At 33.9% G+C, this 72,089-nt stretch overlaps 7 protein-coding genes, 1 long non-coding RNA gene and 1 pseudogene across 10 annotated transcripts in view; 7 read left to right on the top strand and 2 right to left on the bottom strand.

The window, feature by feature from the left end:
* Window positions 1–17,986: 17,986 nt before the first annotated feature.
* Window positions 17,987–20,641, top strand: LOC108217073 (transcription factor TCP22-like). Its single transcript, XM_017389925.2, has 3 exons — window positions 17,987–18,407; window positions 20,145–20,227; window positions 20,339–20,641. Exons 1-3 carry the CDS (start codon window positions 17,987–17,989, stop codon window positions 20,639–20,641), a joined length of 807 nt encoding a protein of 268 aa, XP_017245414.2.
* Window positions 20,642–23,301: 2,660 nt separating this feature from the next.
* Window positions 23,302–23,853, top strand: LOC135150107 (transcription factor TCP21-like). The gene has a single exon (XM_064086271.1). The coding sequence runs from the start codon at window positions 23,302–23,304 to the stop codon at window positions 23,851–23,853; it is 552 nt and encodes a 183-aa protein (XP_063942341.1).
* Window positions 23,854–29,479: 5,626 nt separating this feature from the next.
* Window positions 29,480–31,773, top strand: LOC108194213 (uncharacterized). Of its 3 annotated transcripts, XR_010291161.1 has the most exons (5): window positions 29,512–29,963; window positions 30,071–30,110; window positions 30,414–30,521; window positions 30,939–31,118; window positions 31,501–31,773. It is a non-coding gene; the product is annotated as an uncharacterized LOC108194213 (long non-coding RNA). The 3 variants fall into 3 exon arrangements; XR_010291162.1 differs by having other exon boundaries at window positions 29,480–29,963; window positions 30,742–31,773; XR_001801353.2 differs by having other exon boundaries at window positions 29,508–29,963; window positions 30,939–31,773.
* Window positions 31,774–34,332: 2,559 nt separating this feature from the next.
* On the top strand, window positions 34,333–34,863 carry LOC108217069 (transcription factor PCF2). The gene has a single exon (XM_017389920.1). It carries the CDS (start codon window positions 34,333–34,335, stop codon window positions 34,861–34,863), a length of 531 nt encoding a protein of 176 aa, XP_017245409.1.
* Window positions 34,864–37,612: 2,749 nt separating this feature from the next.
* LOC108217060 (transcription factor TCP21) lies at window positions 37,613–38,236 on the top strand. Its single transcript, XM_017389913.1, has one exon. It carries the CDS (start codon window positions 37,613–37,615, stop codon window positions 38,234–38,236), a length of 624 nt encoding a protein of 207 aa, XP_017245402.1.
* Window positions 38,237–40,376: 2,140 nt separating this feature from the next.
* Window positions 40,377–48,087, bottom strand: LOC108217052 (uncharacterized). The gene is made up of 6 exons (XM_064086214.1): window positions 48,076–48,087; window positions 47,777–47,800; window positions 44,582–44,826; window positions 42,850–43,898; window positions 41,408–41,473; window positions 40,377–40,604 (listed from the first exon to the last, which is right to left on the bottom strand). Exons 1-4 carry the CDS (start codon window positions 48,085–48,087, stop codon window positions 42,851–42,853), a joined length of 1,329 nt encoding a protein of 442 aa, XP_063942284.1. The 3' UTR covers window positions 40,377–40,604; window positions 41,408–41,473; window position 42,850.
* Window positions 48,088–51,378: 3,291 nt separating this feature from the next.
* On the top strand, window positions 51,379–51,906 carry LOC108212226 (transcription factor PCF2). The gene has a single exon (XM_017383952.1). The coding sequence runs from the start codon at window positions 51,379–51,381 to the stop codon at window positions 51,904–51,906; it is 528 nt and encodes a 175-aa protein (XP_017239441.1).
* A 7,393-nt stretch (window positions 51,907–59,299) lies between these two features.
* LOC135149967 (small nucleolar RNA R71) lies at window positions 59,300–59,414 on the bottom strand (annotated as a pseudogene).
* A 12,241-nt stretch (window positions 59,415–71,655) lies between these two features.
* LOC108217040 (transcription factor TCP19) overlaps window positions 71,656–72,089 on the top strand; it is a 507-nt gene continuing 73 nt past the window's right edge. The window contains exon 1 of the mRNA XM_017389892.1: window positions 71,656–72,089. This exon is cut by the window's right edge and continues 73 nt beyond it. Coding sequence (XP_017245381.1) covers window positions 71,656–72,089 — 434 coding nt within the window.

Below are 72,089 nucleotides of genomic sequence, written 5' to 3'. Positions count from 1 at the left end.
TGCAAAACTCACACCACGCAACAATCAACACCCAACAGGCATTTTAGCCTTCAATATAGATACTTAATTTTCATCACACACATTGCTGAACGATTAAAAATTAAAACGTATGATCAGATAATTGTTTTCATAATAATATTAAAGTGTCATTATCACCTACCGTCCTTTCCGGTCTAGGCTGGTTGGGGTCGATTATTTTCCGATCTGGTCCAGTATCATCAGTACCGAAAATATCAGGTTCGCTCCGGCCAGGTTTTGAACAGTTTTCCTGCATAACATGATGTGTATTAATATTTGGATATTAATACATAGTGTACTGCCTTATGTTAGAATATAATATGATCTTGGTAAATCCTCCTCCTAATATCTTGAGATTTTAGGAGAACTGGCTCCTTAACATGATATCAGAGTTTAGGCTCGCGGGAGACTCGAGTTAGGCGATGTTATGCCCTAAAAGATGGTGTCGTGATCCACTCTCGACCCATAAATGGACTTTCGGGTGAGAGGGAATGCGTTAGAATGTAATATGATCATGTTAAGCCCTCCTTCTAATATCTTGAGATTTTAGAAAGTGGTCAATTAACACCCTAGTTTCGCATATACCAGGCGCATAATAGTTTAGCTAAAAAATTTTAAATCAAGAACTTTGGATCTTCAGACCTGTACTTTGTGTATTCTCGGAATTGTGTTGCTAACTTAAGAAGAGTAAAAAGAATGAAAGACATTGCCATATTGGTTACAGAATGTCCAAAGAAACACTATATATAACTAGCTAGTCCGGTGCTTCAGTATTAAACAATTCCACTTCTACTGGTATGGGAATTGTCCGTCTCCTACCATCTGTAAGACCATGTCAGTTTCTTGAAAAACTATCCAAGACTGATAAACAGTTATCAGTATCCGAGCTAAAGGAAGAGACCTTGGCTTTGCCAAGTTCATCCTCCATCTCGATGTCTTTATCCAGCAGAATGAAGCAGCCTATGAGCTGGAAGAAGCTTCAGAAGCCAGGGATAGACAAAAACAACAACCAGTGTCTGAAATCGTTGAACTAGATAAGCCCGTCAACACAGACGAGCCACAGAACAAAGAAGATGGAGGTACTGTAAAGTCAGAGATGGAATTCAGGGGTTTAGATCACGCAGATTCACTGGGCCTGATACTGATCAGTTGCAGAGCAAATTACCTAGTCAACTGGCTGGTAAATGCGCTGACGAGCCTTAATCATCCAAATTCAGAAAATGCACTTCCATTAGTTACAATATATGGACCAAAGGTATACGATTTGATCGAGGGCCAGCAGTGGGTTTCAATATATTTGATTGGAAAGGCGAAAAGGTTGATCCTGCACTTGTACAAAAACTAGCTGACAGAAACAACATTTCTCTTAGTTGTGGATTTCTGAAAAACATATACTTCTCGGACATGCAAGATAACGAGAGAAATTTACTAGAGAGCAAAAATCCTGAGCAGGCAGGACCTTTGAGAAACAAAAAGGATAAATGCATATTAGGAATATCTGTTATTACAGTTTCGCTTGGGTTCCTTACAAACTTCGAAGATGTCTGCAGACTCTGGGAATTCGCTTCAAAATTCCTGGATGCAGACTTCGTGGAGAAAGAAAAATGGAGATACCTGGCTCTTAACCAAACAACCGTTGAGGGTGTAAGACATGCTCTACATTCTCTTAAAAAAAAGACTTATGAGGTTTCACATATTGTTTCATCTTTATTAAATGATTGAATTAATTCTTTTATTTGTATCTGTTCCCAAAAATGATAGATTCATTAATGTGAAGAATGTATATCTCAGCTGACCTTCAATCAGACTGTTGGTATTGAAGGGGAAATGAGGATCTGAATGTCTGAGAAAAAATAATTTTTCCGGTATATTTTTCGGCTTAGAGATAACGACTAAAATTTTAGTTTTTTAACAAGAAGGCGATGACATAGAAATGGCTTCCCAGAATTGGACCCTACTGTCATTATCTTTGTTATTGCCTTATCTACGTAGGATCAAGTGAAAAAACTCAGCTCAGCATCTCAAGGTGCAAGTCCATGTATAGCTCAGTATCTCAAGTTGGAAGTCTAGTGAAGTTTTGCAATATTAGCATTCTGAACCCGAGACTCTCTATAAATTGAACTGTGATAGCTTGTCAACTGATCTAATTAAACCGTAAAGTGTTGGAAAAGGCGTTTACCGAATCTATACTATACTATAAAAAGCCTAACATAGGTATAATTTGTAGTCGTACAAAATTTTGGTTCTCTAAAACTAAAAGTCTACAACATGTAGATAGATATTAAACAGTTTCATATACTAAAAACACTCCTTATGTATATTAATATCTTTTTAAATATAATTTATAATTAGTTGAAAAAGATGAAACTACTGTTAATAACATATATTAATATTAAAAAAATTTATAGATAAATGTATAACTAATTATAAATATACAATTTTGAATATCTTTTGTCTAAAATACATATAAATAATTAGAGACGCTACTTTTTAATTATAATATATTCTACTCGAAATTTAACTTTAACGTGTTCTATTTCATTACAAACACGAACCATTACGTAACATATGAAGATATATGAAATATGAAAATTTTGATTTAAAATTAATTGAATAATAAACTATCACATATTAATATCAGAAAAATAATTATAGATAGATAATAAATTGTGAAAGCTAAATTTCTGTTAGAAGATATAATCAGTTGGTTAATATAATTTAACTAAAATCCAAATTATTAATATTAAAATACTAATAAAATGATATTAAGATTTAAATTATAATTAATAAATTACGAGTTATATAAGCGCCCGTGCTTTGCACGGGTTAAAGGCTAGTCATATATAATTCAACAGTGCATGGCTAAACCATAATTTTAAAGGACCAGAGCATGAATTTTTTTAATAGGAATATCAACAAAATCTCACTAATTTTTAGAAGGATAATACTACGTATCCCTAAAAAGTCTTTTCAAATTTTTTTACCAAATAACATGACAGACAAGTGTAAAATTATGATTGAGTGATTGATAATTGATACATATATAAGGAATCTCATTATTATTGGAGCGAATGCAGTCAATCAGATTTCGACACATCATTTTGTTATAAGTTTTTGAGTACCTAACATTTTCTTTTTTAGAAATACATTTTGGGCTCGGAGAAGAGGAACTCTACAGATATTCGAAAGTGAGTCCGGACCAGATTTTAGCCGCTGTAGACATCTGTACAGCATGTTACAGAATTGTCCTGTTCATCAACCTGTCGCTATGTGCACCCTTTAGTTGAAAAAACTTTTCTAAAATATAGAATTAGGTGCAACTTTTACCAGCCCAAGTATTGTGCAGCCTGTTAGATTTTAATTAATCTAAACATATTTAAAATAAAATATAGCTGTTATATGGCTATATATTAATAGCTAAGTTGGTCAGATAATAAGTATTAGCGTAGGAATAGGAGCTGAATAAAGTAGTAGAGTAAGGTTAGAAGTTTGTTCTGCACTGGTTCCTAGTTTTTAGCACTTTAGTGTTTAATTAGCTTTCAGTTAGTAGTTCCTATAAATCTCTGTACGTTGCATGAACTAATAAATGTGGCAGTCTTACATTCTTCTTCCAGTGTTATATTCATACAAGTGTGTGTGTGTGATTATAGTGCTACACGTGGTATCAGAGCCAGGTTACTGTTTTCTGCTCAGACATCTCAGGATGGAAACAAGCAAGTCAAAGGAGAGCTCGTTTGGCTTAAGCTATCCTATGTTAACGAAGACCAACTACACAACATGGGCACTGAAAATGAAGGTGTTTATGCAGGCACATGGGGTGTGGGAGGCCATAGAACCTAAAGACGCGAAGGCTGTGATCGATGACAAAATTGACAAGCGGGCTTTAGCTGTCATCTACCAAGGAATTCCAGAAGACCTACTGCTGGCTCTTGCAGAAAAGAAAACGTCCAAGGAGGCATGGACTGCTGTTAAAACTATGTGCCTGGGCGCAGATAAAGTGAAGAAGGCAAGAGCACTGACGTTGAAGGGAGAATTTGAAGCCCTGTGCATGAAGGAAACTGAGCAGCTCGATGAGTTTTACATGAAGCTAAATGGTCTGGTAACAAATATCAGGGCACTAGGAGAGAAAATGGAAGAAGCGTATGTAGTAAAGAAACTACTCAGAGCTGTTCCCTTAAAAATTTCTCCAAATTGCATCTGCTATTGAACAATTTGGTAATTTAGAGGAGATGTCAGTGGAGGAAGTAATTGGCTCATTGAAGGCTCATGAGGAACGGTTACGTGGGCAGACTGAAACGAACCAAGGACATCTTCTGTTGACTGAGGAGGAGTGGAGAAGAAAGGAGAACAATGAAGGGCAACTGCTACTCACTCGAGAAGAATGGTTAAAGCGAACCAGCAAGGATGGAACTCGAGGCGGTGGAGATTATCGCGGGAGAGACGGAAACCGTGGTGGACGGGATAGAAGTAAGGTGAGGTGTTTTAATTGTCAAACATATGGACATTTTGCTGCAGAATGTCGTAAGCCTCGGAAGGAAAAAGACATGCAAAAGGAGGTGAACCTTTCCCAAATTCAAGAAGATGAGCCAGCTTTACTTATTGCTGAAGTCGGGAAAGCTGAAACAAACGCGATGTTGTTAAAGGAAGAGACAGTAATCCCAAAGTTAAAGAAAAATATTGAGAGAGAAAAAGAATCACAAGTTTGGTATTTGGATAATGGTGCCAATAATCATATGACTGGACAGCATGGGAAATTTAAGGAGTTGGATGAAAGCGTGACCGGACAGGTGAAATTTGGAGATGAAATTTGGAGATGCATATGGTTCTACCGTGGATATTAAAGGTCGAGGAGTTGTCTCATTCAGGTGCAAAAATGGGGAAGAAAAAACTCTCAAAGAGGTATATTATATCCCCACTTTGTGCAACAATATTATAAGTCTGGGTCAATTGTCTGAGGCCGGGAATAAAGTAATTTTGCAGGGAGATTATTTGTGGGTGTATATATGAAGAACGTGGAAGGCTGTTAATGAAAGTGAAAAGAACTGAAAATCGCTTGTACAAGATTAGTCTTGAGGAAAACCAGCCTACATGTTTACTTACAAAATCAGAGGAGAATACATGGCTATGGCATGCTCGGCTTGGACATGTAAATTTTCAAGCCTTGGAACTTATGTCGAGAGATGAAATGGCACATGGCATCCCAAGGTTGATTCAACCATCAAGGAAGTGTGAAGGCTGTTTAATGTCTAAGCAATCCAGAAGCCCTTTTCCATCTCGAGCAAGATTTGAAGCCAGTGAGAAATTGAAGCTAATATATGCAGACATTTGTGGACCTATTTCACCAGTGACACCTGGAGGTAACCGCTATTTTCTTTTGTTTGTTGATGATTTCAGTAGAAAGATGTGGGTATACTTGTTAAAAGAGAAGAGTGATGCATTTTTGGTTTTTAAAAGATTTAAAGTACTGGTTGAGAATCGAACAGAGAGAAGGATAAAAATGTTAAGGACAGATCGTGGTGGAGAGTTTTGTTCAAGAGATTTTGTATCATATTGTGAAGAGGTCGGCATTCAGAGGCAATATACAACGCCATACAACCCGCAGCAAAATGGGGTGGTGCAGCGAAGAAATCGTACAGTGGCTGCAATGACAAGAAGCCTCCTGAAAGAGTCTGGCTTACCCTCGTTAATGTGGGGGGAGGCAGCGCGCGACTCTGTTTATGTACTGAACCACCTGCCTACTCGTGTTTTAAATGGTAAAACTCCATATGAAGCGTGGAGTGGCAAGATTCTAGATTTGGCTCACATAAGGATTTTTGGATGTGCGACGTATATGAAAATACCTATGGTGCATGTTAAAAAATTGGATGATCGTAGTAAGTTGGTTGTGTACCTTGGCAGAGAACCAAGAACAAAGGGAAATAGGCTGTATGATCCAACCACTGGAGCTGTGCACGTTAGCAGGGATGTAGTGTTTCAGGAAAGAAATTTCTGGTCTTGGGAGCAAGCTGAAGAAAGTGTTGTATCAATCCCTGGATATGTTACTATGATTAACAGTGTAACAAATGATGGAAATAGTGATGATACACAGCAAGAAATGTCAGCGCAAATAGAGCAAGGAATGTCAACGCCCACACAGTCATCTAATGCCGGCACATCTGAATCATCTGCATAAAAAACGGACGTAATATCTGAAGCAAGCAGTGGACCTCGCCGTTTTAGAGCATTGGAAGAGTTGTACAACGAAACAGAGATAATAGACATGCTTGATGAACTCATGTTACTGAAGGTTGAGGAGCCAGTATCATACAGCGAGGCAGCAGAAGAAAAGGAATGGCAGCAGGCTATGAATTTGGAGCTGGAGACTATTGAGAAAAATAAAACTTGGACGCTCATGGATTTGCCGCCTGGACATAAAGCTATTGGGTTGAAATGGGTCTTTAAATTAAAGAAGGATACGGAGGGAAATGTGGTAAAACATAAGGCCCGTCTTGTTGCTAAAGGCTATGTACAAAGAAAAGGAATTGATTATGACGAGGTGTTTGCTCCGGTGGCACGTCTAGAAACGATACGCTTGTTGTTGGCTCTCTCAGCAAAAGAAGAATGGGAAGTGCATCACCTTGATGTAAAATCAGCTTTTTTGAACGGAGAACTTCTTGAAGAAGTTTATGTCACTCAGCCTGAAGGATTTGTGAAGAAAGGACAAGAACAAAAGGTTTATAAATTGTCGAAGGCGCTATATGGGTTACGTCAAGCTCCGAGAGCTTGGAATGCACGGTTAGATAAATGTTTAAAGGATTTGGGTTTTAAGAAATGTTTGCATGAGCAGGCTGTGTACACTAAATGCAGAAATGGGAGTGTACCGATAGTTGGGATGTATGTCGATGATTTACTAGTTGCCGGCTCAAGTGAACTCGAGATTAAGCTGTTCAAGGAGCAAATAAATAAACAATTTGAAATGAGTGATCTGGGTTTGTTGTCATATTATCTTGGTATAGAAGTTAAGCAGGGAAGGTCATCAATCACATTGAAACAATCAGCATATGCCAAGAAAGTTTTGGAGAAAGCTAGAATGTCAAGGTGCAATTCGTCCAAGTACCCAATGGAACATAAATTACAGCTTGATAAAGATGAAGGAGGACAACTGGTGAGTGCAAAAGAATATAGATGCATTGTTGGGAGTCTGAGATATTTAACTCATACTCGACCAGACATTGCATATGCGGTTGGAGTGGTAAGCCGATTTACGGAGAAACCCACTGTGAAGCATCAACAAGCAGTGAAGCACATCTTAAGGTATATACAGGGTACAATTGATATGGGTTGGTATATGCAAAGGATGGAAGCAAACGGGCGTTAACTGGTTTCACTGACAGTGATTTAGCTGGTGACGTCATTGATAGAAGAAGCACATGAGGAATGTGTTTCTATATAAACGGGAATCTGATCTCGTGGGCTTCACAAAAACAGAGAGTGGTCGCTCTTTCTTCGTGTGAAGCAGAGTATATGGCAGCAACTACTGCTGCATGTCAGAGTATATGGCTTCGAGGATTGTTAACAGAGTTATCAGGACAGAACATTGGAGCAGTTACACTTTGTGTAGATAACAGGTCTGCAATTGAGTTAATGAAGAACCCAGTTCTGCATGGGAGAAGCAAACATATAGACGTCCGCTTTCATTTTATCCGAGAATGCATAGAACGAGGTGAATTGGTGATTAAATATGTGGTCTCACAAGAACAGCGTGCGGACATTCTGACAAAAGCACTGGGTAGAGTCAAGTTTGAAGCTATGAAGAAGTTGATTGGAGTCCAGAACGTTACTGCAGCAGAGCTGAATGAATAATACTGAAGACATGTTTAGATTAAGGGGGAATGTGTTAGATTTTGATTAATCTAAACATATTTAAAATAAAATATAGCTGTTATATGGCTATATATTAATAGCTAAGTTGGTCAGATAAGTATTAGCGTAGGAATAGGAGCTGAATAAAGTAGTAGAGTAAGGTTAGAAGTTTGTTCTGGACTGGTTCCTAGTTTTTAGCACTTTAGTGTTTAGCTTTCAGTTAGTAGTTCCTATAAATCTCTGTACGTTGCATGAACTAATAAATGTGGCAGTTTTACATTCTTCTTCTAGTGTTATATTTATACAAGCCTTGCCGATTTGTCGGGGCCATTCACGTTTTCTGTAAGGTATTTTTACACTGAGATGTGTCGATCTCTCTGAGAAGGAGCCATATGTAAATCTTGACGAGACCGATTGAAAATAGAATATATTCCTATAAAAGTAAAAATATCAAGTCAATAAATATAATATATTAATCAAATATTTTACATTTTTTAAATCTTGAAATCTCGTAAAATTGTTTGATAAATAAATGATTGATTAGTTTCTTACACAAACCAAAATCTTTAACCCAAAAAACTCCTCAGAATTAGATATTTAAATTCAAATCTTTATTTCAATCCCATAATTACAAAACATTAATATTAGCGAAATAGAGTGACCGAATCTCTATAATGTTAGGATTTGTCCCACATCAGTTGTGGGTAGACCCGGCCATTCGGGCGGTTTGGCTCGGAGCGAACCAGACCGAACCATCTTTTAGCCCGTATTTCAACGTGCCGGTTCGAACCGTCACGAAACCGTGGTTGCCGACGAGCCGGTTACGGTTCCCAGATTTTTGATTCGCAAATCGCCAAAACCGTTCCAACGCGTTCAACCCGCGGCGAACCGCGAGCCCGTGTGAACCGTGAGAACCGCGCGAACCGCGAGCCCGTGTAACCCGTGTGAACTCGTGCGAATCGCGTAACCGTGCGAACCGCGTAACCCGTGTAACCGTGTACCCGTGTAACCGTGCGAGCCTGCAACTCCAACGTTCACCTGCACCTGCACTCTGCACAGCTTCACTCAGTCTTTTCACTGCATCTGCTGACTGCTGCTGCTCCAACGTTAACCTGCTGGCTGCTGCTGCAAAAAGGGACGAAACAGCTAGAAGGTAACGGCTAGAAGGTGTCCAACGGCTAGAAGGTGTCCACCTTATAAATATAGTGGATTAGTCTTCTCCACCTCCACCTCAGTTCTAAGTTCTAACACCTACACACCTGCACACTGTTCTTATTCTAAGTCTGAAGTCACAACTCACAACTCCCAACTGCTCAAGCTTTTCCGGCATAAAATCCGGCAAGGTGTAATTTTGTTTCTATTAATATTTTCTGTTAATTATGAAAGAAGGCCGGGGTACGTTATCCTCTCAAGATTCTACTCAAAGTCCGGTCATGCCGCCGCCATGAAGACCTCCACCCGTACCGGCTGCTGCACACTCCGGCGAAGGTGTGTTTAAAAATTTCATTTCGTTAGTTTCGTTTCATTAATTTAAAGTTTAATTTAATTTAGTATCGTTAATTTCATTTCGTTTAAAAATTAATTTCATTTCGTTTAAAAATTAAAAATGTTAAAAGCATTTAAAGTTTAGTTAATTTCATTTCGTTTAATCTGGTTAATTTAAAGAATTTTAGTTTTAAAGTTTAGTTAATTTCATTTCGTTTAATCCGGCTAATTTCATTTCATTTCGTTTTGTGATTTAGGTGGCAGTGGGGGGTGCTAGTGGCAGCGGCGCTAGTGGCAGTGGTACTGGTACCCGTAAAAAGAATTTAAAGTCACATGTATGGAATTATTTTTCGAGAGAGCCGACGGATGATCTATTACGGATTAATGTACATTGTGTACTTCGTACAAATCTTGGAAAAAATCCCGAACCCTTTAGCATGCTCAAGGGAGGTGGCACGGGTACTCTTAATCGACACTTAGTGGAAAAGCATAATATTACGAAGGCAAGCCACGAAAGTGGAGAAGCACGTGGGGGATCCTCTTTACAACAAACGCAAATCGGTAGTTTCATGTCTTCGAATCCCGGTGGAGGTATGCCTTTCCACTATATTAATAGAGATAAAATGATTAATGATTTTGCTACTTATGTTACACTAAATGAGTTGCCTTTTTCACATGGTGAAAGCCCAAACTTAGAACACATGATGAGAAATTCAATAAATCCGGCTTTTAGGAAAATCCCAAGAAACACCCTTAAACGATACACCCAAAAACAATAATATCTTGCTAGGGGAGAATTAATTGAATTCTTTCGTACCTTTAATGGCATGGTCTCGTTTACTAGTGATTGTTGGAGTTCTAGTCAAGTTGAGCCTTATATATGTGTTACCGTTCATTGGATAGATTCTAATTATATGATACAAAAAGGAATTATTACTTTCGATGTAATGGACGAGTCACACTCGGGATATAATATTAAACAAAGGATATTAGACACAATTAATGAATTCAATTTGTTTAACAAGGTGTTCACAATTTCTTTAGATAATGCCTCTGCTAATAATAAATGCATAGATTATATTAGGTCCGATATTCCTTTAGTTTTAGATGGTCAATTCTTACACGTTAGATGTTGTGCTCACATCATAAATATGTCGGCTCAAAAAGGTATCTCACAATTAACAAAATTGTTAGACCCAATTAGAAAAATAGTTAAGTACTTACGTATTGCAAGTACATTCCGATCTATAGGTATAAGAAATTGTGTAAGGATGATGGTTTAAGAGCTGAAAAATGGGGTATCGACACACCTACACGGTGGAATTCAACGCATAATTTATTAAATAAAGCGATTAAATATAAGGTCGTCATCACTAAATTATTTAATTCGGACCCTAACAACCAATACGAGGGTGGTTTAATTACCGAAATTGATTGGCGATTGGCTACTACTGTACGTGATATTCTTGATTGCTATGCACATGCTACTAAAGTTTTTTCTTATCTTTATGAACTGAATGTGCATCAAGTTATAATTGAATGTGTTAGTATTGTTACCACTTTACGTGATTATGAAGAAGATCATTCTTTTAGTGACATTATTTATGATATGAAAATGAAATGGATTGAATATTTTACAGATTTTCCATATATTTATGGTATTGCATGCCTACTTGATCCCGATGTTAGACAAGAAGGTTTAGAAAACATGTTAGAACATTATTATAAGGTGTTAGGAGTTTCATATATATGATCATGTTTTATATGTTACTAATTGTCTCAATTTATTGCATCGTCTTATAGACATGTACCTTCCAAGAACTGAAAACAATATACCACCAAAGACAAGTTCTTCTAGTAGATTTAATAGTAAAATGTTAGGAATAATAAATAAAAAACAAAAGGTTAGAATTTCTACTACGTCTGCTCCTGTAGCTTCGGCTTCTACTACTATGCTTAGAGAATTTTTTTCTTATAACTATGAATTAGACGAAGATTTTGAAATATTAACATGGTGGAGAAGTCATGAGATACAATTTCCAGTTTTAGCTAAACTTGCAAGGGACGTATTAGTAGTCCCTGCCTCTACAATTGCATCGGATGCGGTAAAGATTTGCGTGTGTAAAAAAGATTGGGACCAAGCTGCGAAAAGACAACAAGGACTTCAAGAAGATGACTCGGACAATGAAGAAGATCCTTGGATGTTGATGGATACTTTGTCGTCCGAAGACGGCAATTCGGAAAATGAACAAGAATAAATGAAAATTTTCTTTCGTTATGTATTTTTTTATTTACTTTGTATAAGCGGTTTGTTCCATTAAATTTTTAAGAGAGGAGTCCTCTCACATTATTTGTAAAACCTTTTTCTAATTTATAAGAGGTGCCGCCCTCTTTTTACCATTTATTTATTAGTTTATAATAATTTATTATTAATTAAATTAAACAATTAAATTTAATTGCAAAGTCTTGCACAGTTGGTCACTGGTCAGTTGCACACTTATATTAAAAACAAAACACTTGCACTAAAAAACAAAAAAAAAACAATGATCAGTTGATGATATATCACCTACTGACTAGTGTAGTGACTACTAACTAATTGTACTGCAGTGCCTGCTAAACCGCCGCACCTGAACTGCCTAAACCGTGAACCGCCAGAAATGCTAACCCGCTTAACCCGCTAAACCCGTTGAATCCGTATTATATGTGCGGTTCCGGTTTCCAATTTCTTCAGCCCAGCCCGGCACGGACCGGACCGCCAGTCTAGGCGGGCCGGTTACGGTTCCACCTGTGACGGTTCGAAAATCGTCTGAACCGGCCCGAACCGCCCAGCCCGCCCGAATGGCCGGGTCTAGTTGTGGGAGGGGCATAAAGCTAGAATATAAGCAGCCAGAACAACTCCAATAGTACGAGGCCTTTTGGGAGGTGCCCAAAAACAAAGCCGTGCGGGCTAAGCCCAAAGCGGACAATATCGTACTATTGTGGAGTTAGGCTCGCTTAGCTGCCCCAACAGGTGGTATCAAAGTGAGGTTGGAACGGTCGTAACAATCTCAAGTGGGCTCCAGAATGGGCCTGAGAAGAGGCGGATGGGCTACCCAAGATTGGGCATAAGTATAAGACAAGTGAGCCTTCCAGTTTGGGCCTAGGCGGAGCCAGATAGCCAGACAAACTTCCAGTATGAGTTTAAGGGGGAGCCTGATCACATGTCCGAAGGCAAAATTCGACAGTTGTTGAGCATGAGCCCGATGTGTGAAGGGGGAGATTGTTAGGAGTTGTCCCACATCGGTTGTGGGAGGGGCATAAAGCTAGAATATGCAAAATTCGACAGTTGTTGAGCCCGAAGTGTGAAGGGGGAGATTGTTAGGAGTTGTCCCACATCGATGTGTGAAGGGGGAGATTGTTAGGAGCTGTCCCACATCGGTTGTGGGAGGAGCATAAAGCTAGAATATGCAAAATTCGACAGTTGTTGAGCCCGATGTGTGAAGGGGGAGATTGTTGGGAGTTGTCCCACATCGGTTGTGGGAGGGGCATAAAGCTAGAATATAAGCCGTCAGAACAACTCCAATAGTACGAGGCTTTTGGGAGGTGCCAAAAAACAAAGCCGTGCGGGCTAAGCCCAAAGCGGACAATATCGTGCTATTGTGGAGTTAGGCTCGCTTAGCTGGCCCAACATATAACACCTCAAAATTTTAATTTTACCGGAAATCAATAGAATATAAAATCACTGACTTCCAAACAGGGTTTATATTCCAGTGATTTGTGTTTGACCCATCATCTATATATAGACATTGATTAAAATGAGGATCATTTATATATGAGAACAATTGTTCTCCACTTTTTTTCAAAAAACACAGAAACAATTATTTTGAAAATAAATTAATTTTTAAACATTATATTATTCAATAACAAAAGAATAATATTTTTGATGTTTTACTATAAAACATATATTTCATAAAACATGATCATATATGTATATTTTACTTTTAGTGAATTTGTGGTTTGTAAAATAAAATAATGAGGCCCATGCACGGGCCTAGCCAGCTAGCCGAGAGCCGGTACGGTTTACATCTACAATGAACTAGCTTCAGTGAGTTCATTTCTAGTTGTATGTTCTATATTTCTAAATGTTATCATATGCGTAGCAGGTTGGTGATGGGAAGCTTTCACAATTAAACTTGTTATCTCATGAATCTAGGTTCCATCACTAGGGCAAAGGGTGGGACCCCCGAAATCACTGAGACAGATAAAGAAGCTGAGCTTGTCGATGATGATGGTGGTTCGAGGACCGGAGGACAGGCGCCTGTAGGACCTCGTCCAGTGTTTATACCAGGGAGAGGATACTGGATTGTGCCTGAAGAAGGTGGAGGGCCACAAAAGGTGTGGCCCGTTCCCATGGCTCTTACCCATGGTATTCGCACCACGATGCAAGCTAGGTACCTGTGCGGCAGAGTTCTCTAAGCACAACCAGTCAACCTTTAGCTCCGATGATGCATTCATTGAGGACTTTTTTGAGGGTTTATATTTGAGTTGAAAGAGATTTTTGTTTCAAAAAGGTGAAATTTGAATGTCGGGGGGCCGGTGGAATTGGAATGATTAATGAATATTTGTCTCATTGTAATTTTGTTTGTAAGTTGTGGTGTGTCAAATTATTTTTATTTATTTCTTCATTTCATTAATAAAATGCATATCAAGCTGTAAGTTATAAAATATTTTGAAGGATGTGTCAAATTTTGACACACATCCTTCAAAATTACACACGGTCACAGTATCATACCCAATATATCAATTAATTACACAACATATGTATTTCATATATAAAAATTTCATTTGACATGAGAATATAAAAATATTATTATTACTTTTATTTTATAGAAACATAAACTTTCAAATTTGTTTTACATATTTGAAAGAGAATTAATTCAACGTGTAACATGAAAATGATTTTTTATCTCCAGAATAAAATTTTCCCAAAAAAGTTTATAATTAGTTTGAAATGAGTGTATACTCAAGACGTGTATATTTGTACTGAATAAGCCAGTTCAAAATTTTATTCATATACATATATATATATATATATATATATATATATATATATATATAAATTTGAATATTGTATTTATTATATTTTTATACCATATTTAACTAATTTTTAAATTGTATTAAAATTTCATGATAATTAACTTATAAGATTATTAACCCGAGTAAAAAGTAGGGGGATATTCATCATATAATATTCTTTTCGAAACACAACATACATATTTTTATCGTAAACTGGCTCCATATTTCATGTAAAACATAATATATTTTTTTATATATTAACAATTTAACTTTTATTGTATTGCTAATTATTTAACTATACATCATCAAGATTTCATGAGTTACACAACATTTTAATGAATTATAAAATAGAAAGTTAGGCTTTTAATTATATTGATAAATCAATTAAAGGCTCTTTTGGTTCAGATGGGGCATGAGGTATTGTAATTAGATATCTTGTCAACCTGGTATTGGTTTGAGAATCTGATATCATGCATTGAGTGGTGGAATGAATGTGGTTGAGTTAAAAGATTTTTGAGTGACAAATTTATTTAGAATAATGTTTAGTTCATATTTTTATATATTTTTGAGTTATTTTGTATTAAAAATTTACATGTAATATACAAATAGGGATGAGCATAAAAGATGAAAAAAAATTGATTTCACAAAACCAAGTTTCATACCATTGCTTTTTTATCTTGTATATACCTTGTGGGTTTGATTTATGAATTTCTTAAAAAAAAAAAAAAAATTCAACCAAACACTTTGATATTTGAACTTTGGGTGAACAAAACTCATACTTGAAAAAAGCCCAAGCTAAAAAGCCCAAAATGATTATATTCAGATTCCAAGTCAAATGTATAAAATAACGGTCTGATTGGGCTAGATTAGGAAAAATATACTATCAAAATAATATGGAGCTGAATTTACATATTTTAAAATTTGCCTATTTTAGTGAAATTGGTGCAAGTATATCCTCATCTACTATATAGTATATAAGCATATTGTATGCATCAATTGTAGGTACTGAAACATTTCTCCAATCAAAGATTCAAAACAAAAAGTATAAAATAACGGTCATCCACCTAAATTAGAAAAATATAATATCAAAATAATATTCAGCAGAATTTACATATTTTAAAATTTGCCTATTTTAGAGAAATTGGTGCAAGTATACCCTCATCTACTAGTATATAAACATATTGTATGCATCAAATTATAGGTACTAAAACATATCTCCAAATAATCAAAGATTTCCAATAGCCAACTCTCTATTCCAAAATCCACCAAGAAGGAAATGACAGGTTCTTCTTCCTCAGAGCTGCAGCGCGCCCCCAGGAAGGAGAAGAATGTAAAGGGGCAGGGTAGGGGCAGGAGGATCCGAGTTTCCGCTCCATGTGCTGAATCTTCCAGCTAAAGGAAGACTTGGGCTTGAAGTCTGAGGGCGAGACAATTCAGTGGCTTCTCGAACATGGAGAGGAGTCCATCACTAGGGCAAAGGGTGGGACCCCCGAAATCACTGAGACAGATAAAGAAGCTGAGCTTGTCGATGATGATGGTGGTTCGAGGACCGGAGGACAGGCGCCTGTAGGACCTCGTCCAGTGTTTATACCAGGGAGAGGATACTGGATTGTGCCTGAAGAAGGTGGAGGGCCACAACAAGTGTGGCCGGTTCCCATGGCTCTTACCCATGGTATTTGCACCACGATGCAAGGTACCTGTGCGGCAGAGTTCTCTAAGCACAACCAGTCAACCTTTAGCTAGGATGATGCATCCATTGAGGACTTTTTGAGGGTCTATATTTGAGTTAGATGATATTTTTGTTTCAAAAAGGTGAAATTTGAATGTCAGGGGGCGGGTGGAATTGGAATGATTAATGAATATTGGTCTCGTCGTAATTTTGTTTGTAAGTTGTGGTGTGTCAAATTATTTTTATTTATTTCTTCATTTCATTAATAAAATGCAAATCAAGCTGTAAGTTATAAAATATTTTGAAGGATGTGTCAAATTTTGACACACATCCTTCAAAATTATACACGGTCACAGTATCATACCCAATATATCAATTAATTACACAACATATGTATTTCATATATAAAAATTTCATTTGACATGAGAATATAAAAATATTATTATTACTTTTATTTTATAGAAACATAAACTTTCAAATTTGTTTTACATATTTGAAAGAGAATTAATTCAACGTGTAACATGAAAATGATTTTTTATCTCCAGAATAAAATTTTCCCAAAAAAGTTTATAATTAGTTTGAAATGAGTGTATACTCAAGACGTGTATATTTGTACTGAATAAGCCAGTTCAAAATTTTTTTCATATACATATATATATATATATATATATATATATATATATATATAAATTTGAATATTGTATTTATTATATTTTTATACCATATTTAACTATATTTTAAATTGTATTAAAATTTCATGATAATTAACTTACAAGATTATTAACCCGAGTAAAAAGTAGGGGGATATTCATCATATAATATTCTTTTCGAGACACAACATACATATTTTTATCGTAAACTGGCTCCATATTTCATGTAAAACATAATATATTTTTTTATATATTAACAATTTAACTTTTATTGTATTGCTAATTATTTAACTATACATCGTCAAGATTTCATGAGTTACACAACATTTTAATGAATTATAAAATAGAAAGTTAGGCTTTTAATTATATTGATAAATCAATTAAAGGCTCTTTTGGTTCAGATGGGGCATGAGGTATTGTAATTAGATATCTTGTCAACCTGGTATTGGTTTGAGAATCTGATATCATGCATTGAGTGGTGGAATGAATGTGGTTGAGTTAAAAGATTTTTGAGTGACAAATTTATTTAGAATAATGTTTAGTTCATATTTTTATATATTTTTGAGTTATTTTGTATTAAAAATTTACATGTAATATACAAATAGGGATGAGCATAAAAGATGAAAAAAATTGATTTCACAAAACCAAGTTTCATACCATTGCTTTTTTATCTTGTATATACCTTGTGGGTTTGATTTATGAATTTCTTAAAAAAAAAAAATTCAACCAAACACTTTGATATTTGAACTTTGGGTGAACAAAACTCATACTTGAAAAAAGCCCAAGCTAAAAAGCCCAAAATGATTATATTCAGATTCCAAGTCAAAAGTATAAAATAACGGTCTGATTGGGCTAGATTAGGAAAAATATACTATCAAAATAATATGGAGCTGAATTTACATATTTTAAAATTTGCCTATTTTAGTGAAATTGGTGCAAGTATATCCTCATCTACTATATAGTATATAAGCATATTGTATGCATCAATTGTAGGTACTGAAACATTTCTCCAATCAAAGATTCAAAACAAAAAGTATAAAATAACGGTCATCCACCTAAATTAGAAAAATATAATATCAAAATAATATTCAGCAGAATTTACATATTTTAAAATTTGCCTATTTTAGAGAAATTGGTGCAAGTATACCCTCATCTACTAGTATATAAACATATTGTATGCATTAAATTATAGGTACTAAAACATATCTCCAAATAATCAAAGATTTCCAATAGCCAACTCTCTATTCCAAAATCCACCAAGAAGGAAATGGCAGGTTCTTCTTCCTCAGAGCTTCAGCGCGCCCCCAGGAAGGAGAAGAATGTAAAGGGGCAGGGTAGGGGCAGGAGGATCCGAGTTTCCGCTCCATGTGCTGCTCGAATCTTCCAGCTAAAGGAAGACTTGGGCTTGAAGTCTGAGGGCGAGACAATTCAGTGGCTTCTCGAACATGGAGAGGAGTCCATCACTAGGGCAAAGGGTGGGACCCCCGAAATCACTGAGACAGAAAAAGAAGCTGAGCTTGTCGATGATGATGGTGGTTCGAGGACCGGAGGACAGGCGCCTGTAGGACCTCGTCCAGTGTTTATACCAGGGAGAGGATACTGGATTGTGCCTGAAGAAGGTGGAGGGCCACAACAAGTGTGGCCGGTTCCCATGGCTCTTACCCATGGTATTTGCACCACGATGCAAGGTACCTGTGCGGCAGAGTTCTCTAAGCACAACCAGTCAACCTTTAGCTAGGATGATGCATCCATTGAGGACTTTTTGAGGGTCTATATTTGAGTTAGAAGATATTTTTGTTTCAAAAAGGTGAAATTTGAATGTCAGGGGGCGGGTGGAATTGGAATGATTAATGAATATTGGTCTCGTCGTAATTTTGTTTGTAAGTTGTGGTGTGTCAAATTATTTTTATTTATTTCTTCATTTCATTAATAAAATGCATATCAAGCTGTAAGTTATAAAATATTTTGAAGGATGTGTCAAATTTTGACACACATCCTTCAAAATTACACACGGTCACAGTATCATACCCAATATATCAATTAATTACACAACATATGTATTTCATATATAAAAATTTCATTTGACATGAGAATATAAAAATATTATTATTACTTTTATTTTATAGAAACATAAACTTTCAAATTTGTTTTACATATTTGAAAGAGAATTAATTCAACGTGTAACATGAAAATGATTTTTTATCTGCAGAATAAAATTTTCCCAAAAAAGTTTATAATTAGTTTGGAATGAGTGTATACTCAAGACGTGTATATTTGTACTGAATAAGCCAGTTCAAAATTTTATTCATATATATATATATATATATATAAATTTGAATATTGTATTTATTATATTTTTATACCATATTTAACTATTTTTTAAATTGTATTAAAATTTCATGATAATTAACTTATAAGATTATTAACCCGAGTAAAAAGTAGGGGGATATTCATCAATCATCATATAATATTCTTTTCGAAACACAACATACATATTTTTATCGTAAACTGGCTCCATATTTCATGTAAAACATAATATATTTTTTTATATATTAACAATTTAACTTTTATTGTATTGTTAATTATTTAACTATACATCATCAAGATTTCATGAGTTACACAACATTTTAATGAATTATAAAATAGAAAGTTAGGCTTTTAATTATATTGATGAATCAATTAAAGACTCTTTTGGTTCAGATGGGGCATGAGGTATTGTAATTAGATATCCTGTCAACCTCGTATTGGTTTGAGATTCTGATATCATGCATTGAGTGATGGAATGAATATGGTTGAGTTAAAAGATTTTTGAGTGACAAATTTATTTAGAATAATGTTTAGTTCATATTTTTATATATTTTTGAGTTATTTTGTATTAAAAATTTACATGTAATATACAAATAGGGATGAGCATAAAAGATGAAAAAAATTGATTTCACAAAACCAAGTTTCATACCATCCATTTTTTATCTTGTATATACCTTGTGGGTTTGATTTATGAATTTTTTTTAAAAAAAAAAAATTCAACCAAACACTTTGATATTTGAACTTTGGGTGAACAAAACTCATACTTGAAAAAGGCCCAAGCTAAAAAGCCCAAAATGATTATATTCTGATTCCAAGTCAAAAGTATAAAATAACGGTCTGATTGGGCTAGATTAGGAAAAATATACTATCAAAATAAATTGGAGCTGAATTTACATAATTTAAAATTTGCCTATTTTAGTGAAATTGGTGCAAGTATATCCTCATCTACTATATAGTATATAAGCGTATTGTATGCATCAATTGTAGGTACTGAAACATTTCTCCAATCAAAGATTCAAAACAAAACGTATAAAATAAATTTGCCTATTTTAGAGAAATCGGTGCAATTATACCCTCATCTACTAGTATATAAACATATTGTATGCATCAAATTATAGGTACTAAAACATATCTCCAAATAATCAAAGATTTCCACATAGCCAACTCTCTATTCCAAAATCCACCAAGAAGGAAATGGCAGGTTCTTCTTCCTTAGAGCTGCAGCGCGCCCAGGAAGGAGAAGAATGTAAAGGGGCAGGGTAGGGGCAGGAGGATACGAGTTTCCCCTCCATGTGCTGCTCGAATCTTCCAGCTAAAGGAAGACTTGGGCTTGAAGTCTGAGGGCGAGACAATTCAGTGGCTTCTCCAACATGGAGAGGAGTCCATCACTAGGGCAAAGGGTGGGACCCCCGAAATCACTGAGACAGATAAAGAAGCTGAGCTTGTCGATGATGATGGTGGTTCGAGGACCGGAGGACAGGCGCCTGTAGGACCTCGTCCAGTGTTTATACCAGGGAGAGGATACTGGATTGTGCCTGAAGAAGGTGGAGGGCCACAACAAGTGTGGCCGGTTCCCATGGTATTTGCACCACGATGCAAGGTACCTGTGCCGTAGAGTTCTCTAAGCACAACCAGTCAACCTTTAGCTCGGATGATGCATCCATTGAGGACTTTTTTGAGGGTCTATATTTGAGTTGGAAGAAATTTTTGTTTCAAAAAGGTGAAATTTGAATGTCAGGGGCGGGTGGAATTGGAACGATTAATGAATATTGGTCTCATTGTAATTTTGTTTGTAAGTTGTGGTGTGTCAAATTATTTTTATTTATTTCTTCATTTCATTAATAAAATTCATATCTAGCTGTAAGTTATAAAATATTTTGAAGGATGTGTCAAATTTTGACACAACATATGTATTTCATATATAAAAATTGCATTCGACATGAGAATATAAAAATATTATTATTACTTTTATTTTATAGAAACATAAACTTTCAAATTTGTTTTACAAATTTGAAAGAGAATTAATTCAACGTGTAACATGAAAATGATTTCTTTTCTCCCGAATAAAATTTTCCCAAAAAGTTTATAATTAGTTTGGAATGAGATCGAGTATTATCAAGACGTGTATATTTGTACTGAATAAGCAAGTTCAAAACTTTATTCATATATATATATATATATATATATATATATATATATATATATATTGTATTTATTATATTTTTATACCATATTTATCTATTTTTTATATTATATTAAAATTTCATGATAATTAACTTATAAGATTATTAACCCTGGTAAAAAGTAGGGGGACATTCATTATATAACATTCTTTCCAGAAACACAACATACACATTTTTATCGTAAACTGGCTCTATATCTCATGTAAAACATAATAGATTTTTTTATATATTAACAATTTAACTTTTATTGTATTGCTAATTATTTAACTATACATCATCAAGATTTCATGAGTTGCACAACATCTTAATGAATTATAAAATAGAAAGTTAGGCATTTAATTAAATTGATAAATCAATTAAAGGCTCTTTTGGTTCAGATGGGGCATGAGGTATTGTAATTAGATATATATGTATTGGTTTGAGATTCTGATATCATGCATTGAGTGGTGGAATGAATATGGTTGATTTAAAATATTTTTGAGTGACTAATTTATCTAGAATAATGTTTAGTTCATATTTTTATATATTTTTGAGTTATTTTGTATTAAAAAGTTACATGCTATATTCAAATAGGGATGAGTATAAAAGATGAAAAAATTGATTTCACAAAACCAAGTTTTATACCATGGCTTTTTTATCTTGTATATACCTTGTGGGTTTGATTTATGAATTTTTTTTTAAAAAAAAAAATTCATCCAAAAACTTTGATATTTGAACTTTGGGTGAATAAAACTCATAGTTGAAAAGCCCAAGCTAAAAAGCCCAAGATTTAATCCCATATGTATCAAGATTTTAGTGTAAGAAAGTAGAGGGTGAGACAATTAGAATCAAAGGAAAGTTGGTCAATAATCACATCTTAACAAAAATATTGTTGTGTGATTATATAAAGTTGTAAGAAGTTATACTTACACAATAGATCGATAATTTACTATCCCGAAGCCGAAAATCTTTGCTAGAAACGGTAGCGTAATTTCTATTGTACCATATGTGATAGGAAATTAATGATAAATGTGAGATCCAATTCTTTACACGCTACTATCAATTCTTATCAAATATAGTCGTAAAAAAATTTAGCCATTGACAAGCAAAACCTACCGATAATAATAGGTTTTAACTTAGATGAGGCCCCAACTAACACATCATCAATCTATCAATTTTCAATCAAATACATTTTACACTTTCTATGTTTATAGAATTTAAACTAGACTATTTTCAACTCAATGTAGTATCTTTTACCTGGGATGTTACATGCCCTTGGACATCAATAACCAAGTCGATGCTATTCTACTAATAATGTTAGCAATCAAATCTTGCATGAAAGTAAAATCTACCCAAAGTGTTAGGCATTATATAAATTTGAAACTAAGTTTTCCCCTAATAACAAGAAACAAGAAACATAATAATAAGAAACATAGTCTTACATACCTCAACTCCTATGTTACCTACCTCAATTCCTATTGAAACATAGTCATGTGTGGCTAATTTCAAGTGACATCATTAATGATGACGATGATGATCATGCATAGTCGTACTGACATCATTGATGACGATAATGATCATACATATTAGTAGTGAATACAGAATTTATTAATATGAATTTTAAGTTTTATGCTCACATTTCACATATGTATGACCACAGTTAACATTAGATATGAATAGGTGTTTATGTGGTGGGCTTAGACAAAATTTGTATATGTAGGCCGTAACTAATAAAAAAACTATAAAAATATTAGACATTATATTAGTTGCCAATAAAAAAACTAAAAAAATATTAGACATCATATGAGTTGCCAATAAAAAAACTAGAAAAATATTAGATATTATATGAGTTGCCAATAAGTTGTGTGTATATGTGTGTGTATTAAAATAATGGTCATCCACCTAAATTAGAAAAATATTGTATCAAAATAATATTCAGCAGAATTTACATATTTTAAAATTTACCTATTTTAGAGAAATCGGTGCAAGTATACCCTCATCTACTAGTATATAAACATATTGTATGCATCAAATTATAGGTACTAAAACATATCTCCAAATAATCAAATATTTCCACATAGCCAACTCTATTCCAAAATCCACCAAGAAGGAAATGGCAAGTTCTTCTTCCTCAGAGCGGCAAAGCGCCCCCAGGAAGGAGAAGAATGTAAAGGGGCAGGGTAGGGGCAGGAGGATCCGAGTGTCCGCTCCATGTGCTGCTCGAATCTTCCAGCTAAAGGAAGACTTAGGTTTGAAGTCTGAGGGCGATACAATTCAGTGGCTTCTGGAACATGGAGAGGGGTCCATCACTAGGGCAAAGGGTGGGACCCCCGAAATCACTGAGACAGATAAAGAAGCTGAGCTTGTCGATGATGATGGTGGTTCGAGGACCGGAGGACAGGCGCCTGTAGGACCTCGTCCAGTGTTTATACCAGGGAGAGGATACTGGATTGTGCCTGAAGAATATGGAGGGCCACAACAAGTGTGGCCGGTTCCCATGGCTCTTACCCATGGTATTTGCACCACGATGCAAGGTACCTGTGCCGCAGAGTTCTCTAAGCACAACCAGTCAACCTTTAGCTCGGATGATGCATCCATTGAGGACTTTTTTGAGGGTCTATATTTGAGTTGGAAGAAATTTTTGTTTCAAAAAGGTGAAATTTGATTGAATGTCAGGGGCGGGTGGAATTGGAACGATTAATGAATATTGGTCTCATTGTAATTTTGTTTGTAAGTTGTGGTGTGTCAAATTATTTTTATTTATTTCTTCATTTCATTAATAAAATTCATATCTAGCTGTAAGTTATAAAATATTTTGAAGGATGTGTCAAATTTTGACACACATCCTTCAAAATTACACACGGTCACAGTATCATACCCAACATATTAATTAATTACACAACATATGTATTTCATATATAAAAATTTCATTTGACATGAGAATATAAAAATATTATTATTACTTTTATTTTATAGAAACATAAACTTTCAAATTTGTTTTACAAATTTGAAAGAGAATTAATTCAACGTGTAACATGAAAATGATTTCTTATCTCCAGAATAAAATTTTCCCAAAAAAGTTTATAATTAGTTTGGAATGAGAGTATAATCAAGACGTGTATATTTGTACTGAATAAGCCAGTTCAAAATTTTATTCATTCATATATATATATATATATATATATATATATATTTGACTATTGTATTTATTATATTTTTATACCATATTTATCTATTTTATTTATCTATTTTTTATATTATATTAAAATTTCATGATAATTAACTTATAAGATTATTAACCCCAGTAAAAAGTAGGGGGATATTCATCATATAATATTCTTTCCAGAAACACAACATACACATTTTTATGGTAAACTGGCTCTATATTTCATGTAAAACATAATATATTTTTATATATATTAACAATTTAACTTTTATTGTATTGCTAATTATTTAACTATACATCATCAAGATTTCATGAGTTGCACAACATCTTAATGAATTATAAAATAGAAAGTTAGGCATTTAATTAAATTGATAAATCAATTAAAGGCTCTTTTAGGTCAGATGGGCATGAGGTATTGTAATTAGATATATTGGTTTGAGATTCTGATATCATGCATTGAGTGGTGGAATGAATATAGTTGATTTAGAATATTTTTGAGTGACTAATTTATTTAGAATAATGTTTAGTTCATATTTTAATATATTTTTGAGTTATTTTGTATTAAAAATTTACATGTAATATACAAATAGGGATGAACATAAAAGATAAAAAAATTGATTTCACAAAACCAAGTTTCATACCATCGCTTTTTTATCTTGTATATACCTTGTGGGTTTGATTTATGAATTTTTAAAAAAAAAAAATTCAACCAAACACTTTGATATTTGAACTTTGGGTGAACAAAACTCATAGTTGAAAAGCCCAAGCTAAAAAGCCCAAAATAATTATATTCAGATTCCAAGTCAAAAGTATAAAATAACGGTCTGATTGGGCTAGATTAGGAAAAATATAGTATCAAAATAATATAGAGCTGAATTTACATATTTTAAAATTTGCCTATTTTAGTGAAATTGGTGCAAGTATACCCTCATCTACTATATAGTATATAAACATATTGTATGCATCAATTGTAGGTACTGAAACATTTCTCCAATCAAAGATTCAAAACAAAACGTATAAAATAACGGTCATCCACCTAAATTAGAAAAATATAGTATCAAAATAATATTCAGCAGAATTTACTTATTTTAAAATTTGCCTATTTTAGAGAAATTGGTGCAAGTATACCCTCATCTACTAGTATATAAACATATTGTATGCATCAAATTATATGTACTAAAACATATCTCTATATAATTAAAGATTTCCACATAGCCAACTCTATTCCAAAATCCACCAAGAAGGAAATGGCAGGTTCTTCTTCCTCAGAGCTGCAGCGCGCCCCAGGAAGGAGAAGAATGTAAAGGGGCAGGGTAGGGGCAGGAGGATCCGAGTTTCCTCTTTATGTGCTGCTCGAATCTTCCAACTAAAGGAAGACTTGGGCTTGAAGTCTGAGGGCGAGACAATTCAGTGGCTTCTCGAACATGCAGAGGAGTCCATCACTAGGGCAAATGGTGGGACCCCAAAACTCAGGGAGACAGATAAAGAGGCTGAGCTTGTCGATGATGATGGTGGTTCGAAGACCGGAGGACATGCCCTGTAGGACCTCATCCCGTGTTTATACCAGGGAGAGGATACTGGATTGTGCGTGAAGGTGGAAGGCCACAACAAGTGTGGCCGGTTCCCATGGCTCTTACCCATGGTATTTTCACCACGATGCAAGGTCCCTGTGCTGCAGAGTTCTCTAGGCATTAGCACCGATGATGAATCCACTGAGGACGAGTTTGAGGAAGTATATTTGAGGGGGAAGAGGTTTTAATTTCCAAAAGGTGAAGTTTGAATGTGAGGGGCTGGAATTGGAATAGTTAATGAATAATTAATGGCCTCCTGTTATTTTTTTTTTAAAGTTATGGTGTGTCGAATTATAATGATTTATTTCTTAATTTTATTAATAAAATACCTATCAAGCGTTAATATATAAAAGCAACATTTAGTACTGTTATTTTTTTCCGTATTGATGAATTTTATTCTTTTGACTAATAATCTATATAAGAAGTTGTCTCTTATCAATTGATGTGTATATATGGAACATGTTAAGATGTGTTAGATCAAAATGTAATTTTTTATTTTTAGCGTTGACGAATTTTACAAGAATAAATTGTTGTCTTCCTTGTTGAAAAAATCTTATTAAAACTGAAACTCATTTAGTAGTATTAAAACCAATTTAACCTTCTTATTAACCCACATTTATCCGCAGATAATATATAATTTAGAGTATTATAGTTGAATAATATGTGTCAAACATATTATTAATATATTGTTAAAATTTAGTTATGCATTCCTTGATTATTGAGACCCTCTATCCTTTGTATTGAATAAAAGAGGTCAACATTCTATCCATGTATATATTTTAGCATATAATATTAATTATATAATTATATCATATTTATCTATTTTTTGAATTATTTTTCAATTTCAGTATAATTAACTCATAAAATTTACATTATAATTCGGTATCAAACATAAGGGATATATATAATATATATTTTCTTGTAAGGATCATATTATATATTTTTCAAAACATAAAGGGGCATGGTAGGGGCAGGAAAATCCATGAAGAAGGAAATGGCAGATTCTTCTTCAGAAGAAGGAAATGGAAGATTCTTCTTCTTCAGAGCTGCCACGTGTCCCCAGGAAGGAGAAGAACATAAAGGGGCAGGAGAATCCAAGTGTCCGCTCCATGTGCTGCTTAAATCTTCCAGCTAACTGAAGATCTGGGTTTTGAAGTCTGACGGCGATACAATTCAGTGGCTTCTCCAACATGCAGAGGAGTCCATCACTAGGGCAAATGGGGGGAGCCCCAAAATCTCTTAGACAGATAAAGAAACTGAGCTTGTCCACAATGAGATGGTGGTTTGAAGACCCGAGGACAGGCGACTGTAGGAACTCGTCGAGTGTTTATACCAGGGAAAGGATACTGGATTGTGCCTAAAGGTGGAGGGCCACAACAAGTGTGGCCGGTGCATGCCCATGGATCTTACCCACATGTATTTGCACCACCATGCAAGATCCCTGTGAGGCAGAGTTCTCTAGGCAGAACCAGTCAACCTTTAGCACCGATGATAAATCCACTGAGGACGAGTTTGAGGAAGTATATTCAAGGGGAAAGAGGTTTTTGTTTCGAAAAAATGACATTTGAATGTCAGGGGTGGAATTGGAATGGATAATGGATAATGGTCTGGTAATCTGGTCTATTATTATTTTTTTTTAAGTTGTGGTGTGTAAAAATATTACTCCCTCTGTTATGAATTAACAGTCGTTTAAGGTTTCTACACGATTCTTAAGAAAAAACAACTTTTGAGGTGGACTATCATTAATGCTCAATAAAATCTCTTTTATACCCCGAGTGTAATTGAATATAGTCTTTATATACTTACTTGAATTGGTGTGAAATTGAAGCATTGAATAGGGTCAATACAGGAAGTGGGAGAAGTGTTTGGCATTGAAAAATGAGAGCGACTACTATTAAATGACAAGTTAAGTTTTCTAAAACGTCCATTAAATCCAAACACAGGGAGTATTATTTATTTCTTAATTTAATTAATAAATTACATATCAGAGTAGCAAACCAAGCCACACTCAAATTATAATTCTTAACATTGACAAGATCATAAGTCGCAAAATGTAACTCAAATTACTTCATGACCCATACGAATTTTATAGATAAATAATAGATAGTGATGTCTCTTTTCATGTGTGTGTAATTTCAAGTATGTATGATTTAATTTTAAATTTTAATAGCTTCTGCGCATATATATATGACAAACGTATTGAATTTATAGATTTTTCATAATCAAGATTAGAGAAGATACAATAAGGATGGCGATGATTTGATTTGCATAAGTTATGATGGTATTGTGGATAAAGGTTGCAATAATGGTGGAAATTTTTGAGGTAATTATGATAAAATTATTAGGGTACGGTGTTTTACTTGTTTAGATTTTACTATTTTGTAGGGGAAAGGTTGGGTTTAAATTGTAAAGATGATGTGAATGTTGATGTGTTGTCCTTAACAAATTCCACTAAATTCAATAGTCATCGTCTAAACGAATTTACTTATGCTTTGACTACATATGACATATAGGTATTGAAATCTTTACTTATAAGTCTCCTATTTCTATTAGCCTTCTTTTTGCAAGCTTCTAGTTTTTGGATATCAAACTGACCTCCCAGAGGCCAAAAGATAATTTTAATCTGGCTGATTTCCCCTCTTTTGCATTATAAGTCCCCTAGGTTAATAATTTTTGGTTTAATAACTCAGTTGTCATGCCTTGTTATAGATTAACAAGGTATGGATTGATTAGACTTATAAAATTAGTTTTAATATAATCAACGAATACATAATTAAATTTCAATAATTATCACAAAATAGTCACTATTATTAAGTTATATGATTAATTTTTATCAAGTTCCTATAATAATTTTACCGCTCACTGAGCTTAAAATTATATTATAATAAAACTTAAAAACATGTCAATAATGTTGATTTAAAAACATGACAACAAAATTAATTTAGAGATATCCGTCAAAAAACTCAAATAATAGGTATTTGAAAACTATCACTACGCCATATATGACCTACTGCAATGGTATGAACACGAGTGTTGCAAAATTATGTTGCATTAGAGTCACTAATTTATACCTACCGCAACAATAACCATTCTTGTCCATTTTATGTTGCAATAGCCATATATATGCGTTGCGTAGTGTATTAATAAATAATTATTTGTAATAGAATAATTAAAAAAAGCTAAAATAATTTTAGGTGATCAATTAACAAAATATAATATATTTAACATGAAAAGACTAAATTTTGAAATATAATATTAATTTTTATATCATCTCTTTAAAATAATTAATTATAATATAATTAAGAAATAAAAAATATAACTTTGATCAAATAATTGAATTTCTATATTTATTTTAAATATTAAAGTAATAATTAGTTTATATTATAAACAATTTTTTTTAAAAAATTATAAATAATCATTATATTTAATTTAAAAATTGGTTAATATTAATAAAATAAAATTTACTATTTATTATTTATAAATTATAGTAAGTAACTTTTTTTTAATTAATGAAAAAATTCCAACAATTTATAATTAAAATTTTGTTAAAAACATATAAAAATAAAATGAAATTAGCAATTTTTCTTTATGAGTTTAGGTTGGTTAAACTTTTGCACCAGAGACAATTTTTTTTAAGAGCGCGATCAAAGAGCTCTCGCTGAGCTCTGAACATATATCAAAAATTAAACAATTTATTTTTATCAGTTTGTTAGACAAAAAAGAAGCGGCAAAAACCCCTCCAAAACATTTCAATTGTCCAGACTAAACGAAGCATTTCGCTTCAACTAAATAATTTGGGTCAAAACATTTTACCCTTTATCTCTCTCTCTTCTCTTTCTCCGTCGCCTCTCACTTCATTTTGCTCTCTCACTCCGACCTCTGTCTCTCTCGCATCTCCCCCTGAACTTCGGTCTTCATCTCTCTCAACTCTTTCATCCGGTCAAAATTAGTAAGTACCAAATAGTTGTAATGGGGTTTCGGTGTATCCACTGCAATTAGCTTAAACTGAAGGAGATCGACTCCAATTAGCATAAATCGGTGCAAATCTCAACTAATAGTTTCAATTTCCCATGATTTTATGTTATAATAGTTTCGATTTTGTGTATCCAGTTATTGATTGTAGTTTTTGTTATATAAATTATTAGGGCTTCAAATTGGTGGTTTAAATTTGGGGATTCTATCAAGGTAAATTTGTGTCCATAATTTTAATATTTATGTTTATATGTGCGTATTTGTTTATAGAAATCATTCATCATATGTCTTTGTTAAATGTTTGTTTGTTGATCATGTCTGGATTACTATGCATTTATTTGATTATGAGTCCTCAATACTTAATGAAATCACTTCAACCAACTAGTTGTGAGGCCTGGTAAGCAGAGTATGAATTTGGTACTCCCCACCCCTTGACAAGGATGTTGAGTGACTACTATCTTGTAGCATAACCATAAGTTTTCTAAAAGTAGCAGATGGTGATTTTTCGTTTTTCAGAGCCGGGATGTTCTTCACAAGGGTATGGAGAAGTAGAGGAGTTGGGTCCTTTTCTCACACAGAAAGGCAAGCCAGAGCTTAGCTTCAACAAGCACTCATGGAATAAAGGTAGACTTAAAATTATTCATATAATGTGCCACTTCTTTCTAGTTTCCTCATGTGTGCTATTAGATTCTTGTAACTTAGAAAAAGGGACTTTGATAACTTTCTCCATAAGTTGACCCTAATACATTTTCTGCAGATACACTCTTAAAAGGAGCCTAGGTTTTAAGTGTTAAACAATGTGATTTTTATTAACTATTAAAACTTGATCTTTATACATTTTAAGGTACTGGGAAAATGCACTAGCTAAATGAATCTTTTAAATTCAAAAAATTGGCTGAGGACTCGTATATATTTCTGATGGCATACTTATTCCATGCTCTGTGGTATACGCTCTTACTATTCTGTTTCAGTTTTATCAGCCCAAGACTGGTATATATTTCTGGTGAACTTCACTTTGTATCTTTATGTGGTCTGCTTCAGATATGGGATGGAACACAGTTCAAGAGGGTTCGAAATTTGAGTGGACATCAAACAAGGACCGGGGTGCTAGCCTGGAGTATATGCATTTTATCTTCCGGAAGCAGAGACAGGAATATCCTTCAGCATGATCTTCGCGTATCGAAAGACTACATCAATAAACTTGTTGGCCATAAATCAGAGGCAAGTAAACGAATAAAATATTTTAGATGCCTTCTTGTCAAATATTTAGCGATTGCTTTTTCAATAATGTTATTGAGCTTAAATTATATTGTGTTTCCATGGACAACTTGTTTGCTTAACTTGACTATTGATTATATCGTAATGAATTATATTATTTACTAATGAGAGCATAAATTGATTAGTTTAGTGGATAAAAAGTTTGGGATCGAAAATGATTTCCTGCCTTCTGTTGATATTGATCCAACTATGTTGTATTATTTTTTTGTGGTCTTAGCAGCTTATACGGTGGAAAGGGGCAAAGTATGTATTAATTTAGCTTTTCATACTTAATTAATACCTACCGTTAGGAACTTATAAGTTTGCAATTCTCTTATGTTGGCAGATGTGAAGAACACATTCAGAAGAAATTGGTTAAAGGAATCTTCATATGTGCTGCTCGACAATGGTTCAAGTCATTTCTCTTAAGAAAGATGAATTTGATTCACATATCTTGCACTTCAGTTATGTGGAAAATGATGTATTTTATGTATAAAAAAGGATGAATTTGTACAAACTTTGATTTGGTAGTTATTTTGGTTTGTAGCTACTTGGATTTGGTTGGATTTATTAGGTTGTTTAATATTTAAACAATATATTTTCAATTCCTTTCAGTAAATTTGTCTTTGATTAATAAAATGTTGCAGCTAATATAGTAAAATATTGGAAAGTTGTTATTAATGTTGTAGTAGCACAGACGTGGTGGCCTACAAAGTGGGGCCCACATGTGGACCTAGAGCTGGGACCCACGTGTGGGTCCCACTTTCTTTTGAAATCAGAAGGTCTAACGTAACATAAAATTTTAGTTGCAATAGGGTAGTTAGATGTTGCAGTAGCATGGCTTTTGTAACAGAAAACCCCATGTTGCAGTAGTGGACCGAAATGTTGCAGTAGAAGCCTAGGGCAACATGAAAAAATGCAACTTAACTTTTATGTTGCAATAGCCCTTTTTCAGGCTATTGCAACATATTTTCGGGTTATGGCAACCTTTTTTTGATGTTGTTGTAGGCCATATATGGCGTAGTGTATTGTCCCCAGTCTCTCCTAGGGCTTAATATTTTACTAAATTTATAATCCCATATGTATCAAGATTTAGTGTAAGAAAGTAGAGGGTGAGACAATTAGCATCAAAGGAAAGTTGGTCAATAATCACATCTTAACAAAAATATTGTTGTGTGATTATATAAAGTTGTAAGAAGTTATACTTACACAATAGGTTAAACTATAATTTACTATCCCGAAGCCGAAAATCTTTGCTGGAAATGGTCGCGTATTTTCTATTGTACCATATGTAATAGGAAATTAATGATAAATGTGAGATCCAATTCTTTACACACTACTATCAATTCTTATCAAATATAGTAGTAGAAAAATTTAGCCATTGACAAGCAAAACCTACCGATAATAATAGGTTTTAACTTAGATGAGTTCCTAACTAACACATCATAAATCTATTAATTTTCAATCAAACACCTTTTACATTTTCTATATTTACACTTTCTATATTTATAGAATTTAAACTAGACTATTTCCAACTCAATGTAGTATTTTTACCTAGGATGTAACATGCCCTTGGACATCAATAACCAAGTTGATGATGTTCTACTAATATTGTTAGCAATCAAATTTGGCATGAAAGTAAAATCTACCCAAAGTGTTAGGCATTATATAAATTTGAAACTAAGTTTTCCCATAATAACAAGAAACATAGTCTTTACATACCTCAACTCCTATCTTACCTACCTCAATTCCTATAGAAAAACAGTCATTTGAGGTTAATTCCACGTGACATCATTGATGATGATGATGATCATCATGCATAGTCGTACTGACATCATTGATGATGACCATAATGATCATACATATTAGTAGTGAATACAGAATCTTATTAATATGAATTTTAACTTTTATGCTCACATTTAACATATGTATGACCACAGTTAACATTAGATATAAATAGGTGTTTATGTGGTGGGCTTAGACAAAATTTGTATATGTAGGCAGTATCTAATAAAAAAACGATAAAAATATTAGACATTATGTGAGTTTCCAATAAAAAAACTAAAAAAATATTAGACATTATATGAGTTGCCAATAAAAAAACTAAAAAAAATATTAAACATTATATGAGTTGCCAATAAGTTGTGTGTATATGTGTGTGTATTAAAATTAAAAATTATTATTTGGAAAATTTTATTCTTATATTGAATTGTCGTATAAATATTTTTTTTGTTATTATTAAAATTAAATATTAAATTTATGGTATAAATTTGTATCAACTAATTATCCGATATTATTTAACTACATTAATAGCTATTCTATAATTGTCAAGCTCTCAGTTACTTTTTAGTAGATTCATCAAAATAAACTTCTCTTATTGAGGGAATATCAATTATAAAAATATTAATAATAAATGATACATTAAAGCATGAAAAATTTAGTCAGTTACCTGATGTTTTTGCAAAGGACATCTCATTTCGAGCTAAATAACCATCTTAAAATTATTCCGATTTCATGACACACACATATATTTGTGAGGGATCATGAAATATTTAATACATATTAATTATAAAACATTTTCAAGCTTTTTGAAGATGATAAGAATAATATATGAAATAGAAATATAAGCAGGATGGTAGAACGATCCGGATCAAATGATAAAATAAAATTAAAAATTTAAGATACATATTTTATCTTAAAGGGTCCACTAACATCGGTATGAATCTAAAAAAATGTTATAATAGTGGAACGTTCACGTAGATTATATATATATAAGGTATTTCTTCCATCCCTCTCATTTTTAACAGATTTTTATATTACTTGACAAATATTCTAAAATACATACAAAATATAGTCTCATAACTTCTTTTTAAATCTGTTTAAAATGGTCTTTTGTCAAAATCCGGTCTCCAAATAAAGTACCTAAGAGGGACAAAGTATATAATTAAGTTTGAATTTGTATAATCAATCACAAATAAATTTATTTGAAAGAGATTTTGCAGGAGTGACCAATAATAGCACAAAATATACCACAGGGTCCCAACAGATTTTAACAAGATATAGTTCGCATCTTATAACTAAAATCTGGACCGTACGTTTCATGTACATAACAGATGTATGCTTTTCGTCGACGGCTATATATACACACGAGTATCGCCACAATTGTATGAATCAAAGCATGTCTTCACAAAAAGATTTCAAGGGTGATTCTCAAGTGAGCGGCGGTCCTTCCCAACCGGCACCAAAGAAAGAGAGGTATACCAAGGTGGAGGGTAGGGGCAGTAGGATCCGAATGCCCACTCTTTGTGCTACTCGGGTCTTCCAACTGACCAAAGAGTTGGGTTTGGCCACAGATGGTGCAACAATCCAGTGGCTTCTTGAACAAGCGGAGCCCGCCATTATTAGGGCTACAGGAACCGGAACAGTGCCTGCTATTGCTACTGTAACTGCTGATGGCTCCCTCAGAGTCCCGGAGACGAAAGAGGGAGCTGCTGAGGATGTTTCCAAGACCTCGGGACTTGCGGCTGTGGGTCCCAGCCCCATGTCTGTGCCAGGGTATGGGATGGCGGCGGAAAATGGAATGAAGATGAACCAGAACCAGGCCAGCGTTAGCTGCGAAGCGAGGGTGAGCTCTGCTGCAGAGGACGAGTATGATGAGGTGGTATTGATGGGCAAGAAGATTAGGTTTCGTAAAGGGGCCTTTGAATGATACAAGACTAGGTCTGATTTAGGGAAGGGGGGATTTTGATTATAATAGGGGAGTTTATGTGTAGTGAGATGAGTAAAATGATGAGAATTTACAGGATTAGGACATTTTCTTTATTTAAAAAATTCGCATCAAAACAAATTTCTCCCATTGATAATTATTTAAGTAAATTAATTGACACAATTTTTCGTTTAAGTAAATTGATACAATTTTTCATTTAGGCATTTGATATGTACAAAAAAAATCAAAACATAATCGAAAGCCAAAAGGAAATATGTTTATCCTTAATGGAGGTCTGTGGAGCTCATAATTATGTGTTTGATAAATGTTCTCAAATAAAACATGAAATTCTAGAGAGTATAAAAAAAGCAAAAAAGGAGGTGAGACATTGCGACATGATATTCTTGGATGATTTGGGTCACAGAAATTTAATTCAAACATTTTGCAAGGTGATTTATTATAATTGCGAGATTAATACTATACAATTTTTTTATGATATTGATAAATATGCATGATAAATAGTATTGAGTGGACCATGACAATTTGATATGAACTTACATGATAACGGAATGGACACCAGTGAATTTATTAGTGAAAAATATAATATGATGTATGTTTTGTTATAATTGAAAAATAAGATTTTTCTTGAACCCGTGATTTGAAGATGTGGCTTCTCTTATTACAACAAATGAGCACGTACTATAATGATAATTTAAATTTTTAGTTGTCGAGATTAATCAATTAAGTTCATATTGGGTGAACTCTAAAAATTGTTATAATCGGATGATAATCACTGCACTAATAAATCATATCTTCTTGGGTTTGAGATGGACTTATAGAGAGCTTAACGTACGTATTGCACTTAGGTCATTATATTGCAACTTATTCGATTTCGGAATTGGAATTTGGCCCTATTTACGGGAAAAGACTTGGAATCTGTATTATTTCATAATAGTTGGAAATGTACAATCTGAGCTATGTGCTATTTGTTTTGCGATATATGAGTTTATGGGCTATCCATTTTAGTAGGACGAGACCGTTAGGAATGATCGAACGAAAGAGTTTGTAATATTCGAGTCCCACGTCAAGTAATGTGGAGACTTTAAATGAGTTTACAAATATAACCAAAAAATACACCAATAAATCATGATATTTTGGGTCTGTGATGAGCAAGTTTTTGCATTTGGATCAACATATTTCCAATTAAGAAATCGGGATTTGACCAAATTTTCGAAGAAAAATGTGAGATTTGACCTTGACACATTTACCATACACAACATTTTCAAGAGAGATATTGATCAATAATATGTTTTTTCTAGTAGTCGAAATTAGCGGATTTTGTTGTAGTGTGTATAAGAAATTTAAAATAGTACTATATATTTTCCAATGAATTTAAAATTTATGCTAATATATGACTAAACATTGGAGCATATTATAGTCTCATTACATGCTTTTTACATAAAAAAAATCAAAAAATCAAGTTGAGGGGTGTATTCAATTCGGATTGTAAAATATTTATTTCATTTATGAAATCAAAAAATAAAGTTGAGGGGTGAATTTTAAAAAATGTATCAGAATCTTGGAGTATTCGTTTAGGATTTTAAATCCTGCTCAAAATCTGGTATTAATATTCAATCAAGATTTTAAGTTATGCTTAAAAATTCGATGGTATTCAATTAAAATTATTTAAAAATATTAAAATATGATGATATTCAATTATTGATGGATTTTTCTAACCATAAAAAAATGTTGAATGTTGTACGATTATTTTATGATATTTGAAATTATACCAATATGCATGATATTTTGTTCAATGTGCTTAAATCTTAAATACTCAACATCAACTCCGCTAAATTAAATTTTATCAAAAATCCGTATAAAATCAAAATCAAATTGATATGATATATTAAATTCCACACACTGTATAAAAATCATTAAAATCTCAATTGAATACATAATTACAAGTTGGCATGACCTGTTACATAACAATAGATAATTTTTTAGAAAATCGAATATAGAAAAAGGGTAATTGCCTGGATAATAAAATCCATTAAAAGATGATATCTATTCGATAATCAACACCAGAAACGTACTCCCTCTGTCCCATTTTAACTGATGTTTGACTTTTTAACACGTATATTGAGGCGTAAAAAAAAATAGCTACACTCAATAAAAAAGTTCAATTCTTATATCAAATAAAAGTTTAGATTCCAAACTTTAATTTGATATAAATTTTATAAAGAATAACTATGTTTAGATATGATTTTTTTAACATCTTAAAATACGTGTAAAAAAGTCAAAAGCAGTTAAAATGGGACGGAGGGAGTATAATATACCATGGGACCCCCAGATTTAACAAAATGCAGTATCGAGATAATATCTACTCCCTCCGTCCCATTTTAACAGCCTTTTTAGAATTTGGTTGTTGTCCCAAAATAAGTGATTTTTTCTTGTTTTCGTGAACTATTTGGTAGTTGAATTTCAATTCTACCCCTCATTAATGCACCTTATATTTTCTATGCAATACAAATAGTGGTTTAGTTTGACTTTACTAGGGGTAGCTAGGTAAAAGTATTCAAATAAACACCTCCATAAATGTAAAAATTGGTTTGTGTGCATCTCTCTAAAAAGGCAGTTAAAATGGGACAGAGGGAGTAGCAGATTTTGATATATGCACGTAATTAATAACGCCTCGTCCAGATACTATATAAAGACTGTTGTGCGCATTGCCAGAGAATTGTATTAAGCAATCATGTCTACAGTTAAAGATTATGACAGTGATTCCCAAGCCAACAGCGGATCCCAACAAACCAGTTCTGGTCCAAAACCCATGAAGGACAAGCAAACCAAGGTGGAGGGTCGGGGCAGGAAGATCAAAATGCCCGCTGCATGTGCTGCTCAGATCTCCCAATTGACGAAAGATTTGGGCTTCAAGTCCTCAGGTGAAACTGTTGAGTGGCTTCTAGAACGTGAGGAGGAGTCCATGGTTCAGGGGCCTGGCACTGCAATTCCGTCTGCTAATGCTGCTGGTGCCACTTCTGAGGCCCTGGAAGTCCCTGAGAAAAAGAAAGCTGAGGCTGTTGGCCAGGATGGTGTTCCGAAGACCTCGGGATTTGCGCCTGGGAATCCCAATCCCGTGTTTGTACCAGGGAAAGGATTTTTTATGGTGCCTGAAGATGGAGGCGAGCCACAACAGGTGTGGCCTGTGCCGCTGGCTCTCACTCGTGGCATTGGCATGAGGATGCCGGGTCCGTATGCGCCGGGGTGGTCAAGCGTTAGCTCTGATGGAATGACATTTGAATGTCCCGGGAGGAATGGAGAGTTTTTAGAGTTTTGGGGGTCCTTAATTTTATTTTATAAAGTGTCGTGTGTGTAGAATTTCTAAGGTTTGCTTTAGTAGTAAGGGGTTGTTTGGTGGGGCTTAAAAACCCCATTTCTAGCAAGTCATAAGTATTTATTCGTATTTTTTATGTAAAACTCAAGAAATACTTATAAAAATTGAGAATATTGTCTTTTATTTCACGACTTCTACTTATTTATCAAATACTTTAATCACTTTAAGCAAAAAAACACTTATATTAATTTAAGGTTAACCAAATGACCCCTTAATTCCTTTAAAAAAAGAAAATGACCCCTTAATTAATAAAAAAATAATTGATAGAATATCATTTCACCTTCTTACTAATAAAACACAATAAGATAAGATATACTTGATACATTTTACTACATCATATATTTTTAATATACTTTCACGTCAATTAATTGTATCGGAATATAATACTAAAAGCAAGAATTTCTTTCATAATAATAAGATCTTTCATATAACTAGAGGGCATTATAGATGTCTCACAAAAATTTAGATAAAAAATTTAACTTGAAGTAAAAGTTAAATTCGCGAATCAAAAAAAGAAAAATAGAAATCTTATTCAAATAAGTCTCGATTAATCAAAGGTGATGCAGAGATGGCACCGGAAATTTGGTTACATTTCTTTAATGAACGAAAAGAAAACCCAATTAAAATATATAAAGTCCACGGAAATGTAAAAATAAAGATCGAGGGAGAGAAAAGAAGGGAAATAAGGAATCAAAACGAAACAAAGTTATTTAGAATTATACAATCGTTAATTAATGACAAAAAAACTACATAAACGATCAAAAAATCATCACATATGACACTCTCTCGAAAAGGCATAATAATTTAAATAAATAATACATAAAGACATTAACACAGTTTACATTTTGCAATACAAAATATAATTTATATCCACTTACAAAGGATTCACAAAAATTAAATATTAAATATATAAATAAAAGCCGATTCCTAAATTATTAATATATGAAAAGTAGGTGGGCACGTGCATAATCCTAATGTGCATATATACGTATAGTTCTTTGAACTCAATAACGAGCTGCCTATTTTATATTTTATGTGTTGGGTTTACACAAATATTTGTATACGTAAGCCCTATCTGAGAAAATTAAAAAATATTATACATGTTATGAGTTAATAATACGTCATATAGAAATAAAAAACTAATACCTAAAATTATATTCTTATATATATTGAACTATCATATAAATATATTAGTTTTTTTATTATTAAAATTAAATATTAAATATTAAATATAAGAGATAACTTTGTAACAACTAATTTAATTAATATTGTTGAACTATATTAATAATTTTTTTAATTGTCAAGCACTCGTTATTTTTGGGTGGATTCATCAAAATAAACTATATTAAGGTGATATCAATTATAAAAATAATAATATTAAAAAATACACTGTGATACAAAAAAATACTTAGTCAGCTATGTTATGTTTCTGCAAAGGACAAATCATTTTGAGCTAAATAATGAGCTCTGGGATCCATGATATATATTTTCTGTGAGAGGCTCATGAAATATTAAATGCATAATAATAATAATAATAATAATAATAATAATAATAATAATAATAATAATAATAATAATAATAATAATAATAATAATAATATTTTCATGTTCTCTTTAAAATGGTTATGATTATATATTTAAGTAAAAATAAAAATAAAAGCTCACTGATGAAATCACCATCTTAATCAAATAAAAAGATAATATTGAAAAGGTAAGATACATATTTTATTTCAAATGATCCACTAATACGTATGAATCTAATGATAGGTGTGGTAGCACGGGAACACTACAAGAAAAGCGGGCATTTCCGACCACCGACCGACCGACCACGTCGGTCCCTTTAAACCGAGTCGGAAATGACGTATCGGTCCGAAATGAGTTATATAACCGACCGATTCTGTCAGTCGGAAATGTGTTGCCATGTCCATATACACGTGGATTGTATCAGATAAATCTGGCCCACTGTTGACGTGTCATACACGTGGATTGTCTCAAAACCGACCAATGACGGTCGGAAATGTGTTGGTCGGTAAAGAAGTTCAGGGCTCAGCTGTGGGACCCAGTTGTAAAAACGACCACATTGTGGTCTGAAATGAATCGGTCGGAAATGTAACAGCCCAAATTTTCAGGCTATTATTTAACAATGAATTACCGAAATCAAACATGAACGATATTAACCAAAAACTGAGAAATAAAAATAATAATATCAATGTCTAAAAGTAGTTCGGAAGTCTCCAAATGACACTAATAAGAGTTTAAATTCATCTAAACCAAGTCCTGAAATTTGTTAAATAATCTAACAAACTAATTTGGGTAGCACTCATCTCAAGTCCCGCTAACCCCTGATTACCTGCGGAAAGAAAATAAACTGAGTGAGCCAGACGCCCAGTACGAATATAATTTTAAAAGAAAATAATATTTTAAACAACTGAATGATTGTGTCTACCAGCACAGAGTTCAAAAATAAAAACAATACAAAACCAATAATGTAATTTAGAAACAGTATACAATATTTAGCGAATTAGTAGGACAATAATTTAAAACAATTGAGCTAACAATGAAACTGAAAGTAAGGCTGAGTGACGGATGAGGTGGGGACAATATGGGTCTCTTATACGAATATGTACTTGCACAAAGAAGAGTACAAAACAAAGAATCTTTCTCCGGTAATCCACGAGAAAAAAACACAAGGAATGCACAAAACATTTCTACAATACAGAGAATCCTTCTCCGGTAATCCACGAGAAGAAAACACACAATAGCGATCATGATCTATACACAATCTCATACTCCAGAGACGTGCTCGTATACTCACAGCACTGATACGAGTAAGTGCCGAGTTCACCAGACACTCCAAACTCCATGAACTCGTCTGTGATTTAACCACACAGATAGGTTTAAGAGCCTAACAGAAAGGTTACAAAAATTGCCAAACTCATTGAACAGAACATAACAAAACAATGTCGCAGATAAATGCGAAACAAAACGAGACAAATATAAATGAGTTGATAATAATAATTGCCCACAACCGAGAGTACGAACAGAATAGGACAATGGGTACCAAAAGTACAAGTAAAGTATAATTAACCCGATCAAAACATATAACGAGTAATTAAAATATAAATGAGGAGAAAAGAATAAAGAAATTCATACCTCGAAAATAGCGAACTCTAGCACTAACACAAATCCGAAACAGTCCGCCAAATTAATGCCCTTGATCTAGATATAAAACATTATAATATTTTAATTTTAATTACCGAAAAATGACACATCACAGTACTCACTTTAAAAGAATTTAATAGTCTGTCACGTCCATTCCTTTGTATAATAATAGGATAGCACTCTCATATTTATGCATAAAGTAAAATCACGACGACAATTATGTCATGCATGCAAATTACCTAAACTCCAAAGTTACACTCCAGAGTTACGTAAATAAAATATAAAAATATATTCTCAATATGAATATGTACAAAAATAATGTTGCAGCACAGCTAACACTTAAATATCTTAGTAAGTTCTAATTAATTAATATATATTATTATACAACTAATATATAAAAAATGATTTAAATATATATGTTTGACAGTAATAACAATCCCAGATTATTAACATGATTACATCTCATATTTAAAATAATAACCAGACTACGAAATCAACGAACATAACGAACATAACGAAAGGACAAAACCTAAATCATATCACAATACCAAAATAGTAACACGAAAATTAAATATTAAATCTTAACCTATTTAAATCTTGGTTAATGGACAAGTTTAACATGCTTCTACTCATATTAATGAGTAGCTTACTGGTGTGTCAAAACTTATATCGGAGTGCAGCAACACAAAAGATCTAGCAATAATAAAATAATAATAAGACTTTATCGTTCTGTAATGTACATGAATGGTCATGGCATAATACCTTGCTCACTGCTTCAACCCGCAGTCACACTCTGTCATTCCTCTGTTTCCTCTGTACAGGCGGCTCTAAATCTTTTCTTAGGGTTTTAATGCGTGTTTTAAAGAGAAAGGCTCATGATTATATACAGGCCTTTAAATAACCTACAACTAATAGGACTCTAATAATTAATATTAAACTTATTATGATCTAATCACTAATTCTACTTAAAATCAAATCATCCTAATTAACAAATATTATTATTATTAACTGAAATTGCTAATTCTCTTTCTAATCAAATTACTAAGCTACTATTATTAATTCTATTCTAAAACAGATTCTAATATTATTATATTATTATAAATTAACAATCTCTATTATATAATAACTATATTAAATTATAGGGATATTATATTTTAATCATAAAAAACAAAAAAATTCATCACATAATATTTTATTTCCTATTTCCTATAATTCTAAACTCTAATAAAATATTAACAAGGGATATTACATTCTCCCCCCCTTAATATAATTTCGTCCTCGAAATTAAATGAACATATCACATAGCTAAACACATACTTATCTATGATGAAATATAAATAAATATTCCAAATCCATAAGATCAACAATATTCATATATGAGGCAAATGAAATTATAACATAATCTGTATATAAAATATTTTGAAAATTAATACCTTATTCATTTATAGCATTCTTTTTCATCTGTCCATCTTGATCATCGCGCTGATTAAACGATTTCTTGCAGTCTCGAATAGTGTGGCCTTGTTTTCCGCATCTAAAACAAGCGCCAGTAGTCCAATGACATGTACTTCCGCCATGGGTCTTCCCACAATGCCTACAACGAGATTTTTCTTCACCCTGATACTTGTTAGATGATCCATTTTGTCCTTTTTCTTGGTTCCCTTTACCCTGATAAAAATTTCGAGTGTTGTATCTACGATCAGTCTGCGTGAATACATCTGAAGATTCTCCGTTTTTCTGAAAATCTTGTGTTTCCTTGGTTGTGTCATCACCTCTCTTTCTTTTCTGATTCTGAACCTCAAGACGTTTGGCACAGTCAACCTGATGAAGCTCCTGATCCCTAGCACTGTCCACCAAACTATCCATAGTAGCGTAGCGATTAGAAATGATATGGTTGCGTACAGAATCCTTCAAAGCCCATTTAAACTTCATAATTTTATCTTGCTCGTTCCCAACAATAGATCGGGCATAACCAGCCAATCTCTGAAATCGAACCTGAAAATCGGCTACTGACTCGTCTTCTCCCTGAGCTATACTCTGATATTCTCGAGCATACTCCTCACGAACACTAGCAGGAAAATATCTCTGATCAAATTGCGCCTTAAACACATTCCAGGTGAGAGTGTCCTCATATCCAGCCGGATGGGAAGCCACCACTGATTTCCACCATGTGCCAGCATCCCCTTCCAGACGGTAAACACCAAAGCGAGCTTTTTCTTCCTCAGAACAATTTAGTACACGAAATATCTTCTCCATGTGATCGATCCAAGCCTCAGCATCCATAGGGTGTTTGGCTTCCTTGAAACAGTTAGGCCTTTGCTTCATAAAACTGTCGAACATAGTTTGACCTTCTTGATTTGGCACATTATTAGCGCCAGGGTTCTGTCTTTGTTGATTCGCAACTTCCCTAACCATGTCCAAGAAAGTCTCCCTATCCATCACTATTTGTTGTCCTCTCGAGGTATCTCTTCTAGGTGGCATCCTGCAACATTTATTATGAAAACACATATAGAGTAAACATCGAGTAAATATCGCAGCGTTGTATCAAAAATCTTACTTCTACCCATACGAAGTAAAACCCAAACTCACAGGTCAAATGCCCTAAGGCTAGTCTACAGAATCATAACCTGAGCTCTGATGCCAAAATGTAACAGCCCAAATTTTCAGGCTATTATTTAACAATGAATTACCGAAATCAAACATGAACGATATTAACCAAAAACTGAGAAATAAAAATAATAATATCAATGTCTAAAAGTAGTTCGGAAGTCTCCAAATGACACTAATAAGAGTTTAAATTCATCTAAACCAAGTCCTGAAATTTGTTAAATAATCTAACAAACTAATTTGGGTAGCACTCATCTCAAGTCCCGCTAACCCCTGATTACCTGCGGAAAGAAAATAAACTGAGTGAGCCAGACGCCCAGTACGAATATAATTTTAAAAGAAAATAATATTTTAAACAACTGAATGATTGTGTCTACCAGCACAGAGTTCAAAAATAAAAACAATACAAAACCAATAATGTAATTTAGAAACAGTATACAATATTTAGCGAATTAGTAGGACAAAAATTTAAAACAATTGAGCTAACAATGAAACTGAAAGTAAGGCTGAGTGACGGATGAGGTGGGGACAATATGGGTCTCTTATACGAATATGTACTTGCACAAAGCAGAGTACAAAACAAAGAATCTTTCTCCGGTAATCCACGAGAAGAAAACACAAGGAATGCACAAAGCATTTCTACAATACAGAGAATCCTTCTCCGGTAATCCACGAGAAGAAAACACACAATAGCGATCATGATCTATACACAATCTCATACTCCAGAGACGTGCTCGTATACTCACAGCACTGATACGAGTAAGTGCCGAGTTCACCAGACACTCCAAACTCCATGAACTCGTCTGTGATTTAACCACACAGATAGGTTTAAGAGCCCAACAGAAAGGTTACAAAAATTGCCAAACTCATTGAACAGAACATAACAAAACAATGTCGCAGATAAATGCGAAACAAAACGAGACAAATATAAATGAGTTGATAATAATAATTTCCCACAACCGAGAGTACGAACAGAATAGGACAATGGGTACCAAAAGTACACGTAAAGTATAATTAACCCGATCAAAACATATAACGAGTAATTAAAATATAAATGAGGAGAAAAGAATAAAGAAATTCGTACCTCGAAAATAGCGAACTCTAGCACTAACACAAATCCGAAACAGTCCGCCAAATTAATGCCCTTGATCTAGATATAAAACATTATAATATTTTAATTTTAATTACCGAAAAATGACACATCACAGTACTCACTTTAAAAGAATTTAATAGTCTGTCACGTCCATTCCTTTGTATAATAATAGGATAGCACTCTCATATTTATGCATAAAGTAAAATCACGACGACAATTATGTCATGCATGCAAATTACCTAAACTCCAAAGTTACACTCCAGAGTTACGTAAATAAAATATAAAAATATATTCTCAATATGAATATGTACAAAAATAATGTTGCAGCACAGCTAACACTTAAATATCTTAGTAAGTTCTAATTAATTAATATATATTATTATACAACTAATATATAAAAAATGATTTAAATATATATGTTTGACAGTAATAACAATCCCAGATTATTAACATGATTAAATCTCATATTTAAAATAATAACCAAACTACGAAATCAACGAACATAACGAAAGGACAAAACCTAAATCATATCACAATACCAAAATAGTAACACGAAAATTAAATATTAAATCTTAACCTATTTAAATCTTGGTTAATGGACAAGTTTAACATGCTTCTACTCATATTAATGAGTAGCTTACTGGTGTGTCAAAACTTATATCGGAGTGCAGCAACACAAAAGATCTAGCAATAATAAAATAATAATAAGACTTTATCGTTCTGTAATGTACATGAATGGTCATGGCATAATACCTTGCTCACTGCTTCAACCCGCAGTCACACTCTGTCATTCCTCTGTTTCCTCTGTACAGGCGGCTCTAAATCTTTTCTTAGGGTTTTAACGCGTGTTTTAAAGAGAAAGGCTCATGATTATATACAGGCTTTTAAATAACCTACAACTAATAGGACTCTAATAATTAATATTAAACTTATTATGATCTAATCACTAATTCTACTTAAAATCAAATCATCCTAATTAACAAATATTATTATTATTAACGGAAATTGCTAATTCTCTTTCTAATCAAATTACTAAGCTACTATTATTAATTCTATTCTAAAACAGATTCTAATATTATTATATTATTATAAATTAACAATCTCTATTATATAATAACTATATTAAATTATAGGGATATTATATTTTAATCATAAAAAACAAAAAAATTCATCACATAATATTTTATTTCCTATTTCCTATAATTCTAAACTCTAATAAAATATTAACAAGGGATATTACTGGAAATGCCTTTTCAGGGTCCATTGGATGAGCTTCTGGGCTAAAACCGACCACCCAGTGGTCGGAAATGAGTTGGTCAGAAATGGCTTTCAGGGTCCATTGGAGGAGCTTCTGGGCTAAAACCGACCATCCAAATTGCATACATCTGGTCAGAAATGAGTTGGTCAGAAATGAGTTGGCCGTTTTTCTTGGTTTTAGGATATGAATTTGGTCGGAAATGTATACATCTGGTTGGTTTTCTGGGTTCTTTTTTACCATTCTTGGTCGGAAATGATCAAATTTGGTCGGTTTTCTGGAGATAAAATTTCAAAAAATTGCAGTATTTACATTATAAACTATACCATATCCCTGTTATTTTACCAAACCAACAATGCACATACAATATCCAATTTCAAAACCAAAATCAAAAATCATATCCATTAAAATTCAGTACAACATAATTTAAAAGCCAACAAGCATTCATATATTTACAAAAGGACAGTTATAAAATTATGTACGACATAAATGTTACAGCTAAACAATCAGCCAAAAGCTAGCAAAAGCCAACAATCATATACGTTACAGCTGAACAAAAGACAAAAGCAATGTTTTAACAAAATCAGCATCCCTACCAATAATGCATCTAGCTAGGTAGCTTCATTTCAATCTTCCTCATCGCAATCACCATCATCATCCCTTGAGAAATAGCCATTTTCTTTTTGCCTTTGTCTTTTTTGGCGCCATAGCCTATACATGAACAATGATATATATAGTTAGTCAACTTATGTTAGTCAATGAAACAACCACGGCAGATTCATAACAACTTATTGCTACCATGCCACATGTATATATTAAATTATAAATGCATTAGAAAATTAAACAAAAAGTGAAATGAAGCAGTTACAAGGCGAAACAAATGAACTATTCAACATACAAACGACTAAATATGAGCTCAGCAATTCATAGTCTCGCGGCTTGCTCAACATCCTTTATCATATAACTTCCAGTTTTAGATGTGATGATACAAATGCAGGTAGATGGTACAAACGGAGGTCAGACAAGTCACATAATAACAAGTTTGAAGAAATAACTTGATGGGCATTGAATAGATATAATGCACATGTTATATTTACACAGCAGCAGTTTATAGATTTTGTTCCTAGATAATTTATGAAATAGTAATAAGAATTACATAATTCAATAAAGTCTTAGAATACTATGCTAAGTCTTAGATTGCAACCATGATGATGGAGGGATATGATAAAAGAAAGATAGATACAGATTGTAGATCACGATTCCCAATACAAATCTTATATAAATATAGATTCAAAAGATGATAAGTCACAGTCGACAAAACAAATCTTATACAAATATTGGTGAAATTTAAAGAGTTTGTACATGTTGCTCACCCTGATGGCCTGGCTGTTTCTTTGAAAATAACCTTGTTCTTTACTTCCTCAACTGCCTGTATAAGATTTTAGAGAAGAGCATAAAAACAAAGAGCAACTTGACAAACAAATTGACATAAAAAGCTAAGAAGACATATAAATAATAACACTACATAAATCAAGAGCTCTGAATCATAAATACACTCAAAATCCAAAGTAAAATGATAGAGCTAGAGTTTCTTGCCAATTACAAAGCAAAGAAGAAGGCAATGAGTTCCTGACCGTTTTAGATATCCAATTGTCTATAATTAGGCTACTCCTTGATTATCTATATAATAAGCACACTACATACCTGATATGGCATGATCAACGAGAACTAATTATTACTGGTAAAATATAAACAGAAAGCCAAGTTGCACAAAAACTGTTTCGTAACTTAAAAATTTGTAACAGATATCCGATGCAAAACTACAAACCAAATAAACAGAAACATTTAATTAGTAGTATAATTTTGATTTACTAACTTAACTAGTCTTTTCTATAATAACTAAATGAATCGGAATGATAATTTAAAGAACACATTTGTGATAGTTTTGACTTAAGAAGTGAGCATATATCAAAGCTATATTGAAGATACTAAAAAGGAGAAAATTAGGATTGACAGTAGAATAGATCTTGATACACAGACATTAAGATATCAAAATTATAACAACAAAGAGAGAGATAAAGATGGAAAAGGACAAAGAGTTAGGGATACAATAAGGATGACGATGATTTGATTTGCATAATTTATGATGGTATTGTGGATAAAGGTTGCAATAATGGTGGAAATTTTTGAGGTAATTATGATAAAATTATCAGGGTGTTTTACTTGTTTAGATTTTACATTTTTGTAGGGGAAAAGTTGGGTTTAAATTGTAAAGATGATGTGAATGTTGATGTGTTGTCCTTAACAAATTCCACTAAATTCAATAGTCATCGTCTAAACGAATTTACTTATGCTTTGACCACATATGACATATAGGTATTGAAATCCTTACTTATAAGTCTCCTATTTCTCTTAGCCTTCTTTTTGCAAGCTTCTAGTTTTTGGATATCAAACCGACCTCCCAGAGGCCAGAAGGTAATTTTAATCTGGCCGATTTCCCTTCTTTTGCATTATAAGTCCCCTAGGTTAATAATTTTTGGTTTAATAACTCAGTTGTCATGCCTTGTTATAGATTAACAAGGTATGGATTGATTAGACTTATAAAATTAGTTTTAATATAATCAACGAATACATAATTAAATTTCAGCAATTATCACAAAATAGTCACTATTATTAAGTTATATGATTAATTTTTATCAAGTTCCTATAATAATTTTACCGCTCACTGAGCTTAAAATTATATTATAATAAAACTTAAAAACATGTCAATAATATTGATTTAAAATCATGACAACAAAATTAATTTAGAGATATCTGTCAAAAAACTCAAATAATAGGTATTTGAAAACTATTGTCCCTAGTCTCTCCTAGGGCTTAATATTTTACTAAATTTATAATCCCATATGTATCAAGATTTAGTGTAAGAAAGTAGAGGGTGAGACAATTAGCATCAAAGGAAAGTTGGTCAATAATCACATCTTAACAAAAATATTGTTGTGTGATTATATAAAGTTGTAAGAAGTTATACTTAGACAATAGGTTAAACTATAATTTACTATCCCGAAGCCGAAAATCTTTGCTGGAAATGGTCGCCTATTTTCTATTGTACCATAGGTAATAGGAAATTAATGATAAATGTGAGATCCAATTCTTTACACGCTACTATCAATTCTTCTCAAATATAGTAGTAGAAAAATTTAATTAGCCATTGACAAGCAAAACCTACCGATAATAATAGGTTTTAACTTAGATGAGTTCCTAACTAACACATCATCAATCTATTAATTTTCAATCAAACACCTTTTACACTATCTATATTTACACTTTCTATATTTATAGAATTTAAACTAGACTATTTCCAACTCAATGTAGTATCTTTTACCTGGGATGTAACATGCCCTTGGACATCAATAACCAAGTTGATGATGTTCTACTAATAATGTTAGCAATCAAATTTGGCATGAAAGTAAAATCTACCCAAAGTGTTAGGCATTATATAAATTTGAAACTAAGTTTTCCCATAATAACAAGAAACATAGTCTTACATACCTCAACTCCTATCTTACCTACCTCAATTCCTATCGAAAAACAGTCATTTGAGGCTAATTCCACGTGACATCATTGATGATGATGATCATGCATAGTGATGATGATGATCATGCATAGTCGTACTGACATCATTGATGATGACGATAATGATCATACATATTAGTAGTGAATACAGAATCTTATTAATATGAATTTTAACTTTTATGCTCACATTTAACATATGTATGATCTCAGTTAACATTAGATATAAATAGGTGTTTATGTGGTGGGCTTAGACAAAATTTGTATATGTAGGCAGTATCTAATAAAAAAAGGATAAAAATATTAGACATTATGTGAGTTGCCAATAAAAAAACTAAAAAAATATTAGACATTATATGAGTTGGCAATAAAAAAACTAAAAAAATATTAGACATTATATGAGTTGCCAATAAGTTGTGTGTATATGTGTGTGTATTAAAATTAAAAATTATTATTTGGAAAATTTTATTCTTAAATTGAATTGTCGTATAAATATTATTAAAATAAAATATTAAATTTATGGTATAAATTTGTATCAACTAATTATCCGATGTTATTTAACTACATTAATTGCTATTCTATAATTGTCAAGCACTCAAGTTACTTTTTAGTAGATTCATCAAAATAAACTTCTCTTATTGAGGGAATATCAATTATAAAAATATTAATAATAAATGATACATTAAAGCATGAAAAATTTAGTCAGTTATGTGATGTTTTTGCAAAGGACATCTCATTTCGTGCTAAATAACCATCTTAAAATTATTCCGATTTCATGACACCCGCATATATTTGTGAGGGATCATGAAATATTTAATACATATTAATTATAAAACATTTTCAAGCTTTTTGAAGATGATAAGAATAATATATGAAATAGAAATATAAGCAGGATGGTAGAACGATCCTGATCAAATGATAAAATAAAATTAAAAATTTAAGATACATATTTTATCTTAAAGGGTCCACTAACATCCGTATGAATCTAAAAAAATGTTATAATAGTGGAACGTTCACGTAGATTATATATATAAGGTATTTCTTCCATCCCTCTCATTTTTAATAGATTTTTATATTACTTGACAAATATTCTAAAATACATACAAAATATAGTCTCATAACTTCTTTTTAAATCTGTTTAAAATGGTCTTTTGTCAAAATCCGGTCTCCAAATAAAGTACCTAAGAGGGACAAAGTATATAATTAAGTTTGAATTTGTATAATCAATCACAAATAAATTTATTTGAAAAAGATTTTGCAGGAGTGACCAATAATAGCACAAAATATACCACAGGGTCCCAACAGATTTTAACAAGATATAGTTCGCATCTTATAACTAAAATCTGGACCGTACGTTTCATGTACATAACAGATGTATGCTTTTCGTCGACGGCTATATATACACACGAGTATCGCCACAATTGTATGAATCAAAGCATGTCTTCACAAAAAGATTTCAAGGGTGATTCTCAAGTGAGCGGCGGTCCTTCCCAACCGGCACCAAAGAAAGAGAGGTATACCAAGGTGGAGGGTAGGGGCAGTAGGATCCGAATGCCCACTCTTTGTGCTACTCGGGTCTTCCAACTGACCAAAGAGTTGGGTTTGGCCACAGATGGTGCAACAATCCAGTGGCTTCTTGAACAAGCGGAGCCCGCCATTATTAGGGCTACAGGAACCGGAACAGTGCCTGCTATTGCTACTGTAACTGCTGATGGGTCCCTCAGAGTCCCGGAGACGAAAGAGGGAGCTGCTGAGGATGTTTCCAAGACCTCGGGACTTGCGGCTGTGGGTCCCAGCCCCGTGTCTGTGCCAGGGTATGGGATGGCGGCGGAAAATGGAATGAAGATGAACCAGAACCAGGCCAGCGTTAGCTGCGAAGCGAGGGTGAGCTCTGCTGCAGAGGACGAGTATGATGAGGTGGTATTGATGGGCAAGAAGATTAGGTTTCGTAAAAGGGGCCTTTGAATGATACAAGACTAGGTCTGATTTAGGGAAGGGAGGATTTTGATTATAATAGGGGAGTTTATGTGCAGTGAGATGAGTAAAATGATGAGAATTTACAGGATTAGGACATTTTCTTTATTTAAAAAATTCGCATCAAAACAAATTTCTCCCATTGATAATTATTTAAGTAAATTAATTGACACAATTTTTCGTTTAAGTAAATTGATACAATTTTTCATTTAGGCATTTGATATGTACAAAAAAAATCAAAACATAATCGAAAGCCAAAAGGATAAATGTTTATCCTTAATGGAGGTCTATGGAGCTCATAATTATGTGTTTGATAAATGTTCTCAAATAAAACATGAAATTCTAGAGAGTATAAAAAAAGCAAAAAAGGAGGTGAGACATTGAGAAATGATATTCTTGGATGATTTGGGTCACAGAAATTTAATTCAAACATGTTGCAAGGTTATTTCTTAAAATTGTGAGATTAATACTATACAATTTTTTTATGATATTGATAAATATGCATGATAAATAGTATTGAGTGGACCATGACAATTTGATATGAACTTACATGATGACGGAATGGACACCAGTGAATTTATTAGTGAAAAATATAATATGATGTATGTTTTGTTATAATTGAAAAATAAGATTTTTTGTGAACCCGTGATTTGAAGATGTGGCTTCTCTTATTACAACAAATGAGCACGTACTATAATGATAATTTAAATTTTTAGTTGTCGAGATTAATCAATTAAGTTCATATTGGGTGAACTCTAAAAATTGTTATAATCGGATGACAATCACTGCACTAATAAATCATATCTTCTTGGGTTTGAGATGGACTTATAGAGAGCTTAACGTACGTATTGCACTTAGGTCATTATATTGCAACTTACCGAATTCGGAATTGGAATTTGGTCCTATTTACGGGAAAAGACTTGGAATCTGTATTATTTAATTATAGTTGGAAATGTACAATCTGAGCTATGTGCTATTTGTTTTGCCAAGATGAAGACAGGTACTATATGGGTTTACGGTCTATCCATTTTAGTAAGACGAGACCGTTAGGAATTCAAATGAAAGAGTTTGTAATATCTGAGTCCCACATCGAGTAGCGTGAAGACTTCAAGTGAGTTTACAAGTATAATTAGAAAATACATCTAACAAAACATGATCTTTTTGGAGTCTTTGATGGGCAAGTTTTTGCATTTGGATCAACATATTTTTGATTCAGAGATCGGAGCTTGACCAAATTTTTGAAGAAATATTTGGGATTTGACCATTTTGACACATTTACTATACCCAACATATGGAAGAGAGATATTGATAAATGATATATCTTTTCTGACAGTCGAAATTAGCCGCTCTATTGTAGCGTGAATAAGAAATTTATAATAGTACTATATATATATATCTTTTCTAATGAATTTAAAATTTATGCTAATGTACGGCTAAACATTTGAGCATATTATATATATTCTCATTACATTCTTTTTACAAAAAAAAATCAATATATCATGTTGGGGGGTGTATTCAATTCGGTTTATAAAATATTTATTTCATTAATGAAATCCGGAGATATTCAACTCGGATTTTAAAAAATGTATCAAAATCTTGGAGTATTCGATTAGGATTTTAAATTATGCTACAAAATATGGTAGTATTCAATCATGATTTTAACTTATGATTAATAAACTGATGTTTTTTTTTTTGAAACAAAACGAGATTTCATTAATAGATCAAATCCTCCAACAATAGAGTCTCCAACAATATAGATGGAGGAGACGAAAAAAAGATAAAACCATTGAGCCCACAAAGGTATCTAGCTAAACTATGAGCTACCTTGTTTGGCTGCTTTTTAACATGATTAATAGAGAAACGACCATCACCACTTAGCAAATCATCACACTGCTGCAGAAGATCACCAATCTCCAGAAGATTACACTGACCTTGTTTGGCTGCTTTTTAACATGATTAATAGAGAAACGACCATCACCACTTAGCAAATCATCACACTGCTGCAGAAGATCACCAATCTCCAGAAGATTACACTGACCTTGCTTAATTGCTGTGACACTCAGGAGTGAGTCACTTTCAATCATCACCTTCCCCTCCATCATTAAAAATTATTAAAATTAAAAATTATTATTTGAAAAAATTTATTCTTATATTGAATTGTCGTATAAATATATTTTTTTTGTTTCTATTAAAATTAAATATTAAATTTATGGTATAAATTTGTATCAACTAATTGTCCGATATTATTTAACTACATTAATAGCTATTCTATAATTGTCAAGCACTTAGTTACTTCTTAGTAAATTAATCAAAATAAACTTCGCTTATTGATGGAATATCAATTATAAAAATATTAGTGAAAAATGATATATTAAAGCATGAAAAATTTAGTCAGTTATGTGATGTTTTTGCAAAGGTCATCTCATTTTGAGCTAAATAATCATCCACCTGTTTCTGACTCCAAGAAATATTCACTGCTGGCGGCATAACTTTGTTCTCAAAAATACATTTATTCCTAGCAAACCATATACCCCAGAGAGCCGTCGACAGTTTAACCATTTCATCAGATGAGTTATTAGCCAGAGCAGAAAGCAGCCAGTTTGAAACATATTCCACATTACTCAAATCGTAATTTAAGCCTTTCAGATTCAAGCACTCCTGAGCATACCTGCATTCAAAAAAGAGATGCCTCAAGTGTTCCACCTCTCCCTCACTCATAGGGCAGCTTATGGTGACCGGCACTCCTTTCCCTCTTAGAATGTAGCGAAGAGGAAGATTATTCCTGCAGAGTCTCCAAATAAATACTCGAACCTTTTGAGGAACAGGCAAAGACCATATCTTCTTCCACCCCCCTATAGCATACAATCGTCAACCCTAGTCTGATTTTTACACCATTGATAATACGCTGATTTCACTGTGTACTGTCCATTGTTAGAATGGATCCAGGCAATCCTGTCTCTAGTACACCCTTGTAGAATACGGGTACGAACAATAGCTGCAGCATCTTCAGAACTAAAGTGGAGATTAACTTTGTCCACATCCCATTCCTTACTGTTCTCTTTGAAAAAATCACACACTTTCGAGCGTTTGGCTTGACTACTTGTGGCTAAGTCATTGACACAGAAATTCTCCTTACACCTCATCCATTTGTCCAAACCAATGTTAATGGATTTCCCATCCCCCAGAACCCACCCCAACCCCCTCTTCATTTCCTCTTTCGCCTCCCAAATCCCGGACCATGTATAACTCGCCCCCCCCCCGGTTCTGCTTGCTTGAAGAAAATGACACGAAGGGAAATACCTGGCTTTTAATATTCTCGTTACTAGAGCATCAGGTCTTGTAATCAAGCTCCAGCACTGCTTCCCTAAGAGTGCTAAATTAAAACCATGAATATCACGAAATCCCAGACCCCCGCTGTTTTTTGAAGTACACATTCAATTCCAAGCTAGCCTGTGGGTGAAATTCCTGCTTGCCTTTCATTTTGATTGAATTGAAAGAGTAGTCTCGAGCCGCGCTCTTCTGCCGGAAGACGTATGCCTTTGCTGTTTGTCGAGCTAGTCTGCCACCAAAAAGCATTCATTGCTTTTGAATCTCTTGACCCAGCGACTCTCAGCTGAGGGAGCAGAATTGCTAATTTGGCAACCCTTCAAACGACCACTCTCAGCTGCTTCCTTTAGAGAATTAGATAACCCTTCTACACATAACAGGAACAAATAAGGTGACAAAGGGTCACCCTGACGGAGTCCACGAGTTGGGATTATGGGACCGATATATGAGCCTTGAAATGCTATGGAGTAGGACATTGTTGAAACACAAAGCATGACCCATTTGATCCATTTCTCCGAGAAACCCATACCATTCATTCTACTTCTTAAGTAGTTCCAACTCACTCGATCGTAGGCTTTACTGATATCTAACTTTAAAGCAACCTCCCCCTATTGCCCACTGTGCTTCCGTTTCATGTAGTGAAGGATTTCGAAAGCCACAAGAATATTATCTGTGATATTACGCCCCGACACAAACGCAGACTACTCCTCAGAGATGATGTTTGGAAGAATCTTTTGTAGTCGATTCGCCAAAACCTTAGATAAAATTTTGTAAAGCACGTTACACAAGGCTATTGGCCGAAGATCTTTGGGATCATCAACATTGTCTTTCTTAGGTATAAGGACCAGGGTAGTGTCGTTCACTTCAGCTGGAAAAATACCCTCATCCAACCACTGGTAGCAGCATTTAAAAACTTCTTCACCAAGTAGACCCCAAAAATGCTGAAAGAAGGCTGGATTTAATCCATCCGGACCACTGGCCTTGTCTGGATGCATGCTTTTTACAGCTTGCGTAAATTCTGAACAAGTTAATCCATAGTAAGCATCGCATGTTATTCAATTGAGATTATTTACAAAATATTAAAATATGATGATATTCAAATGTTGATGGATTATTCTGACCTTCATAAAATGATGAATTTTGTACGATTGTTCAGTCTATTTTATGATATTTGAAATTATACCAAAATTGATGAGATTTTGAAGTATTGTGCTTAAATCCTAAATACTCTACATCAACTCCGCGAGATTTTATCTTGAATCCGCATAAAATCAAAATCAGATATAATACATTAAAATATATAAACTATAATAATCATTAAAATCTCAACTGAATACGTAATTACAAGCTAGCATGACCCCTTACAATTTACATAACAATAGATAATTTTTTTAGATAATCGAATATAGAAAATGGTAATTGACCGGATAATAATATCCATTAAAAGATTATATCTATTCGACAATCAACACCGGAAACGTATAATATACCATGGGACCCCCAGATTTAACAAAATACAGTATCGAAATAATATCTACCAGATTTTGATATATGCACGTAATTAATAACACCTCGTCCAGAGTACTATATAAAGGCTGTTGTACGCATTGCCAGAGAATTGTATTAAGCAATCATGTCTACAGTTAAAGATTATGACAGTGATTCCCAAGCCAACAGCGGATCCGAACAAACCAGTTCTGGTCCAAAACCCATGAAGGACAAGCAAACCAAGGTGGAGGGTCGGGGCAGGAAGATCAAAATGCCCGCTGCATGTGCTGCTCAGATCCCCCAATTGACAAAAGATTTGGGCTTCAAGTCCACAGGTGAAACTGTTGAGTGGCTTCTAGAACGTGCGGAGGAGTCCATGGTTCAGGGGCCTGGCACTGCAGATCTGTCTGCTAATGCTGCTGGTGCCTCTTCTGAGGCCCTGGAAGTCCCTGAGAAAAAGAAAGCTGAGGCTGTTGGCCAGGATGGTGTCCCGAAGACCGCGGGATTTGCGCCTTGGAATCCCAATCCCGTGTTTGTACCAGGGAAAGGATTTTTTATGGTGCCTGAAGATGGAGGCGAGCCGCAACAGGTGTGGCCTGTGCCGCTGGCTCTCACTCGTGGCATTGGCATGAGGATGCCGGGTCCGTATGCCCCGGGGTGGTCAGTGATAGAGCATATATTTATATATGCTTTTATATGATTTTATTCCCATAATTCTAGTATTTTGTAAATAATCGGGTAATTACTAATTGATTTTTAAGTGTTTAATGGCAGGAAAATAAATATTCCTACGTTGGATGAAACTAGCTTATTTGGGCTTTTATTTGATGGAAATTCAGACTTTATGGGCTACTTGCGCAGCAAATCTTGTTTGGGCCATAACTTGAGCTCTGGACGTCAGAATTGGGCGATTCAACAGCCCACGCGAAGATATCGGCATTTTCTACAAGTCCCAAGTGGTCCAGCAGTCAAAATCCAACTAGAGCAGCCCAGAATCAGGCCTGAAAGTCAGCCTGCGAATTTCTTTTCAGAATCCGAATTGTTTTAGGAAATTGAATTTGTTTTTCAAGAAAACCATTAGAAACACCATTATTATTAGGGTTTTGTATTATTAGAAACATATTGAGTATTGTGTGTATTGAGAGAGAGAGGTAGAGAAAGCTTTGGGAGATAACTTGAGCAAAGATTGAAGGGATTCAGTCCAAGTTCGAGAGATTTCGTCAAGTTGTATTTTCTTCACTCTTGTACTCTTTTGACATGATTTCAGTAATATATATATTCGTGTTTTATTTAATTGTTATGAGTAACTAATCCTCTAATTCGAGGATTGGGGAGTATTTGTTGGCTTAATATGTTTGTGTGATCTAATATTGTGATTTCTCTATGTATGCTAATCTGTCATTGAGCGCGTAACACAGTTATAGGAGTCGCGAACCTGTAATTGTATCTGTAGGATTTATAATGAATCGGGAGAGGATTTATATTTCTTGTACATGATATGACAGACATAACTTGATTAATTAATCGAGAGATTATTAGGCGAGTTGTGAAACAGAAAATCCTTGGTTCGTGATAGCTTATAAGTTGGTTTTGATTGATCATGGGAGTGACTTCAAGATTAAATTATAGGTATTATTTTGTATCTTGGGAGAGAACATTATAATCCATAGAAGGATTGTTTTTAGCAGAGTAGAGACTTGCATATCACAATTGATTGACATTCATTGTAGCCAGCAAAGAAACCTGATTCTTGGATTGCTTTTTATCATCGTTAATTCACAGTTTTAATTGCTTTATTAGTTTAATTTAGTTGATAGTAAAAACCACAATTTATTCTCCAAACTTCTAAATAGAAAGGAATAATATACTTGATTTGATATTGTATTCAGTCCTTCCCTGAGAACGAACTTAACATAAAATCACTGCAACAAATTGGCGCCGCTGCCGGGGAAGGCAACAATATTAAGTTTAGGTTAATTATTTCTTATTGTTTAGATTTTATTAAATTTGTTTCCAAGATCTATCTCATTGGTGTTTCGTTTCAGGTACACCTGATATATGCGTAGATCGAAAAGTGTTGGAAATTTCGAACCAGATCCAGAAATCGAGCGCACTTTTCGAGTTAGAAGGCAAGAAGCAAGGAAAAAGAAAGAGGAGGCCAAGATGACTGATAACAATAATGCAAACGAAAATCTCCATGTTATTGTTCCTAATGAGTCATCCATTCAGGATCATGAGACTCCTAATCCTGCTAATTGCATGTACAAGACTCCTGCGATTGGTGCAACTCAATATAACATCAATCCCAGTCTTATTCAGATGGTGAGCAATTCAGCTTTTGAAGGAGACATTGAGAGAGAGGATCCACACCGACATCTAGAGCGCTTCGTGCAAATGTGTGGTTCTTTCAGAATCAATGGGGTTACTGCTGATCAAATTCGTCTTCATATGTTCCCTTATTCTATAAAAGGAAAAGCTTTGGAATGGTTTCAACAGCTTTCAGATACTACTCTAGCTACTTGGGATAATCTTTCTACTGAGTTCTTATCCAAATATTATCCTTCTGACAAGACTCAGCAAATGAGAGCAATTATTCTTACTTTCAAAGCACAACCAGGTGAAGGTTTGTATCAGGCATGGGAGAGATATAAGGCATTGTTGAGAAAGTGTCCACATCATGGTTACGAGGAGTGGATGGTTCTGAGCACTTTCTATGGAGCTCTAAATTCTGATATTCGGCTGAGTTTGGATGTTGCAGCTGGGGGAAATTTTAAGAAAGCACCTGTTACTCAAGCTAAGGCACTTCTCGAGGAATTGGCCTCAAATAACTATGCTTGGGCACCTAGTGGTACAAGCTCAGTGAAATCAGCACAAGACACTGAGATGATGAACTTGCTCACTCTGAAATTGGATGCTCTTACTCAAGAAGTTCGTGGACAAAGGGCAAATGTCAATGCTATTTCTATTCCAATGGAAGGGTATAATGATCCTGGTACTGATCAATACTCACATGCACAACAATTTCCAGAGGAAGCAGCTTTCATCCAAGGAAGACAATCATGGCCTGTTCAGAATAATTCTTATTACAATCCAAATCAGAGGCCCAACAACAATCTTTCCTACAACAACAATCATGCTGTTAATCCATCATATGCAGCTCAGAAGCAGCAACCTCCCGGTTTCCAACCACGTCAGCAGTATCCAAATCAACAACAGTTTCAACTTCCACCAAAGGACAAGAAAGAACCTGCTGATTGGGAAATTGCACTCAGTAAGATGATACAAGGGACGACTGGAGCTTTTGCCAATATGGAGACCAAATTTGAAAAAGTAGAGTCAAGGCTTGATCAGATGGCTTCATCACAAAAGATGTTGGAAGTTCAAATTGGGCAAATTGCTAATAAGGTTGGTGTTCGTGAGCAAGGATCTCTACCTAGTCAACCAGATTTGAAGGGTAATGAGCAATGCAAGGCTATCTCTTTGAGGAATGGAAGAGAATTGCCCGAAGTCGAGGCTGTTAAGCGTAATGAAAAGGCCCCTTCAAAGAAAGACGAGCTAGTTGAATCTGAGGTTGAAATTTCAGAAAAAGAAAATGATGAGCAGAAAGAAGATGAAATTGCACCAAAGGTACCAGTGAAACCATATGTTCCTCCAATCCCTTTCCCACAAAGGCTGCATAACAAGAAGTTGGAGAAACAATATGAAAAATTCTTGCAAACCTTTCGGCAATTGCATATAAATATTCCTTTTGCTGATGCCTTGGCACAAATGCCATTATATGCCAAATTTTTGAAGGAGATGTTGTCTAGGAAGCGGAAACTTGAAGATGTGGAAACCATTACTCTCAATGCGGAGTGTAGTGCAGTAATTCAAAAATCAATTCCGCAAAAGTTAAAAGATCCCGGAAGTTTCTCATTACCATGCACTATTGGAAAGATGGAGAATATTAAAGCCTTATGTGATTTGGGGGCTAGTGTAAGTTTGATGCCATACTCCATTTGCAAGAGGCTTGGTCTTGGAGAGCTCAAGAAGACAAGAATCTCACTTCAGTTGGCAGATCGTACAATCAAGCATCCCTTGGGAGTCATAGAGGATGTACTTGTCAAGGTAGATAAATTCTTTATTCCTTGTGATTTTGTGGTGTTGGATATGGATGAAGATGTGGAGATGCCCATAATCTTGGGAAGGCCCTTTTTGGCTACTGCTGGAACCACAATCGATGTCAAAGCTGGGAAACTCACATTGAATGTTGGTGATGAAAAGGTTGAGTTCGATCTCAACAAAGCACTGAAGATGCCTTCAATTGACGCTACATGTTTCAATGTTGACATAGTTGATGAGATTGTGAAGAATGGTGAGGTAGACTTGGAGGAAGAAGAACAAGCTCCAACTGACAAAGAAGGTGAGGACAAACTTGCATTAGAGGTGCAAAAACCAGGTATGCCAATGATTGAGATGGCATTTTCTATTTCAGAGGCACCTCAGGTAGAACTCAAACCTCTTCCTTCTAATCTAAAATATGCTTTTCTTGGTGATAATGAGACATATCCTGTGGTCGTATCTTCTTTACTTGATGATGATGAACTCGAAAAATTGTTAAATGTGCTAAAACAATTTAAATCATCAATAGGTTGGACAATTCAGGACATCAAGGGAATTAGCCCCGCTCTTTGCATGCATAGGATTGACTTAGAAGATAATCATAAACCAGTGATTGAAGGACAAAGAAGATTAAATCCTAACTTGCAAGATGTGGTAAAAAAGGAGATAACTAAGTTGTTAGATGCGGGTATTATATACTCTGTTCCACATAGTAAATGGGTGAGTCCTATTCATGTTGTGCCTAAGAAGGGTGGGATGACTGTTGTGAAAAATGAAAAGAATGAATTAATTCCCACTAGAACTGTAACAGGTTGGAGAGTCTGTATTGATTATAGGAAATTAAATAATGCTACTCGCAAGGATCATTTTCCCCTCCCATTTATTGATCAAATGTTAGAAAGACTTGCGGGTAATGAGTATTATAATTTTCTAGATGGTTTCTCAGGATATTTTCAGATTCCTATTGCTCCTGAGGATCAAGAAAAGACAACCTTTACTTGTCCGTATGGCACATTTGCTTATCGTAGGCTACCCTTTGGTTTGTGTAATGGCCCGTCTACATTTCAACGACTTATGACGGCTATTTTCTCTGATTTTATAGGAAAAACCATGGAAGTCTTCATGGATGACTTCACTGTATATGGTTCTTCCTTTGATACTTGTTTGACTAATCTTTCTCAAGTGTTGCAGAGATGTGCAGAAACTAACCTTGTTCTTAATTGGGAGAAGTGCCACTTCATGGTAAAAGAAGGCATTGTGCTTGGGCACAAGATTTCTAGTAAGGGCATTGAGGTGGACAGGGCCAAAATCGAAGTGATTGAGAAGTTACCCCCACCTTTTTCTGTGAAGGGGATTAGAAGTTTTCTTGGACATGCCGGTTTTTACCGTCGTTTTATCAAGGATTTTTCTAAAATTTCTCGTCCTCTCTGTAATTTACTTGAAAAGGATAGCATATTTGATTTTGATGAGAGTTGTCTTGTGGCTTTTAACAGGTTGAAGAAGGAGCTTACTTCTGCACCGATAATGTCAACCCCTGATTGGAGCTTACCATTTGAGCTCATGTGCGATGCTAGTGACTATGCAGTGGGTGCTGTTTTGGGACAAAAGAAGGACAAGCGTATGCACGTGATTTACTATGCAAGCAAGACACTTGATAATGCACAGGTCAATTATGCTACCACTGAAAAAGAGCTCCTTGCTGTGGTTTTTGCCTTTGACAAGTTTAGATCGTATCTTGTGGGATCTAAAGTGATTGTTTATACGGATCATGCTGCGATTCGTTACTTGATGTCAAAGAAGGATGCCAAGCCTCGTCTGATCCGTTGGATACTCTTACTTCAAGAATTTGATCTGGAAATTCGAGACAAGAAAGGGTCTGAAAATCTAGTAGCTGATCATCTTTCAAGATTGGACCAAGGCGAGGGAATGGTAGATGATAATATGCCCATTAATGAACTATTTCCGGAGGAAACACTTTTGGTTGTCTCTATGTCTACACCATGGTATGCAGATTTTGTCAATTACATTGTAGGAGGTGTGGTGCCATCAGAATTGAATTATCAACAAAAGAAGAAATTTCTTTTTGATGTGAAACATTACTTCTGGGAAGAACCTCTGCTCTATAAAGAATGTGCTGATGGGATTATGAGAAGATGTGTTCCCCACGATGAGATTCCTAATATCCTTAAGCATTGTCATGCTTTGGAGTGTGGTGGGCACAATAGTAGCATGAAAACAGTGGCAAAAATCTGGCAATCAGGATTCTATTGGCCTTCAATGTACCAAGACGCGAGAAATTTTGTTTCCACTTGTGATAGATGTCAAAGGACAGGAAATATATCAAGACGGAATGAAATGCCTTTACAATCTATTCTTGAGGTAGAGATATTTGATGTATGGGGGATAGATTTCATGGGTCCCTTTCCATCGTCTTATGGAAACAAGTATATCTTGGTAGGAGTTGATTACGTCTCAAAATGGGTGGAGGCAATTGCTAGTCCTACCAATGATGCTAGAGTGGTGAAAAAGTTCTTACAAAAGCATGTCTTCACAAGATTTGGAGTTCCTCGTGCTATTATCAATGATGGAGGGTCTCACTTTTGCAATAAACTGATTGAAGACCTTTTGAAAAAGTATGGTGTGACTCAAAAAGTTGCGACACCTTATCACCCTCAAACGAGTGGGCAAGTAGAGATTTCAAATCGAGAGCTGAAACAAATTCTTGAGAAGACAGTGACAAGCTCTAGAAAAGATTGGTCAAGGAAGCTAGATGATGCTTTATGGGCTTACCGTACAGCTTTCAAGACACCTATTGGAATGTCTCCCTATAGGTTGGTTTTTGGAAAATCTTGTCATTTACCTGTTGAATTAGAACATAAGGCATATTGGGCAACACGATTCTTAAACATGGAGTTGAAAGATGCGGGACTAAACAGGTTGATGCAACTCAGTGAACTTGATGAGTTGAGACTCCAATCCTATGAAAGTGCTGCAAGCTATAAAGAAAAGACAAAATTGTGGCATGACAAGCATATTCAGAAGAAAGATTTCGAAGTTGGACAAAAGGTTCTTTTGTTTAATTCGAGACTTAAACTTTTTCCTGGAAAACTCAAGTCACGATGGTCTGGACCGTTTGAAATTGTTAAAGTGTATCCATATGGTACTGTGGCAATTACTCGAGAGGGGTCTGAAATTTTTAAGGTGAATGGTCAGAGGCTCAAGCCATATTTGATCGGGGAAGAGTCACAAGGAGGAGATCATTATCTTCTCATTGATCGTAGAACTTGATCCAGAACAGGCGTCCGGCTAAATGACGTTAACGACAGCGCTTGTTGGGAGGCAACCCAATGTCTCGGTAAGTTCTTATATTATATTATATAATATAATTTTGTAATTTTTTTAGGGATGTATATATAGCATTATTATTGTTATTATTATTATTATTATTATTTTTACTCCCACAAGGTGCCTTGATAAATTTGTGTGAAGTGTTTCAGATTTTTTTTTAAATATGAGACAGAAGATATTGCTGGCCATTTCACTTTTACGCAAGCTGTGTGGACAAGTTTGTGCCTAAAAACAAAAGGAGCGCGAATTTTGGTTAAGTTAATAAATTTTTTTTGTCACACAGGAGTGCCAGTTCCAGTGCGTTAGGATGGGCATCCAAATTTTGGTGAATGGCCATCTTGAGCTACTGTACAAACGCCACAATTTTGGCATCCTATGCTTCTGTTTTATCCTTTTGGGCCAAAATTATTCGGCCCATTGCACCACTTAGTTCACAACATCCATTTTATAAAATCACTGGGAAAAGGAGCGGAGTACTTAGTTTTTGTTTTTTTTATGTTTTTTTTTTTGTTTTTGTTTTTTTTAGTGTTGTTATTATTAATTTATTATATATATATATATAATCTTTATATTTATATTATATATTCTGTAAAATACTATATTGTAATATATTTGTATTTGATTTATTCTTGTTATTAGTATAGCGTTTATTATTATTATTATTATTATTATTATTATTATTATTATTATTATTATTATTATTCATATTTGTACAATTATATTTTATATATATTGTATTTTATTTATTGTTTCTTATTTTATTTACTTAGCTAATTTTATTTTGATTAATTTTTTTAAAAAATAAAAAATAAAAAAATTGTATGTATCATTTATCTACATATTTTATATTCTATATATTATATATATACATATATTAGTTTTTTTTTTGTTTTTGTTTTTTTTATATAGTTATTACTTTATTTAATTAGTTTCACCAATAATAAAAAAAAAACAAAAAGAGTAACATTAGCTTTTGTATTTTATTTACTGTATTATAATATATGTATTCTACGTGTACACTAACCTAGTTCTGCTCTGTTTTCTTGAAATTCTAATCCCAGTTGGTTTTAGTTAGATGCTGCAGGGTGCTTTCAATATATATACAACCACCATGGGTTCATAACACATCGTCAAATTATATAAGTGATAGCCTGCGTGATCCTCGATCTTCTGTCGCGTGCAAACTGCCGTATTTATTGACTTTGTCTTTTGCACTTTAGATAACAATCGGTAACAATATCATCAACACAACTCTTTCATGGCTCCTAAATCTTCAAGCAAACAGCGACAACCTCCTGCCAAGAAACAAAAACGCGGGCTTGAAAATCTCTCCACAACTCAACTTGCTGCTGCTGGTACAAAGATGCAGAATACTGGTCCTGCGGAACAACACACATTACATGCCGCTGCTTCTAAAACTCAGAGATACCCCACTGTCAAATTTAGTGGTGCGGCACAACAGAATATTTATGCAGTGTTGTCTAAGCGTCGGGTTTTATCAAACAAATATATTGATCTATCATCTTTAAAAGTGTTGGGAATACAAGATGACCTTGTACAATCATTGAAAGTTATTGGTTGGAGTGACCTCATGAGTATGGATGATCCTTCTTATGCGAAACTTACATATGAATTTTTGAGTTCCTTCACTGTTATTAATGATGATACACTGTCATTCCGGATAGCTAATGTGCAGCATGAAATCACTAAATCAGCTCTGGCTGATATGTTTGGTTGGCAATTGATTGAGTCACAACCGTTGCCCGAAGGATATGCTACTCCATTCTGGCAAGTACTCACTCGCTTGCCGAAGAGTGCTAGTTATGAAACTCATTGTGCTTTCTCTTCAGAAATTGTAAGTGATTCTTATCGCTACTTCTCTCGACTCATGTCCTACACCATATATGGTCGTGCTGAAAATAATCACAAGATTCAAACGGGTGAGTTGGCTCTGTTATATCACGTTCATGATGGCCAACTAGTGGATTGGACAAACTTGTTAATTAGCAGATTCTTGTATCAAGCCAAGCAAGCTAAAGGTGCAATTGTCCTAGGAGGTTTTGTAACAAGAATTGCTGAGAGGTTGGGTGTATTTAATCGCAATACCACCAATTTACCAGTGGTAGAAGGCTGGCCCACTACTATCAATGTCGATTACTTGATTGGTATGCACTTATTGCGTCGACATAAACTTTTAGGGCTGCATAAAGTGGATCACAAGCGTAAGCATGCTTCAATACCAATGAAGGATCATGATCTAGAGCTGAATCCGAAAAATACTCTTAAGGACCAGGTTGCAGGATTGCAGAGACAAATGGCGAGGATGGAGAAACAAATGGGAGACATGTTTTCCTATATGCAGAGGCACCTTCCACATCATACACCTTGATTTTGAGGGGAGTTTTCTTTCTTAGCTTTTTAGTGTAGTTCTTGTGTCATTGAGGACATTGACCCATTCAAGTGTGGGGATGTGTTCTCATGAATAATAATTGTTCTCACGAATAATAATATTATATATAAAAAAAATAAAAAATTGCATATTGCCTTGTCTTAATTTTAGGATAGTCATGATAGTTGCATTTAAATTAGAGCATATAGTTATTTAATTTGGCATGCATTTTTTTTAGTAGATTTTTATTTTTATTAATTTTTTTTATAGTTTGCATTTTCATAATTTCATGAAAGTTTGTCGAGCAAGTCAATTTCCTATGATGAGCTTATTTGCATAATTTCTTGGTTAGTAGTCTTGATCATATGTGATGTCTTGCATGCTTAGAAATTGCTTGTGCGGGAACTTGTAATTACACTATAACTGTTCTAGAGGCGAGATTTAGACTAGCTTATTTCTTGAGTCTTAACTATGGGCCGGGCGTAGAATTTTGACTATTCCCTTCTGAGCTTGGAGTCTATAATTCTTAAGTGAGGGGGAGCTTTGGGATATACATGCCTTTCTAAAAAAAAACAGAAAAAAAAAATACATGTATTAGCAATAAAGTTCACAAAAAAAAAAAAAAATGGTGGTAGAATTGATTAGGTTGGGCTCATTAATACTCGAGTAATTAAGTCTGAGGGGACTTTGTGCCTAGTAACCTAAAGCCTTTCATGGTTTGGGATTATTGACCCAACGCTCGCTAAATGGGTATTAGTGTATAAATCTTTAGGGATCTCAACCATTGCACGGTCAAATAAGCCACCTAAACCGCATGTGAACAATTTGGTTGGTGAAGTCTTATGGTGGTCGTAACTCATTTACACCGAGAAGCGTCCTGACCTTAGACCGAGCATGTACACACCAAATAATAGATATTGAAAAAAAAAAAGAAAAAAAAAAAGAAGAAGCATATATAGGAGAGGCATGGAAGTTCCTTGGTGACCCTAAACTGTAGTTGACTCTAATGTAACGAAGTGTTTAAGCATTATTCTGATTAACGACTCATGGCTAAGATTCTGTTGAAGTTTGTTGGTCTCTATTTTGTTTCATTAGAGAGCATGTTGAGCACACACGATGCACTCCGTACTTGCAGTGGAAGAGTTGCATGACTAATTTGTGAGCTAGATGAATTCTTTGATTGTTGCAAATTCTGAGGATTATACGTTGACAAGGTTGATAATTTCATGATTGAGATCTATGCATATTCATTTAGTTTGCATTCATATTAGTTGCATTCTTAAGACTTGGCAGAAAAGAAATGGATTTTGTGGGTACATTCACTATAGGCCCTCACGAGACCTTACTCGTCCACTAGGGCTGCCTAGGGGTTTAAAGGGCTTGTTGCATATGCCAAATGCAACCGTGATCACCTACGGAAGTGGTATATATCTATTAGGTGTTAGCTTAAGTTTATTTTATTTGCCCGAGGACGTGCAAAACACTAAGTGTGGGGATATTTGATAGAGCATATATTTATATATGCTTTTATATGATTTTATTCCCATAATTCTAGTATTTTGTAAATAATCGGGTAATTACTAATTGATTTTTAAGTGTTTAATGGCAGGAAAATAAATATTCCTACGTTGGATGAAACTAGCTTATTTGGGCTTTTATTTGATGGAAATTCAGACTTTATGGGCTACTTGCGCAGCAAATCTTGTTTGGGCCATAACTTGAGCTCTGGACGTCAGAATTGGGCGATTCAACAGCCCACGCGAAGATATCGGCATTTTCTACAAGTCCCAAGTGGTCCAGCAGTCAAAATCCAACTAGAGCAGCCCAGAATCAGGCCTGAAAGTCAGCCTGCGAATTTCTTTTCAGAATCCGAATTGTTTTAGGAAATTGAATTTGTTTTTCAAGAAAACCATTAGAAACACCATTATTATTAGGGTTTTGTATTATTAGAAACATATTGAGTATTGTGTGTATTGAGAGAGAGAGGTAGAGAAAGCTTTGGGAGATAACTTGAGCAAAGATTGAAGGGATTCAGTCCAAGTTCGAGAGATTTCGTCAAGTTGTATTTTCTTCACTCTTGTACTCTTTTGACATGATTTCAGTAATATATATATTCGTGTTTTATTTAATTGTTATGAGTAACTAATCCTCTAATTCGAGGATTGGGGAGTATTTGTTGGCTTAATATGTTTGTGTGATCTAATATTGTGATTTCTCTATGTATGCTAATCTGTCATTGAGCGCGTAACACAGTTATAGGAGTCGCGAACCTGTAATTGTATCTGTAGGATTTATAATGAATCGGGAGAGGATTTATATTTCTTGTACATGATATGACAGACATAACTTGATTAATTAATCGAGAGATTATTAGGCGAGTTGTGAAACAGAAAATCCTTGGTTCGTGATAGCTTATAAGTTGGTTTTGATTGATCATGGGAGTGACTTCAAGATTAAATTATAGGTATTATTTTGTATCTTGGGAGAGAACATTATAATCCATAGAAGGATTGTTTTTAGCAGAGTAGAGACTTGCATATCACAATTGATTGACATTCATTGTAGCCAGCAAAGAAACCTGATTCTTGGATTGCTTTTTATCATCGTTAATTCACAGTTTTAATTGCTTTATTAGTTTAATTTAGTTGATAGTAAAAACCACAATTTATTCTCCAAACTTCTAAATAGAAAGGAATAATATACTTGATTTGATATTGTATTCAGTCCTTCCCTGAGAACGAACTTAACATAAAATCACTGCAACAGTCAGGCCAGAACCAGAAGCGTTAGCTCGGATGGAATGACATTTGAATGTCCCGGGAGGAATGGAGAGTTTTTAGAGTTTTGGGGGTCCTCAATTTTATTTTATAAAGTGTCGTGTGTGTCGAATTTCTAAGGTTTGCTTCAGTGGTAGGGGTTGTTTGGTGGGGCTTAAAAACCCCGTTTCTAGCGAGTTATAAGTATTTATTCGTATTTTCTATGTAAAACTCAAGAAATACTTATAAAAATTGAGAATATTGTCTTTTATTTCACGAGTTCTACTTATTTATCAAATACTTTAATCGCAAAAAACATTTATTTTAATTTAAGGTTAACCAAATGACCCCTTAATTCCTTAAAAGAAAAAGAAAATGACCCCTTAATTAATAAAAAAATAATTGATAGAATATCATTTCACCTTCTTACTAATAAAACACAATTAGATAAGATATACTTGATACATTTTACTACATCATATATTTTTAATATACTTGATACTATCACGTCAATTAATTGTATCGGAATACAATACTGAAAGCAAGAATTTCTTTCATGATAATAAGATCTTTCATATAACTAGAGGGCATTATAGATGTCTCACAAAAATTTAGATAAAAAATTTAACTTGAAGTAAAAGTTAAATTCGCGAATCAAAAAAAGAAAAATAGAAGTCTTATTCAAATAAGTCTACGATTAATCAAAGGTGATGCACATGGCAATGGAAATTTGGTTACTTTTCTTTAATGAACGAAAAGAAAACCCAATTAAAATATATAAAGTCCACGGAAATGAAAAAATAAAGATCCAGAGAGAGAATAGAAGGGAAATAAGGAATCACAACGAAACAAAGTTATTTAAAAATTATACAATCTTTAATTAATGACAAAAAAACTACATAAACGATAAAAATATCATCACATATGACACTCTCTAGAAAGGGCATAATAATTTAAATAAATAATACATAAAGACATTAACACAGTTTACATTTTGCAATAAAAAATAATATATATCCACTTACAACGGATTCAAAAAAATTAAATATTAAATATATAAATAAAAGTCGATTTCTAAATTATTAATATATGAAAAGTAGGTGGGCACGTGCATAATCTGACGTGCTATGTGGACCCATGTCAGTGAATAAATTAATTATTTAATAAATAATTATTAAATAATGAATTAAATGCTAAGTGGGCCCAGATATGAGTCCTACACTAGTGAATTAGTTAATTATTTAGTCAATATTTATTTAATATATTATTTAATGCTAAGCGGACATGTGGCCCCCACATTAGTGATTAATTAATAGTTTAATAATTATATATATATATATATTATTTTCAAAAAAAATAATTATATATATTAATATTTTTTACCTAATTTTTAAATAATTAATTTTTGAATAATTAATAATTCACTAATGTGGGGCTTATTCTTGGGTTGTATTTAAAATTCGCATTTAGTGGTTTATATATGATCATTGGTCTGTATACACACACATACATCGGAAACGATTTTGGATTTCGGATCTCGGATTAACTATCAGATCGGTAAATACTTAAATCCAGATAAAAATATAAAAATTCTTGAATACGAATTCATATCCAAAATTTTGGATTCGGTATATCCAAAATTTCGAGTTTCAGATCGAATATCCGTCGGATCATATTATTTTGTCATCCATAATTGTACGCATTGTCATAAAATTGTATGTAGCAAACATGTCTCAGTTAAACATTTCAACTTTACATTCTTTTTACCATATAAAAAAAAAAAAATCAATGTCATGTGTTAAGGGTACGGTGTCATCAATTGAGATTTAAAAGATTTTTTCATTTATGAAATTTGGTAGTACCTCAGATTTTAAAAAAAATGTATCATAATCTTGGTATTAAATTAGGATTTGAAATTATACTACAAAATATGATCGTATTCAATTAGGAGTTCAAATTATTCTTAAAATCCGATGATATTCAATGTATATTATTTAGTATCCATTAAATTTACAAATACTGATGAATATTTTCGGAATTCATAAAATGATGGATTTTAAGAGATTGTTCAGTATATTTTATTATATATTTTATGTCATTACTGTTGGCATGAAGCCGTTACATAAAGTAGATGATTCTTTAGAAAATCAAATATTCATGAAACAGATAATCGACTATATAATAGAAACCCACTAAAACATTTATTCGACAGTTAACATCAGAAACCTATAATATACCATTGGACCCACAAAATCTAACTAAATGCAGTATCAAAATAATATCTAGCAGATTCTGATATATGCACGTAACGCCTGGTCCAGCTACTATATAATGCCTGTTGTACGCATTGCCAGAGAATTGTGTGTAGCAAACATGTCTCCCGTTAAAGATTGTGACAAGCACAACAAGATGCAGGGTCGGGGCAAGAAGATCAAAATGTCCGCTTCATGTGCTGCTCAAATCTCCCAGTTGACAAAAGATTTGGGCTTCAAGTCCGAAGATGAAACTCTTCAGTGGCTTCTAGACCGTGCAGAGGGGCGTGGCACTGCAAATCAGTCTGCTAATGCTACTGGAGGGGCCTCTTATGAGGCCCCCAAAGTCCCCGAGAAAAAGAAAGCTGAGGCTGTTGGCGAGGATGGTGCTCCGAAGACCTCGGGAGTTGCGCCTGTGGGGCCCACTCCTGTGTATATACCAGGGAAAGGGTTTTGGATGGTGCCTGATGATGGAGGCAAGCCACAACAGGTCTGGCCTGTGCCGCTGGCTCT

Source organism: Daucus carota, chromosome 1 (assembly GCF_001625215.2).
Source record: "Daucus carota subsp. sativus chromosome 1, DH1 v3.0, whole genome shotgun sequence".
In the NCBI taxonomy this organism is placed as follows: Eukaryota; Viridiplantae; Streptophyta; class Magnoliopsida; order Apiales; family Apiaceae; genus Daucus; species Daucus carota.
This window is presented reverse-complemented; position numbering and strand designations above follow the sequence as displayed.

Bases quoted from the DNA above. Each gene is read 5' to 3' on its own strand.
- LOC108217073 (XM_017389925.2), top strand. From the start codon at position 17,987: ATGGCAGGTTCTTCTTCCTCAGAGCTTCAGCGCGCCCCCAGGAAGGAG. The intron at 18,408-20,144 runs GTACCTGTGCGG...ATCAAATTATAG, and splicing joins TATTTGCACCACGATGCAAG to GTACTAAAACATATCTCCAA. The intron at 20,228-20,338 runs GTTCTTCTTCCT...CGAATCTTCCAG, and splicing joins CACCAAGAAGGAAATGGCAG to CTAAAGGAAGACTTGGGCTT.
- LOC135150107 (XM_064086271.1), top strand. From the start codon at position 23,302: ATGGCAAGTTCTTCTTCCTCAGAGCGGCAAAGCGCCCCCAGGAAGGAG.
- LOC108217069 (XM_017389920.1), top strand. From the start codon at position 34,333: ATGTCTTCACAAAAAGATTTCAAGGGTGATTCTCAAGTGAGCGGCGGT.
- LOC108217060 (XM_017389913.1), top strand. From the start codon at position 37,613: ATGTCTACAGTTAAAGATTATGACAGTGATTCCCAAGCCAACAGCGGA.
- LOC108217052 (XM_064086214.1), bottom strand. The intron at 44,827-47,776 runs GTTATTTTCAAA...GTTAAATCACAG, and splicing joins TTGAGGAAGTAAAGAACAAG to ACGAGTTCATGGAGTTTGGA. The intron at 43,899-44,581 runs GTACATATTCGT...TAAATGTTGCAG, and splicing joins TTGTACTCTGCTTTGTGCAA to GATGCCACCTAGAAGAGATA.
- LOC108212226 (XM_017383952.1), top strand. From the start codon at position 51,379: ATGTCTTCACAAAAAGATTTCAAGGGTGATTCTCAAGTGAGCGGCGGT.